The sequence below is a fragment of the Sparus aurata genome, chromosome 3 (genome assembly GCF_900880675.1).
Source record: "Sparus aurata chromosome 3, fSpaAur1.1, whole genome shotgun sequence".
NCBI classification, from domain to species: domain Eukaryota; kingdom Metazoa; phylum Chordata; class Actinopteri; order Spariformes; family Sparidae; genus Sparus; species Sparus aurata.
This window is the reverse complement of record NC_044189.1, coordinates 3,627,251-3,698,462: the sequence shown is the minus strand read 5'-3', so window position 1 is coordinate 3,698,462 and position 71,212 is coordinate 3,627,251. Positions and strand designations below refer to the sequence as shown.

Here is a 71,212-nt window from a genome sequence, read left to right as displayed (position 1 = left end):
CCATTGTCGCGGTTTTGTGTTGACAAACGCAGTCGAGAGCGTGGCTACTTTGGTGGTATCCTTATGGGGAGGGATGACATATTTCGCTTTTACGTAGATCCCAGTGGAGAACGTGCACTGTGACAGGTTTCCTCTTTGACAAACACAGCTTGTGTCCAATAGTATTTTAGAAAAAAAGAAAAGAAAAAAGAGCAGACCTGAAAGTAACGAGTACTTTTCAGCCTTCCTAGAAATGAACTTGAGTAAAAGTAAAAATATTTGTCTTGGAAATGTATTCAGGTAAGAGTAACAAGTACCAACGAAATCTAATACTCAAGTAAAGTACAAATCCTCTGGATATGTACTTAAGTACAGTAAATTTACTCCGTTACTGTTGTATTAACACCAGCCCTTATGTCTCCATCACGAGGCTCTGCTCCCTTTCTGCGTCCTCTGACCTCTGACCTCTCAACCACAAGACAAGACTAATTTAACAAACAAAGCATATCTGTTTGACTGAATATTTGCCTCTTCTCCCCCCTCACAAAGAAGATGAAGTCCTTCTTCCTCAGGCCAAACTATGGCCTCTTCTCCCTATAGATTAGGACGGTGTGTTGCTCTAATGCTATAAACAGATCATCGGAGACCTTCTGTTACTACCTAACAACTAAAAACAATAGAATCCTCTCTCTCTCCACATCAGATGACAAGAAGTGGGGGTAAATGGTGGTTAGGGTAAAGATGACCCAGTCCTCCCCCCTCACAGGCCAAAGCGTTTTACGACCCTGTCTGTGACATTCCAATCTTTGCTGCATCCCAATCCTATACTCATCCACATTTCAATATGTTCTGAATAACTATTAACTACAATTACATTTTCTTAATTTTAGCAGATTCCCTAATAGCCAAGAAAGTCATACAGTAGATAGTTTCCATATTATTGTCAAGCCCAAATGAAGTTTATTACTTAATGAATTTGGGGTTTGAAAGAAACCAGCCCCCACCTTTGCGATGGGCACAGCCTTGCATATCATGATTCTCTTTGTGTGTAATGCTTGTGTTATTCACCAGTTAAATGTCTGATATGTTTTGTTAAGATAGACCTACAAGGAATATGTATAAATCCTTGGTCCTACTGTGTATTGAATGCTTTATTGTTTATGTTGTATACATCATTGTTTTATGTCTTAACCAGGTTATAATTCTCTTGAATGATAAGTGATCATATTCATGTCACATCTTTTAACGAAGACAAAAATTCGACTTTTAAGATGGTAACGTTTTTGGGCAGTTAAAATACGATTTCGAAACATTAAAGCAATAGCAATAACTTTTATCCAAATCTTTAATAGAACAAATTATTTTCTTTTTGATTTTTTTGATTTGATTTTAATATAACGTTAAATTATCACCGCCTGATCCAGAAGAGGTTGAATTAGTGAAAGGATCAGAACTTGAGAACCACTTTGAAACATCAAAGAAAAGTCTTTTTCAAGACTGTGATCATCTGATGAAGAACGTTGCAGTCCATCGTCTGCCTCAGAAGCCGTGCAAGGAGTCTCCACAAAAGGGACTTTGTTCCCAGCCGAGATCGACTCTGCCCCCAGCGCTCCCAAGGCGGAAACCCCGCTGGGCCTTCGGACCAAGAGTCCCTCAACAGAGTACCGGCCTTCCCTCTGGCTACTGGACCGACGCGCCGTGCCGTGGTCCAACCCAGAACTCTCAAAGAGACCAAGCATCAGTGCCTCCTGACGCCCAGACAAAACAGGCTGAACGTCTTCATACAGTTGGATCCACACACGTGAGAATGAGTGGTGTCTAAAGTTCTGACTCCTGTCTAAAGTTCTGACTTCTATCTTATAAACTTAAGAAAGTTGAGGTTAGGGTCTCGTTAGTATTAAAAGATTACTCCCGTAATATTTAATATATAAAACCTGACCCTTTAACTTTGCCATCTGCCGACGGTCACGTAACTTTATTACATTCTTTACCTTTTCTGTTATCTGTTGTTCGTCTAAAATTGTCAGTTCATTTTTGTTACCCCAAATTATTTAGTCAATAAATATATATAATCATTTGTTTTTATCTGGAACTTAATTTTACTGTGGAGAACCGATGGATACGTGCAAAGAATTCACTGCTTCAGAATATTGAGATTGAATAAATTGATTTGAAATGGATACTCTAGCTGTCCAAGTCAAACTTGTGCAGTTAGATGTTTGGAATAGTTCCCTCCAGCCTATTGCAGTAAATCAAACAATGGAGGTGGTGCCCCATCTACGAGTGTAAAATTAATCACCAGTGATTAATGACCTTGATTATCAAGCAGTGATAGTCCCCTACATTTATATCTATGGTGCCGTCCACATGAGGCCCGCATAGCCTACCTACCTGTCCTACAAATTCGTGGTGCCCCGTGTGAGGCCACCTCAAAACCACGGTTCTCTGCATTAAATTAACTATGGACAAACATTGGTTGCAATAATCAAAACCCAAACTGTTTTAATATCGTCTGACTGTCCACCGAGTGATTAGTGTGATACTTAACTTTATATTATATTCTTGTCTGCACACCTTAAAATTGTGCATGAACATAACATTTCGCTGAGCTTTAAGAGTTGCTTAAGATAAAATTAATGAGTACCAATGCCGCATTGTAACAAGATTTATGAGCGATAAGAGAGCTTTCCACCACCGCTTATGTTGAAAGTAATGTACCCAGATTCTGCGTTGTAATCAGATCTGTGAGTTGAAAGGCCGTTTAGAGCCGACGCGCGTTATTCTTCAATTCGGATGCTGCGTGTTCCAGATTCGTGACTTAATTTGCATGCACAAGTGTCACCATACACTTGACTTTGAACCGGTTGGGCGGAGTTGATGGCTGCGCGATGACAGCATCGATAAACCGTTCCTGTAGTTACACTGCCACCTGCTGCGCATTCGACAGGGGTGCGTAGTGGGAACAGACCCTTGCGTGTTCTGATTTAGAGTAGCTAACTAAACAGAAGACAGCTGTGTTAAACAGTGAGAGGTTGTTCGTTAAGGTACTACTCCGTGTAGTGTAGTACCAAGATCGGTTGCCGTGGCAACAATACTGTCAAAAAGGACAGTGAGTTTAGACCGTGAAAAAGGGGCGAAGAAATCCCCCTATCGATTTAAAATGAGAAATCCGAAGTAAATGGATAAAATGCTTACTGCGGATTAAAAGAAAAAGTTTAGACTGTGTAAAAGAGGCAAAGAAATCCCTCGATCAGTTTAAATTGTGAAATCAGAAGTAAAAGAATGAAATACTATGCTGATTAAAAGTTTTCTGAAGCACTGGAAAACTGTCTGTGAAAAAGAGATCACTTCTGGCCGCCGTCGCCCAGAAGTTGCTGTTGAGTGAAAAGTGAACTCAACCGCTGTGAATTCCACAGCTTAGAAGTTACTCCCTCAGTGGTCAAACCACCACTGAGCCAAATCCTGCTAAAACAAGTGGGGGTATATCAGTGGCTGGAGCTAAAAAGCCCTTCCTCTTGACTTCTTGATCTGCTGCTGAAACTGCAGTAAGACATCCCAAATTTGTGAATAGCACCCATCTGTGCTGGGCTCTATTAAATTGAATTTGTTAAATTACTCTTGTGTGGCTGATTGTGTTAACAAACAAATGCCTTTAAAAACCTGCTTTGAGGATTGACTTGGTAAATAGAATTGTGATCTTTTCACCTTTAATAGGTTGAAGTTCCAAACATTGAGTTGATCAATTGTTAATAATAAAACTTGTAATACTACCCAAACTTAACATAGTGAATTGATGTGTCTCATTACGCAGGTAAATCAATAATTAAATTGTAGAATCCTACATCCGATTAATTTAACCCAAATTTAATTTAAAACTTCAGTTTCCTTCAAAAATATTTGGAATTTAATTTTTATATATGCTTCGCATATGCAAGTCAAACAATTAAACTGTTAACTAGTATCCAAAGTAGCTTTACAATAAGATTAAATACTTCAGCTTTTGTGTTAACACACTAGCTCTCAGACCCTTTAAAACTTAGACCACCGCGGTTTAAATCAAACCTCAAGTTAATTAACCAAACAAACTCCACTTTTTAAGTCAAATTAAAAGCTGATATCAGATAAATAAAATGAGAAAGGTACTGATAATAGAATTTAAAAGCCACATGCTAAAGACAGATCTAGCCACCGATTTAACTGTCAAACAGGGAAGACAAGAATCCCTCCAGAGTCCTACAAGAGGCCTCATAAAGCCTACTTCTGACCCGATAACGAAATAGAAATTATTTAGGTATTACGGCGTAAACGTGATAAATGCACAAATGTATTATTCAAAATAATCTGAAGGTCGTGACTCCGATAAATCTTACAGCCAGTCATGACAATTACTAACACTATAAGGCTAGTACTTCCAACTAACCCTCAGAGGAAGTTAGGGTTATCAATGTTGTTTCCTCCTCATTCTCTCTTTGCTATATGATTAGACTTTAGCATATGATAGAGACAGACACCCACTCTGATCATGAAGTGTGCCCCAGGGATACCTCGACAACGGGCAGTGTGACTTCATCGATCCAAGTTCCTGTTGCTGCAGTCATTGGATCGCAGTGGGGGAATATGTAGGAACACCAGCCCTTATGTCTCCATCACGAGCCTCTGCTCCCTTTCTGCGTCCTCTGACCTCTGACCTCTCAACCACAAGATAAGACTAATTTAACAAACAAAGCATATCTGTTTGACTGAATATTTGCCTCTTCTCCCCCCTCACAAAGAAGATGAAGTCCTTCTTCCTCAGGCCAAACTATGGCCTCTTCTCCCTATAGATTAGGACGGTGTGTTGCTCTAATGCTATAAACAGATCATCGGAGACCTTCTGTTACTACCTAACAAATAAAAACAATAGAATCCTCTCTCTCTCCACATCAGATGACAAGAAGTGGGGGTAAATGGTGGTTGGGGTAAAGATGACCCAGTCCTCCCCCCTCACAGGCCAAAGCGTTTTACGACCCTGTCTGGGACATTCCAATCTTTGCTGCATCCCAATCCTATACTCATCCACATTTCAATATGTTCTGAATAACTATTAACTACAATTTCATCTTCTTAATTTTAGCAGATTCCCTAATAGCCAAGAAAGTCATACAGTAGATAGTTTCCATGTTATTGTCAAGCCCAAATGAAGTTTATTACTTAATGAATTTGGGGTTTGAAAGAAACCAGCCCCCACCTTTGCGATGGGCACAGACTTGCATATCATGATTCTCTTTGTGTGTAATGCTTGTGTTATTCACCAGTTAAATGTCTGATATGTTTTGTTAAGATAGACCTACAAGGAATATGTATAAGTCCTTGGTCCTACTGTGTATTGAATGCTTTATTGTTTATGTTATGAAACAATACTAAAATGAAAAGCTGGAAAAGTCACGTGAGATCTCGAGTGGATAGTTGTTGCTGGAAGACAGTAGTTCCACCTTAATTGTCCTCCAGGTTACGTCACTGAATCATCTCAACATCCACTGAATGGACATGAAATGTTGTACAGACATTCATGTTTCCCCTCAGGATGAATTATAATCACTTTGGTTTCCCTGTGAATTTTCCTCTAGTGTCATCTAAAATGTGACTCCGGTTTATGAACAAATAGCTGCAAAACTAAAAACATTCCCATGAGCCTCAGCGGCTTTATGCTAAGTGAAGGTTACACATGTTACACATCAGGACGTCAGCCATGTGACTGTAAGTGTGTTAGCATGCTGAAGTTAGCATGTAGCTCAGTTCACCTGTGTGTATTAATGCAGCTGAAGACTTGTTGTGTCAAATCTGCCCACATGGCACATTTCACCTGTTACTTGAAGAAAAGAATTCAATGTATTTCCGTTAATACAGAACATTCACAACAAGGGTTTTTAAACACTTCTTGGTAAAACTTTGAGCACTTAATAAACGATCCACAGCACAAGTGCATTTAAGTACTGTAATGGTGACCAAAAACACAATCATGCTGTTTCTAAATTTACATTTTCTACTGTTTGTAATCTTGTTGATCTCATGGTGCCTTGATGCAGAACGAGAGCAGCTTTCCATCATTTTTATAAATCTTTCATCTCCAGCTGGTTCTGAGGAACTGGTTCCTGCTCTCATCTTAAACTGGTCCGACTGCTGTAAACGTCTCTACTGGACGACCCACATCAGACAGTATGAAGCTTCTGATCATTGATCAAACTGTTACTGTGCATCTGCATCGTGTGTTTGGAAACTTTATGATTGTATTTTTGTTTTCCCCCCTTGTATCCGTTTACTATCGCACTTTATCTGACTGAAGATCAGTATGAACAGCTGGAAATTTTTCAATCACAATCAAAATGATAATTAATATAATCAACTCAATGTCAGAGATGATTTAATTGTATCCTGTTTTATATAAAATACACTCTGAACGATGTCACCCACATTTAAAGGATTATTTTGGTAAAACAGTGATATTTTGAATGGACTCTGGTGCTAAATGTTCTACACGTTGCATTTCTGTGTGACAAAACAACTCTGCAATCCTGAACACTGTTGCTGTGTCTCAGTTAAGGGTCTGCATGGAGTCCCCCACTTCTTCTAATATGATGTAAAAATATTGATAGTTTTTAGCTTCATGTGTGTTCATACATGCATGGAGTATCTCTTGTGATGCTGTCATAAGAACAGCGTTCCCCCACTTAAATAATCCTCTCTGAATGTCATTTTGTGATTGTAGGTCATCTTGTAACCTGTCAAGGACAAAGTTTAGCAGCAAAACTTGATATCAAAAGTATCCTGAATGCTTCATGTGTTAATACCACATTGTAGTGAGGAGGACAACATTTTGTAAAGAGCTGTAAATGTTAAGACCTTAAAAATAAAATAAAACATTCACATAATTGTATTATTTTCTAATTACAGTCTTTACCTTTTCTGTTGTCTGTTGTTGTTCATCTAAAATTGTCTTTTCTTTTATTTTACCCAAAATTATTTAGTCAATAAACATATATAATCGTTTGTCTTCGTCTGGAACTTAATTTTAATGTGGAGAACCGATGTATACATGTAGAGAAGTCACTGCTTCAGAATATGAGATTGAATAAACTGATTTGAAATTGATACTCTAACTGTCCAAGTCAAACTTGACAGTTAGATGTTTGGAATAGTTCCCTCCGGCCTACTCCAGTAAATCAAACAACGGAGGTGGTGCCCCCAACTACGAGTGTATTATTAATAGTATCAGTGGTGTAGAGCGAATGTGTGTGTCAGTGTTAAATTAAAGGAACAAACTCAAAACAAACTGAAATGAACATGGCTGCCAGAACAAAGAGAGCGAGCCTCTAAGATGGCCGCCCTATTTATATCCTTAGCTCCACCCTCTCAAGGTGCAGCCAACCAGCTGACGGCCTGGAACATGCTTGAAGGCTACAGAGGAGTAAAAACATCAGGGAGCTCAGAGCGAGGCTGTCAAAATGCCGGTTGCTGTTATAAATTGTACTTAAGCTGTAAATACTGAATGGAATAGACAACGTGTAACAATAGCACAATCATTTATTTCATGAATTATATAAAATGAACAATTATGAACAAATGATTTAAGAAGAACTCATACATTAACTAAATAACAACAGAAATAATGTAAGTATTGTCCTCCTTCATCTCCTCCTCCTCTTCCTCCTCGGCGCTGGCTGGCTCTCCTCCTCATCATCGTCTTCATCCTCCTCCTCGTGTGTCCTCAGTGGAAGGTCTCTGTCCTAACACCACTTAGCAAAAAGTAGTTTATTCAAGTGTACTACAAGTATACTTATTTTATACTAAAACTGAGGCAGTATACTTGAAGTGTACTTTTTATATACTACATTTTATGTACTCAAGAAAAGTATAGTGAAGTATACTTGGCTTATACTGAAAAGTATAAAGAATAGTCTAAGACTAAGTACATTAATACTTAGACTTATACTTTAATACTAAAACGTATACTTGTACTTTACTATTCTGTGGACTGTGGCGCAAAGACTCTTGGGTATTCTGTTGTTGTCGGTGTAATTATGGTTCGTGAATGTGTTTGTGAATAAGATGATGTGTAAGACAGTTGCGGGTTAATTCACATCCTTGTTCTGTGGTCAAATTGTGTCGAATTAACAAAGATGATAAAAACGTTGGCACCGTGACTGAAGGGGTGTTTTTTAAGGGAGAGACTTCCCATCTGTTAAGCTGTAGGCATGTACAATAATATATTATGAATCTTTTGCTAGACCTTGCCACATTATAAGTGCAAATACTTACAATATCTTGATGTAAGTACAGAAAAAGATTGAGTCATTGAGTTGTACTACATTTAATTTACTAGCTTAAGCTTTGAGGTATTAGCCCTGTTATAAACTTACAGTTTGTTTTGTTTTTACATAATTGTTCTGCTTTAAGTGATGAGGGCCACACAAGAGGAATTGACATGAACATGTTGGTGCCCTCATGTGGTACAGCAGTAGACTACAAGTTCATCAATCGGAGCTGTTGAGAATCTAGATCAGTGGCTTCAGTCACTTTGGTTTTTTAATTTCTCAAATATGAGCCAGAATCCAGAATCCAGAAGTTAAAATCATGCGTTGAATTATTCAAAGATTATCTGAACAGTGTCTGAGTTATGCTAATTCAAATAAATAAATGGAAAATCCTCAAAATATTAACACAAATTGAAAACATGATCAGTCTGATGAAATCAAATCCAGATTGTTCTGTATGACTTTATTTTTCTCTTTTTAACTTAAAATGTCATCTAAGTATTAAGCATCCTTAATGAATCTGATATATCATGATTTAAAAAAAATAAAAAGTCTTTTAAATCCTCACACATGTTTCGGTGTTGTTCCGTCCACCAGTTGCCTCGACTATCTGAACACTGTCTCGTGTTAATTCAAATGACAATAATAAAATGCCTCAGAATATTAACATTATTTGAAAACATGATTGAATTGATTTCATCAAATCAGTCATGTTTTGTATGATTTATTGTTCTCTTTTTTACTTTACATTTTCTATTTAATCTAAGTATTAAATGTGGACAATTACTCTGATAAATTGTGATTTTAAAACTCACACATATTTCGGTGTTGTTCCATCCACCCATTGCCATTCTGTTTTCCATGACTTCACTGACTGCAGACCGATCCAGGAAGCCTGATGCTCAGTCAGATTTTGACAAAGTCCTGGTGATTTTGCAGAAGATACAGTAATTATTTCCATATGTCATGTTGTGTTCATCTCTGAAGGAAAGAAATCCTCCACGATGAAGAATGAATTAAAACACAATAACACACACACAAAAAAAATGTTTTCTTAGTCAGGAACAATAAATATTAATTGACGTTTTTGTGATTTAGCCACATAGACTTTAGTCCTCAGAGCTCAGTGCATTGCAGCTAATCAAGTAATATATAGAAACAAGTTTGTTGACATTTCACCCATATGACAACACATGCATCACATTAGAACAAAATGATGCTAAGGGAGAAAACACAACCAAATACAGAACCACGCTGCAAGAAGCACAAAGGACGATGAAAACTGTTTCATGGGACGCTAAAAAGTGACGAACACGTATGAACACAGCGGGGAGAAGCTGGTTGTTGCCACATTTTGTGCCTCAGGAAGTTATTATATTTGAGAATCTGTAAAATCTGATTTTTTTTTTTTATGGGACAACAAGAATCTGAATGTAAATATGTAAAATATTTTGACAGCCAGTAATATCAGACATTGTAGTGGAATTAGAAGTGCATCCTCGAGGCCTGGAGTCAGCAGCCTTAACTGTCATAAGAGCAATTCTTGTCCTCCTCACTCACCCAAAAATATGTCTGGAGCCACAAAACACAGCATAAAAGGTGTAAATTGGCCCATTAAGATTAATAATAGCATACTCTGTATTGGACTATTTATTTTCATTACATGCTTGGCTTTTGCAACAGAATACCATGTTTTGGTGAGACAGATTATATGTATGTAATTGTTATTGGGGGATGCTATAACTAACAAAAGACACATCTGAACAGAAAGTCCAAACAAGGTAACAGATACTCACATGTTCCTCTTTGGTTGTTATTGTCACCAGATCTGCTCCGTTGCTCTGACAGTTGGTCCTGCTGTCAGTCCAGTTCTTCTTCTCTGTAAATTTGTAATAACAACTACATCGAAATCTCGTCCATCCTACAAGAAACAACTTAGTGTCATTACAGTGTTTTAGCAACAGATTTGAAATTGTTATGATGGATTAACGTCTTGTAATGTGTTGCTGTTCCCCTGACCGTGGCAGAAACTGTCCTTAAGGTTGTCGTGACTCGTCGACTTCTCCTTCTGACTGAGCTCGGAGTTTTTAGAACTTTCTGAAATATCTGGTGAGAAAAAAAGAGACAGGGCAGCGATGTCCAATCAAACCATTTGATTGAAGGGGCGCCGTTTAGCTCAGTGGGTAACGTGCGCGTCCCATGTGCCAGGGCTCTGCAGCTGACCGGGGTTCGATTCCCCCTCTCTCTCTCCCTGTTTCCTGTCATATCTTCAGCTGCACTGTTAATAAAAAAGCCATAAAAAGGCCAAAAAACATTTGATTGAAGTTTTGAGTGACTCAAGATGAGACATTAAAATAAAGTCAAAGTCCTCACAGAGTTTGGACAGGACGGTGACTCCAGCTAATAGCAGAGACCTCCAGAGGTTCTATAACTCACACTGCTGAAGAATCATAATGGCCTCAGACAAATATTTAAAGCCCCCCTTCAGTCAAAACTGTGTTTTTCTGCTAGTTCTTGAAACTGCTGTTGCAACTGGTGGTACCGTTGTCACATCCTAACAGACATCTGCAGTTCAAGTCACAACACTGGATATTTTTAATATTAAAACCTGGTGTTTCTTAAGGACAGTTATGGACATTTCCAATTGTGTCTGTGGTGACTAAAACCAGTTTTAACCCAAACATGATGTTGTCCTAACCATAACCAGTGTTTTTTGTGCCTACGTTATAAAGAGAGAAAATTTGACCGAAACAAAGCTGAAGTTGTAACATAATGAATGTCCAGTTTTATGTCTGATGTGTGGTTTTGCAGAACCATTAACTGTTAAGTTAGGGCTGATAATAATGTAAAAAGTTTGAAAACCATTAAACATACCAGCAACGTGGACAAAACTCTGATCACAGGAACAAAGTGATACGATGGTAATAAAGATGAACATGCTACTATTGTGTTATCTAAATGAAAGAAGCCTAAAACATGACATTACTAAAAAGATAGGAAAGTTTGAATTAAAAACTGAGTCACTCACAGCATATGTAGATTCCAGCCAACATGAGCAGATACATCACTCCCAGAGTCACTGCAGGAGCTCTGAAACACCTTCTTTTGACAGCTGCACCGTTCTGTTCAGTGTTTGGTCCTGCAGAGGAAAAATACATAGACAACATTTTTATTATGTTGGTATGAAGTTTGAAGTGACCACTTTAAACTGTGGAGTGTTTGTTGCTCATTGTCATTCCCTTTATAAGAATAATGAGTGAGCGGTGACTGATGGTAAACTGATGAATGAATTCATCATTTTAACTCAGTATGTTATTTAAAGATAGCCACACATACATTTGAGCTAACTTCCCTTTGTCAAATAGTCATCTTTTAAGACTTACTGGCTTGTTGTGACCCAAGATCAGCGTGATGCTCTTCATCCTCTAAGATCTCCACCTCCATCTCCTCTCCCTCTCCTCTGTTCTCTCTTCTGGTTAATCTCACATTGAAGCTGGAATCTGGTGCAGCAAGAATTTCTGCAGACATCTTTACAAACTGGAAACTTAACTGAAGCTATTCTTGAACAGGTTTGACTGTGTAGTTTAGCATTCTGTCTTTGAGTTGGACAGCCTCTAACACAGGAAGTGACATCAGGACAGACCACAGCTAAACACATGAAAAAACACATGTCACTTAAAATTGTTGCAAAATTAGACTTTTAATGGTTTGCTCATTGGAATAAAGACACTCATCAAATAAACAATATTAATACATTTGAAGCTACAAACTAAAGCTGTTTATTGTCTTTAAATCTTGACAGTGACTTTGAGGAAATACAAGGTTTTCACTGTAAAGCAGACGTGTGTGTTCACATACACACATTTGTGCTGAGCTGTATTCACTGTTGCCCACACAGTTTACCCACACATACATATATGACACAGGAAATGTGATGCTGCTGGACTGTTTTTTAAAATTCACTCTGCTACTTGCACAACTTGTGACCCACAGAGAGACAAGAGATGCAAACAGTGTTCAGGAGTGCAGAACAAAGATCCAAAATGAAGGAACAATGTTAAATTACATCTGGGTTTGATCCAGATATCAGACTGTTGAAATGAAGTTTAAATGGGGCGTTGGTTAAGACTATAAAATGTCCTTATCATGTGATTATCATGGGAATTGGACAGCAGCACATTACACAGGCTAAAGAGGCAAAACATAAACCATCAAGCATGTTTCTCTCTCCTGTAGAAGCTTCACACTGAACATTAGCAGCTGCTGTATCAAAGAGGACTCAGACACAACTTGGTATTATTTTCACATAATGAACGCAGACAGATGGAACTGAATGCAAACTTATGAATCAACTAAAGCAAAGTAAAGACAAGCTTTTACTGTGATGATCCTGCAGGGCTGCAGAGTCAGTAATACACATGTAGCTGTGTTGGATCACTTCCAATCATATTATACAGCATGTGAGGCAGAGGAACAATATGTGTGTGATCAGGTTATTGAGCATGTCACACACAATACATGTAAATGTGTCTGAGTTTACAGAGCTGATCTCAACACTCCACACTTCTGACATCATAAAATGAAAGAAATCTATTTCTCACAGATCCAGTACTTGTTTTGATGATATATACTTGGTATCCATTGTCCTTGTAGATTGCAGCATGTTGCGTACCAGTCCCATGTAGCAGGTGGTAGTCCTGATGCACTGAAGCTTTAGCAGAAAGAAAATGTTCAGCTTATTGTGGCAGTAACTTGTAATTATTTTCTATTTGAAATAAGTTGTTGAATTTTACTCACAATATTCATGTTCTCTTTAATTATTGATAGTTTTTCAATAAATCATTTAATATGTGTTGTAATCTTGTTTCATGTAATTTATGTGATCAGCATTTGGTGGAATAAAATCAGAAAAAGAAAGTGATTATGGGTCCACTGATTTGAAAAACGAAGATGGTTTCCCAATAATTTTGTCTCTTTAAGTTGATGATATTAATAATATTCACATCTATTGACACAGTTGAGACGTTTTCTCTTTCAAACTAATGATCCTGGAGCATATACTGTAATATTTACTATAACTGTAGTGCTGGTTGATGAAGCAGCTCCACACCTCCTCACAAATAGACATTTGTAAACTCTAAAATGTCTCACATTTCTGCCAGCGGTGATCCGTCCACCCACTTCCATTCAAAACGATTTTCTCCTGTTGACCTTTCTGTCTGTAGACCAATCCAGGACTCTTCATTCATGTTGTTCAGGTCACTGACAAATTGCTGGTATTTAACAAGAGATAAAAATAATTTCTGTTCATCATTTAGTTTTTCTGTTGTAGTAAAGAAATATTGTTAGATATAGATAATTATTAAAATGTTTCATTTAAACCAAATTACAAAACCAAGCTTTAAAATACACACAGTCTGAAATATGAAAATAATATTGAGAGGAGAACAGGTCCAGATGACAGAGTCACAGCAGGTTGAGTTAGAGGCTCTTTACTAACACACACTCACATTTTCATCTTTGTTGTTTATGACCACCAGATCTGCTCCTTTGTTCTTACAGTCTGCTCTGCTGTCAGACCACGTTCTCATCTCATTGGATCTAAAGTAACAGCTGTATCCAAATCTCTTCCATCCATCAGGACACCCCATCCCTTAATGATAAACACTTGTTTTAAAGATTCATTCTGTGTCAGATTGACTTCTCATTTCCTCTATTTAGTTTAATATGTTTCTTGATCACTACTTTCCCGATTCAGACTGTTTACTCTGTAATTTCACTCTGGATTTAATATCTCATTTGTGATGGTCTGAAATACAACATGGCAAAAAAGTTAACAACATGAAACAGTTATAATTAAAAGTTGAAGAACAGTCAGATTTGATCATGTAAATCGGCATTCCAGTTGAACATTTTCTGTTCTTCTCACCTTTTATTTTGTCCTTCAGCTGCTTTACCTCATTCTGTAATTGGCTGTTGTTGACTGTCATGTCTTGAGAAAGACAACAATAGATAAACTAAATAGTTTTAAGCTCAACCAGTATTTTTGGTATTTTCTTTTTTTGTTTTGAGACTTTTTTTTTTTTTTACCTGAAACTGTTTCCTGGAGTAGGGTGTAGTTGTTGCTCACTTTGTCATATCTGGTCTTCAGCTGGTTTTTTTCCAAAGTGACCAAAATATCTGGTGACAACCAGAAGAAAGGTGAAAAAGACAAACAAATCATCTAGCTTTGTACTAAAGAACAACTACCTTACTTCCTGTGCATAATCAAATATCACTCTCTCTATTCCAACGAAGAATTTGGTTATTTGGTGTACTTATCCTTTAACTTGTCTTATTCAAAGAACTGCCTCTGATCCTTCCAGAGAGCCACAGTCTTCTTCAGCCAAAGAAGAGGCTTCAGTTGTTACTCAGTCAAATGGGTTTGCCTTTTTAGTACAATGAACCTTCTTTTTGTTTCCACGGAAAATGTTTCCTTCCTAGTACATTTGCAACAGCTGGGTACACTTTCAAAATAAAGGCACCATAACTACTTGGGTGGGTTTAGGTAGAGGTCATGGTTCGACTTGCAAAGTTCTACTTCCTTTAAAGAGTCCTTGGCTTTTAGCCTTACACTAGATTCAAACATTGATCATCTGGGTGAATTTAAAACCCATCCTATCCTCAGCCTCCTCCCAACAGCGACTTTCTGGCACTATATATAAATTAATCTGTCACTATCGCGGGCGGTGGTAGCTCAGTGGGTAGAGCTGGTTGACTGGTGATCAGAAGATCACTGGTTCGAATCCCGGCTCCCCAGGGTGGGACTGAGCTACATGTCAAAGTATCCTTGAGCAAGACACTGAACCCCAAAGTTGCTCCTGATGTGCAGTTGGCACCTTGTGAAGGCAGCCACTGCCATCAGTAAGGGTCCTGCGATGAGCTGGCGAGTCATCCAGGGTGGACCCTGGCCTACGCCCATAGAGTGAAACTGGAAACCCCAGTAAGCCAAGCAACCCCTCAGGGGGATAAAAAGTGGCAACATCCCGCGACCCTCACAGATAAGCAGAAAAGAAAACGGAACTGTCACTATCGCCTCCTGCTGGTTCTGCACCTTCATACATGCTGGTACTGTTCTCACACCTATTCGAGGCAATCCACGGTACTCACTGCTGTCTTCTAGTGGACCTTTGGGTTTATCACGTGCTTTGGTGTGGGACTGCCCTGGCTGGGACACAGAACAGCATTGAACCAACATGCTACCAGGACCAAGATACACTTGATTTTTGACTCAGACTTCTGAAGAATCATAAAGGCTTTAGATACATTTTAAAGCCCCTTTCAGTCAAAACTGTGTGTTTCTTCTAGTTCTTGAAACAGCTGGTGGTGGCATTGTTACAGCCAAAGAGATCATTGCAGTTGACACTGCTAACACTGGATATTTTAAAGGACACCCTAAGACATTTTTGTTTTTGTAAAGACAAAACCATGTATTTCTTAAGGAGAGCTGCAGACATTTCCAGTGGTTTTTGTGTTAAGCAAAAACAGTTTTAAGATGAACCATGATGCGCTCCTTATCATAACCAAGTGGTTTTTGCGCCTAAATCATGAATTATTAAGAGACAAATAGAAAATTCAATCATTCAACCTGACGTTGAAACACAAAGCAACGTCAGGTTTTAACTGATCTGTGGTTTTGTGGAAACATTAACTGTTGCTTCAGGGCTGATAATGATGTTGATACAAGTGTCTAAACATGAGACATACCAGCAATGTGTATAAAAGATGTGATGTAAAAATAGAACTAGTAATAAGGTTACAGACTACAATTGAAAGTACAATATTTACCTCTGTGATGTAGTAGAAGTAATCCAAGTAGAAACTACATTCAGGGCCGGTACAAAATGAGTTTGGACCAGTAGATTCTCAACAGACTGACCAGACTGGGCCAGTGGCAAGAAACATTATTGTTGGTCCCTGTTCAAGATTTCTATACATCCTCAGAGAAATGCTCTCCTAACTGTGTATGGATTGTGTAGGATTACGTCTTTGTCTTCATAAATAATGCTAACTTCCTCTTCTACACAGAGTGAGACAAGAAACAACCTGTGCTGACTGGCTTTAGTGTTCATCCTAAAATGTCTCTTGGACAAAACTCTGATCACAGGAAGAAATTGATACGATGACAATAAAGATGAACCTGCACCTACTGTGTTAGCTTTCTGACAGAATCCTAAAACATGACACTACTAAATCATCAAGATATGTAAAATTGGATTAAAAACTGAGTCACTCACAGCATATGTAGATTCCAGCCAACATGAGCAGATACATCACTCCCAGAGTCACTGCAGGAGCTCTGAAACACCTTCTTTTGACAGCTGCACCGTTCTGTTCAGTGTTTGGTCCTACAGACGAAAAATACATAGACAACATTTTTATTATGTTGGTATGAAGGTTGAAGTGACACTTTAAACTGTGGAGTGTTTGTTGCTCATTGTCATTCCCTCTATAAGAATAATGAGTGACGTTACACCAGATTAGAGCACCAAGACAGCTGATAATGACCCGTAGTCAGCGGTGACTGATGGTGAACTGATGAATTCATCATTTTAACTCAGTATATAATTTAAATATAGCCACATAAACATTTGAACTAACTTCCCTTTTTCAATAGTCATCATTTAAGACTTACTGGCTTGTTGTGAGCCGAGATCAGCGTGATGCTCTTCATCCTCTAAGATCTCCACCTCCATCTCCTCTCCCTCTCCTCTGTTCTCTGTTCTGGTGAATCTCACATTGAAGCTGGAATCTGGTGCAGCAAGAATTTCTGCAGACATCTTTACAAACTGGAAACTTAACTGAAGCTGTTCTTGAACAGGTTTGACTGTGTAGTTTTGCGTTCTGTCTTTGAGTTGGACAGCCTCTAACACAGGAAGTGACATCAGGACAGACCACAGCTAAACACATGAAAAAACACATGTCACTTAAAATTGTTGCAAAATTAGACTTTTAATGGTTTGCTCGTTGGGATAAAGACACTCATCAAATAAACAATATTAATACATTTGAAGCTACAAACTAAAGCTGTTTATTGTCTTTAATTCTTGACAGTGACTTTGAGGAAATACAAGGTTTTCACTGTAAAGCAGAAGTGTGTGTTCACATACACACATTTGTGCTGAGCTGCATTCACTGTTGCCCACACAGTTTACCCACACATACATATATGACAGAGGAAATGTGATGCTGCTGGACTGTTGTTTTTTTTTTTAAACCAGCTCTGTTACATGCACAACTTGTGACCCACAGAGAGCCAAGAGATGCAAACAGTGTTTAGGAGTGCAGAACAAAAATCCAAAATGAAGGAACAATGTTAAATTACATCTGGGTTTGATCCAGATATCAGACTGTTGAAATTAAGTTTAAATGGGGCCTTGATTAAGATTATTAAATGTCCTTATCATGGAATTATCATGGGAATTGGACAGCAGCACATTACACAGTCTAAAGAGGCAAAAAATAAACCTTCAAGCATGTTTCTCTCTCCTGTAGAAGCTTCACACTGAACATTAGCAGCTGCTGTATCAAAGAGGACTCAGACACAACTTGGTATAATTTTCACATATTTAACGCAGACAGATGGAACTGAATACAAACTTATGAATCAACTAAAGCAAAGTAAAGACAAGCTTTTACTGTGATGATCCTGCAGGACTGCAGAGTCAGTAATACACATGTAGTTGTGTTGGATCACTTCCAATCAGATTATACAGCATGTAAGGCAGAGGAACAATATGTGTGTGATCAGGTTATTGAGCATGTCACACACAATAAATGTAAATGTGTCTGAGTTTACAGAGCTGATCTCAACACTCCACACTTCTGTCATCATAGAATGCAAGAAACTCATTTCTCACAGATATAGTACTTAGTATTTCCATAATCGCTTTGTCTCCATTGTCCTTGTTGATTAGAGTACGCTGTGTACCAGCCCTGTGTAGCTGCTGGTTGTCGTGCTGCCCAGAAGCTGTAGCACAAAGAAAATGTTTATCTTTTAAACAGAGTACAAGCTTCTGATTAATTTTCAAATTGAAATAAGTTGTTTAATTTTACCTCAATTTTTAATGTTTTCTATTATTAATGATAATTTTAAATAACTCATCTAATATATGTAGTAATCTTGTCTCTCTGTTTTCAGTGATTCATGTGATTAACATTTGGAGGACTGAATCAGAAAAAGAAAGAGATCATGGATCCACTGATTTGAAACACAAAGATGGTTTCCCAATCACTGTGTCTCATTTAAGATGATAATATTAATAATATTCACATTTAATATCTGTGACAGCCAGTTACTTTGATGGAAATGTGATGAAAATGAAAACTTTAAAATGTCTCACGTTTCTGTCAGCGGTGATCCGTCCACCCACTTCCATTCATAACGGCTTCCTGTTGACCATTCTGTCTTTAGACCAATCCAGAACTCTCCATTCATGTTGTTCAGCTCAATGACAAATTTCTGGTATTTAACAAGAGACAACAGTCATTTCTCTGTTCATCATTCAGTTTTTCTGTTGTAGTAAAGAAATATTGTTATATATAGATAATTATTAAAATGTTTCATTTAAACCAAATTACAAAACCAATCTTTAAAATACACACAGTCTGAAATATGAAAATAATATTGACAGGAGAACAGGTCTAGATGACAGAGTCACATCAGGTTGAGTTAGAGGCTCTTTACTAACACACACTCACATTTTCATCTTTGTTGTTTATGACCACCAGATCTGCTCCTTTGCTCCAACAGTCAGTTCTGCTCTCATCCCACGTTCTCTTCTCATTGGGTCTAAAGTAACAGCTGCATCCAAATCTCGTCCATCCATCAGGACACCTCATTCCTTAATGTCAAACACGTGTTTTAAAGATAGATTTCATGTCATTCTGTGTCAAATTAACTTCTTGTTTCCTCTATTTAGTTTAAGGTGTTTCTTGATCACAACTTTCCCTATTCAGGCTGTTAACTCTGTATTTTTGCTCAGGATTTAATATCTCATTTGTGACGGTCTGAAATATAATCTCAAAAAATGTCAACATCTTGAATCAGTTTTATACCATGGTCTGGGTGAATACTCGATTCTGATTGGCTGGAGGGTGTAGGTTAAAAAGTGATATACGGACACCTACTAAGTAGTTCCAGTCAAATTGACTGTTCACCGCTGTAAATCAATGCGCTAGCTGGCGTATCAAATCTGAATATTTTATTTCCAGCACTGAGTGCAGTCCGTCAGTCCTTCAGTGTCTTATCCTCTGAACACCACAGGGTGGCGACTGTAACACACAAGCTGCAGAAAGTTCACTTCCCCTCTAAATTTACTGATATGCAAATAATCTCACATCCCGTTCACTGTTCAGCTCTCTGCTTCAGGCTGCGGCCACAGTAACGTTACACACGGCCGGTCATTTGTTCGTGGAAATCTTGCTATTGATTTGGGAACAATGACATGACTGGTTAGCTAGCTAATCATGTTAGCTAGCATACTGTCAAATTATATTTACTGTTTGTCAACCGTATGCAATGTTATTGACTTTGAATCTTGCTAGCATAGCGTTAGCTTTCTGGCTCATGGCTGAGCGGACTAGAATATCTCCCATTGCCAAGGCGTATCTAAGGTCTGCCCTATTTACTGGAGGAGTGAACAACGTCTCCGTTGCATAAGAATCTTACGGGAGAGTAATGATTGTTCCAGGTATTAGTCAAACCCTCAGGCGTTACCAGGGAAACTAAGTTATGGCTTGTGAAAAACTTTATATTTTGATTGTAAAACGCATGAAAATGTAAATTAATGGTCCGAATTTCTTTTCTTTGGCATGTGACCATGGTATAAGCGGGATAATGCCCTTTGAGGTGTCCATAAACAGAAGTTAATGGACTTCGCGGAGGCAACCGTCCGACGCGAAGCGACTCCGCGTCGTCCGATTCATTTCTGTTAATGAACACCTCGTCGGGCATTATCCCTTACATGATAAAAAGATGAAGCACAGTCAAGTTGTATCATGTAAATTCACATTACAGTTGCACATTTTAGATTTTTCTCACCTTCAATTTTGTCCTTCAGCTTCTGTAACTCATCCTGTAACTGACTGTTGTTGACTGTAATGTTTTGAGAAACACAAGAATAGATGAACAGTCAGATGATGTGAAATTATTTAAGATCATATCTCATTTGTGACTGTCTGAAAAAAATGTCAACAACATGAAACAGCTATAATTAAAAGTTGAACCACAGTCAAGTAATATCATGTAAATTCACATTACAGTTGCACATTTAAATTTTTCTCATCTTTAATTTCATCCTTTAGCTTCTTGACCTCATCCTGTAAGTTACTGTGATTTTTACTCAGGGTTTCATAACTATTCTGCAGCTGATTGTTGTTGACTGTAATGTGTGAAATAGATTATCAGTGAGATAATACAAACATTTTGCAGAGAATTTGATCCTGTATATTTGGTATTTCCTTTTTTGTTTGAGACTTTTTTTTTCACCTGAAGCTGTTTCCTGTAGTTGGGTGTAGTTGTTGCTCAGTTTGTCGTATCTGTTCTGCAGCTGGTCTTTTTCCAAAGTGACTGAAATATCTGGTGAGAACCAGAACAAAGTAAAAAACACAAACATATCATTGTTTCTTTATACTAAAGACCAACTACCTATTTTCCTGTGCATAATGAAATATCATTTTCTATATCCCAAATTAGAGTTTTTTTTTGTGTGTGTTCTTGTGCTTTTACATATTCTATGCACAGACTTCCTAGAACTTTACATGATTATATTCCATCACTGTCGCCCTCTGCTGGTACTGCTCGTTCACACATGTTGTTGTCCTGCCTGGGACACAGACCAGCATTAGACCAACATGCTATCAGCATCAAGGTACACACTTGAATGTTATAATGTTATATATTCCTTTTGTTCTTTCAGTTGAATATTTGTTCAGGTTGAATTTTCTATGTCTGTATTATCACAAGCTGTGCTAATGCTCTACTTAACCACAAAAAAGTTTGGTTAAGTTGAAGAAAATGTTTCATTTTTAACACCTGTTGTTGTCAACACACTCACTGATAGAGATGGTCGAATAAAAATAGCTTGTTTTTGATCACCACAAAAACCACGATGTACACAGCATGTGAGCGCAGCTGAGCGGCGAGAATTTTCGCTCCCCGCGTACGTGGGTGTTCACTCCTTTGCTCCACCGCTCAAAATTATACCAGACAGCTCTGCTCAAAGACCGCTCTCCGCTCACCTAAAATTTAATTCGCTGTACGCTAGCTCAAATTTAAAAGAGGGAGCAATTCCTGACGCTGCACCGATATGACCTGTCTACTTGCTTTTCGAAGTATTTTACAAACTCCATCTCTCAACGAATGACCTCAGATGTAGGCTAACCCTTGAAGGCACACGTGAGTCTGTGTGGACTTGTGCATGTCCTAGACTCGTGGAGAGCGGTATCAGAACGGAGGTTATTCTGGAGAATATTCTTTACAGTATTTCTCAGTGTTTTGGACTTTTGCAATACTAATGACATACATTTGCATAAAGCAAGCATAGTTGTTCACTCCCATGTTGAAAAGAGTGAAAGTATCCCTTTAAGGTGCATTTAGAACAGATTGAAAATACGTGATTGATTTGAGATTAATTGCACATTTGTTACCATTGACAATAATGCGATTAATCGCAATTAAATATTTTAGTCGTTGAGAGCCCTAATTTATATATAACGGGGTTTTATTTATTTATTTATTTATATATATATGTGTGTGTGTGTGTGTATATATATGTATATGTATTTTTTATATATTACAATATGTGGAAAGGAGGATGATTGCAGTCAGCATCAGAAAGCACAGCACTCCAAGACAGAATACAGCAGAACTGAACCGCCTTCTTTGGACGGCTGGAGGTTGTTTCTCATTCTGCGGTCCTAAAGTGACAAACACACAGAGAGCATCATTCCCCTCTGGTACAAAGACGTTTTACTCTGTGGTTTCATTGTTTTGATCTGTGGTGACATCTGTGCACAACTGTGAACAAGTTGTTTTAAAGTCCTAACATTAGAAATATATTAAAAAATATCACTCAAACACTGTTGTATAAACCAACGTATGAGCTCATCTTAAATGTTGAGTCATAAATAATCATTGAATTGCACAGCTGAGCTTCAACAGAAAGTGTGTTACAGCTGTGCATCACCTCTTCAGCCTCTCTCACCCTCGACTCTGTACTAATAATGATCTTCAACAGATCTTATCATGCAGCACTTCTCTTCTTCCTGTCGTGTCATTTCCCTTACTACCCTGTTGTAAAGCTGTCTGAGCTGGAGATGATACTTCCTCAGATCTGAGAAAGCTGTCTGATTGTTAAATGTTAGTGAAACTAATAGACATGATGCCAAAAAGCCTTGACTATTAGATACATGTTGTGTCTGAAAAGAAACAAACCTTCTGGAAAGTTGAGCTTAATTGGAACCAAAGAACTTGAACAGAACACATGAACAAAGGCCTCTACTCAGAGAGCTGTGGTGCATGTTAATCACAAGGCACAACATAATCCTAATAAAGAACTACTGGAAGGAAATATCCATAAAACACAAGGTCTCATGCAGAAAATGTAGGTTTATAGAAAGAAACATGTATGCTGATGGGTTTGTGTAAAGATCTAAACTGAGAGTTTACATGATTTAAAGGGCACACCCACCATCAGACAAAACAAGCATTATTATTATTTGAAAGACCTTTATTACCTTAATGAAGCAGTAGTTAGATAGGAAAAACAGGTTACAGACGGGGGGATGTGACATGCAGCAAAGGACCTCTGCCCGGAATCAAACCAGGGTCGGCTGCATATATGGAATGCACTCTAACCACTCGACCACCTGCGTGCCAAGTATTATCATGATGATTTGTCATAGTTTCTTACTTACCGCCGTCATGTGACTGAAAATAATGTATTCCAATATCGTCTGCACTCTCGTAAATATCCACCTCATTTTCCTGCCACTCCTCCTTTCTGGTGTATCTGACCTTCTTGGATAAATCCGGTTTGGCATAAATATCTGTCGACATCTTTAGAGGATTGAAACTGTTAAAGAGAAGCTGCACTTCACTTACTTTTACTGCACTGTGCTGATCTGTTACTGTGCTGCTGTACGTGTATAATATGCAGCACTAACTATGGTAGATAAACACAATAACGTAGTACACTGTACTGATGCTGCTGGCAGTGTTTCTTGGTCTAACATTGGTCTGGTGTCAGTCAAAAACATTGAGGAAGTAACAACATGCAGAGAATCACACATACCCTCCCTTTCATTCACTTGACTCTTTATGAAAACATTGTGGACTTTATAACATCTAGACAACAGAACTGTCTTATCTTTAGATTTATGATAACATTTAGATAAACTATGAATACACACTGAATAATTCTATTGTTTCTTTGTTTAAACAATAGAGTTTGGAGGTACAAAGTTTCAGGGTTTTCAGTAGATCTGCTCACACTAATTCACACATTGGTTGACTGCTTCACACACACACACACACACACACACACACACACACACACACACACACACACACACACACACACACACACACACACACACACACACACTCTCTCTCTTTCTCTCTCTCTCTCTTCTGTCCGAAACAGGAAATGTTGGTTTCTTAGTTGTTTTTATTTATAGGTGTTGGCTTATAGAGAAACTAAAACAGTTCTCCAACAATTTTAACAAAGTGAAGATTTTACAATAAATAGTTGTTTTTAATAACACATGCCTATAACTGCGGTCGTGAGTGGTCATGTGATTATCGCGGGAACTCCTCTGCCTCGTGAGCCAGCTGTCTACCGTACTGCGCCGCAGCGGACTCAAACCGCAACCGGTGGGGATTGCCGGACGGCGGACGGCGGAGCAAAACCGGATCGGTGCTACAACGCAGTGGACACATATCCAGTGGAAATTTGGGGGTTACTGTTGCATGAGGGTTGATAATGATGTTAATAGTAGTTTGAAAACCATGAGACATACCAGCAACATTAATGAAAAGATGTAATGTACAAAAATAATCAGTAACTACATCTTTCAGACTAGAGTCGAAAGTACAGTATTTACCTCTGTGATGTAGTAGAAGTACTCCCAGTAGAAACTACATTCAGGGCCGGTAAAAAATGAGTTTGGACCAGTAGATTCTGAACAGACTCACCAGACTGGACCAGTGGCAAGAAACATTGTTGTTTGTGGTTAAGATTTCTATACATCCTCAGAGAAATGCCCTCCTAACAGTGTATGGATTGTGTAGGATTACGTCTTTGTCTTCATGAATAATGTTAACTTCCTCTTTTACACAGTGAGAAACAACCCGTGCTGACTGGCTTTAGTGTTTGTCCTAAAATGTCTCTTGGACAAAACTCTGATCACAGGAACAAAGTGATACGATGACAATAAAGATGAACCTGCACCTACTGTGTTATCTTTCTGACAGAATCCTAAAACATGACATCACTAATTCATCAATATATGACAGTTTGGATTAAAAACTGAGTCACTCACAGCGTATGTAGATTCCAGCCAACATGAGCAGATACATCACTCCCAGAGTCACTGCAGGAGCTCTGAAACACCTTCTTTTGACAGCTGCACCGTTCTGTTCAGTGTTTGGTCCTACAGAGGAAAAATACATAGACAACATTTTTATTATGTTGGTATGAAGGTTGAAGTGACACTTTAAACTGTGGAGTGTTTGTTGCTCATTGTCATTCCCTCTATAAGAATAATGAGTGACGTTACACCAGATTAAAGCACCAGGACAGCTGATAATGACCCGTAGTCAGCGGTGACTGATGGTGAACTGATGAATTGATCATTTTCACTCAGTATATAATTTAAATATAGCCACATAAACATTTGACCTTACTTCCCTTTGTCCAATAGTCATCATTTAAGACTTACTGGCTTGTTGTGACCCGAGATCAGCGTGATGCTCTTCATCCTCTAAGATCTCCACCTCCATCTCCTCTCCCTCTCCTCTGTTCTCTGTTCTGATGAATCTCACATTGAAGCTGGAATCTGGTGCAGCAAGAATTTCTGCAGACATCTTTACAAATTGGAAACTTAACTGAAGCTATTCTTGAACAGGTTTGACTGTGTAGTTAAGCGTTCTGTCTTTGGGTTGGACAGCCTCTAACACAGGAAGTGACATCAGGACAGACCACAGCTAAACACATGAAAAAACACGTCACTCAAATTATTTCAAAATAGACTTTTAATGGTTTGCTCATTGGAATAAAGACTCTCTTCAAATAAACAATATTTATACATTTGAAGCTACAAACTAAAGCTGTTTATTGTCTTTAAGTCTTGACAGTGACTTTGAGGAAATACAAGGTTTTCACTGTAAAGCAGAAGTGTGTGTTCACATACACACATTTGTGCTGAGCTGCATTCACTGTTGCCCACACAGTTTACTCACATATACGTATATGACACAGGAAATGTGATGCTGCTGGACTGTTGTTTTTTAAAATTAGCTCTGCTACATGCACAACGTGTGACCCACAGAGAGACAAGAGATGCAAACAGTGTGTAGGAGTGCAGAACAAAGATCCAAAATGAAGGAACAATGTTAAATTACATCAAGTTGATCAGATATCAGACAGTTTAAATAGTTTAAATGGTGCCTTGGTTAAGATTATTAGATGTCCTTATCATGTGAATTATCATGGGAATTGGACAGCAGCACATTACACAGGCTAAAGAGGCAAAACATAAACCTTCAAGCATGTTTCTCTCTCCTGTAGAAGCTTCACACTGAACATTAGCAGCTGCTGTATCAAAGAGGACTCAGACACAACTTGGTATTATTTTCACATATTGAATGCAGACAGATGGAACTGAATACAAACTTATGAATCAACTAAAGCAAAGTAAAGACAAGCTTTTACTGTGATGATCCTGCAGGGCTGCAGAGTCAGTAATACACATGTAGCTTTGTTGGATCACTTCCAATCAGATTATACAGCATGTAAGGCAGAGGAACAATATGTGTGTGATCAGGTTATTGAGCATGTCACACACAATACATGTAAATGTGTCTGAGTTTACAGAGCTGATCTCAACACTCCACACTTCTGTCATCATAGAATGCAAGAAACTAGTTTCTCACAGATATAGTACTTTTTTGATCTATAATCGCTTTGTCTCCATTGTCCTTGTTGATTGCAGCATGTTGCGTACCAGCCCCATGTAGCAGTTTGTAGTCCTGATGCACTGAAGCTGTAGCACAAAGAAAATGTTCATCTTTTAAACAGAGTACAAGCTTCTGATTAATTTCCAATTTGAAATAAGTTGTTTAATTTTACCTCAATTTTTTATGTTTTCTATTATTAATGATAATTTTAAATAACTCATTTAATATATGTAGTAATCTTGTCTCTCTGTTTTCACTGATTCATGTGATTAACATTTTGAGGACTGAATCAGAAAAAGAAAGAGATCATGGATCCACTGATTTGAAACACAAAGATGGTTTCCCAATCACTGTGTCTCGTTTAAGATGATAATATTAATAATATTCACATTTAATTTCTGTGACAGCCAGTTAATTTTATGGAAATGTGATGAAAATAAAAACTTTAAAATGTCTCACATTTCTGTCAGCGGTGATCCGTCCACCCACTTCCATTCATAGCGGTTTCTTCCCTGTTGACCCTGTCTTTAGACCAATCCAGAACTCTTCATTCATGTTGTTCAGCTCACTGACAAATTTCTGGTATTTAACAAGAGACAACAATCATTTCTCTGTTCATCATTCAGTTTTTCTATTGTAGTAACGAAATGTTGTTAGATATGAATAATTAAAATGTTTCATTGCAAACAAAACTACAAATCCAATCTTTAAAATACACACAGTCTGAAATATGAAAATAGTATTGAGAGGAGAACAGGTCCAGATGACAGAGGCACAGCAGGTTGAGTTAGAGGCTCTTTACTAACACACACTCACATTTTCATCTTTGTTGTTTATGACCACCAGATCTGCTCCTTTGTTCCAACAGTCAGTTCTGCTGTCAGTCCACGTTCTCTTCTCATTGGGTCTAAAGTAACAGCTGCATCCAAATCTCTTCCATCCATCAGGACACCTCTTCCCTTAATGTCAAACACGTGTTTTGAAGATAGATTTCATGTCATTCTGTGTCAAATTAACTTCTTGTTTCCTCTATTTAGTTTAAGGTGTTTCTTGATCACCACTTTCCCTATTCAGGCTGTTAACTCTGTATTTTTGCTCAGGATATAATATCTCATTTGTGACGGTCTGAAATATAATCTCAAAAAACGTCAACATCTTGAATCAGTTTTATACCATGGTCTGGGTGAATACTCGATTCTGATTGGCTGGAGGGTGTAGGTTAAAAAGTGATATATGGACACCTACTAAGTAGTTCCAGTCAAATTGACTGTTCACCGCTGTAAATTAATGCGTTAGCTGGCGTATCAAATCTGAATATGTTATTTCCAGCACTGAGTTCAGTCCGTCAGTCCTTCAGTGTCTTATCCTCTGAACACCACAGGGTGGCGACTGTAACACACAAGCTGCAGAAAGTTCACTTCCCCTCTAAATTTACTGATTCGCAAATAATCTCACATCCCGTTCGCTGTTCAGCTCTCTGCTTCAGGCTGCGGCCACAGTAACTTTACACACGGCCGGTCATTTGTTCGTGGAAATCTTGCTATTGATTTGGGGACAATGACATGACTGGTTAGCTAGCTAATCATGTTAGCTAGCATACTGTCAAATTATATTTACTGTTTGTCCACCGTATGCAATGTTATTGACTTTGAATCTTGCTAGCATAGCGTTAGCTTTCTGGCTCATGGCTGAGCGGACTAGAATATCTCCCGTTTCCAAGTCGTATCTATGATCCGTCCTATTTACTGGAGGAGTGAACAACGTCTCCGTTGCATAAGAACCTTACGGGAGAATAATGATTGTTCCAGGTATTAGTCAAACCCTCAGGCGTTACCAGGGAAACTAAGTTATGGCTTGTGAAAAACTTTATATTTTGATTGTAAAACGCATGAAAATGTAAATTAATGGTCCGAATTTCTTTTCTTTGGCATGTGACCATGGTATAAGCGGGATAATGGCCTTTGAGGTGTCCATAAACAGGAGTTAATGGACTTCGCGGAAGCAACCGTCCGACGCGAAGCGCCTCCGCGTCGTCCGATTCATTTCTGTTAATAAACACCTCGTCGGGCATTATCCCTTACATGATAAAAAGATGAAGCACAGTCAAGTTGTATCATGTAAATTCACATTACAGTTGCACATTTTAGATTTTTCTCACCTTCAATTTTGTCCTTCAGCTTCTGTAACTCATCCTGTAACTTACTGTGATTTTTACTCAGGGTTTCATAACTGCTCTGCAGCTGATTGTTGTTGACTGTAATGTGTGAAATAGATTATCAGTGAGATAATACAAACATTTTGCAGAGAATTTGATCCTGTATATTTGGTATTTCCTTTTTTGTTTTGAGATTTTTTTCACCTGAAGCTGTTTCCTGTAGTTGGGTGTAGTTGTTGCTCAGTTTGTCGTATCTGTTCTGCAGCTGGTCTTTTTCCAAAGTGACTGAAATATCTGGTGAGAACCAGAACAAAGTAAAAAACACAAACATATCATTGTTTCTTTATACTAAAGACCAACTACCTATTTTCCTGTGCATAATGAAATATCATTTTCCATATTCCAAATTAGAGTTTTTTTTGTGTGTGTTCTTGTGCTTTTACATATTCTATGCACAGACTTCCTAGAACTTTATATGATTATATTCCATCACTGTCGCCCTCTGCTGGTACTGCTCGTTCACACATGTTGTTGTCCTGCCTGGGACACAGACCAGCATTAGACCAACATGTTATCAGCATGAAGGTACACGCTTGAATGTTATAACTCAGACTGCTGAGGAATCATAATAGCTGCAGCCGTATATTTAAAGCCCCCCTTCATTCAAAATGGTGTTTTCCTTTTGTTCCTTCAGTTGAATATTTGTTCAGGTTGAATTTTCTATGTCTGTATTATCACAAGCTGTGCTGATGCTCTACTTAACCACAAAAAAGTTTGGTTAAGTTGAAGAAAATGTTTCATTTTTAACACCTGTTGTTGTCAACACACTCACTGATAGAGATGGTCGAATAAAAATAGCTTGTTTTTGATCACCACAAAAACCACGATGTACACAGCATGTGAGCGCAGCTGAGCGGCGAGAATTTTCGCTCCCCGCGTACGTGGGTGTTCACTCCTTTGCTCCACCGCTCAAAATTATACCAGACAGCTCTGCTCAAAGACCGCTCTCCGCTCACCTAAAATTTAATTCGCTGTACGCTAGCTCAAATTTAAAAGAGGGAGCAATTCCTGACGCTGCACCGATATGACCTGTCTACTTGCTTTTCGAAGTATTTTACAAACTCCATCTCTCAACGAATGACCTCAGATGTAGGCTAACCCTTGAAGGCACACGTGAGTCTGTGTGGACTTGTGCATGTCCTAGACTCGTGGAGAGCGGTATCAGAACGGAGGTTATTCTGGAGAATATTCTTTACAGTATTTCTCAGTGTTTTGGATTGTTGCAATACTAATGACATAAATTTGCATAAAGCAAGCATAGTTGTTCACTCCCATGTTGAAAAGAGTGAAAATATCCCTTTAAGGTGCATTTAGAACAGATTGAAAATACGTGATTGATTTGAGATTAATTGCACATTTGTTACCATTGACAATAATGCGATTAATCGCGATTAAATATTTTAGTCGTTGAGAGCCCTAATTTATATATAATGGTTTTTTTTTTTATTAATTTATTTATATATATGTGTGTGTGTATATATGTATATGTATCTTTTATATATTACAATATGTGGATAGGAGGATGATTGCAGTCAGCATCAGGAAACACAGCACTCCAAGACAGAATACAGCAGAACTGAACCGCTTTCTTTGGACGGCTGGAGGTTGTTTCTCATTCTGCGGTCCTAAAGTGACAAACACACAGAGAGCATCATTCCCCTCTGCTACAAAGATGTTTTACTCTGTGGTTTCATTGTTTTGATCTGTGGTGACATCTGTGCACAACTTTGAACAAGTTGTTTTAAAGTCCTAACATTAGAAATATATTAAAAAATATAATTAAATCACTTTTGTATAAGCCAAAACATGAGCTCATCTTAAATGTTGAGTCATAAATAATCATTGAATTGCACAGCTGAGCTTCAGCAGAAAGTGTGTTACAGCTGTGCATCACCTCTTCAGCCTCTCTCACCCTCGACTCTGTACTGATAATGATCTTCAACTGATCTTGACATGCAGCACTTCACTTCTTCCTGTCGTGTCATTTCCCTTACTACCCTGTTGTAAAGCTGTCTTAACTGGAGATGATACTTCCTCAGATCTGAGAAAGCTGTCTGATTGTTAAATGTTAGTAAAACCAATAGACATGATGCCAAAAAGCCTTGACTTTTAGATACATGTTGTGTCTGAAAAGAAACAAACCTTCTGGAAAGTTGAGCTTAATTGGAACCAAAGAACGTGAACAGAACACATGAACAAAGGCCTCTACTCAGAGAGCTGTGGTGCATGTTAATCACAAGGCACAACATAATCCTAATAAAGAACTACTGGAAGGAAATATCCATAAAACACAAGGTCTCATGCAGAAAATGTAGGTTTATAGAAAGAAACATGTATGCTGATGGGTTTGTGTAAAGATCTAAACTGAGAGTTTACATGATTTAAAGGGCACACCCACCATCAGACAAGACAAGCATTATTATTATTTGAAAGACCTTTATTACCTTAATTAAGCAGTAGTTAGATAGAAAAAACAGGTTACAGACGGGGGGATGTGACATGCAGCAAAGGACCTCTGCCCGGAATCAAACCAGGGTCGGCTGCATATATGGAATGCACTCTAACCACTCGACCACCTGCGTGCCAAGTATTATCATGATGATTTGTCATAGTTTCTTACTTACCTCCGTCATGTGACTGAAAATAATGTATTCCAATATCGTCTGCACTCTCATAAATATCCACCTCATTTTCCTGCCACTCCTCCTTTCTGGTGTATCTGACCTTCTTGGATAAATCCGGTTTGGCATAAATATCTGTCGACATCTTTAGACGACTGAAACCATTAAAGAGTAGCTGCACTTCACTTGCTTTTACTGCACTTTGCTGATCTGTTACTTTGCTGCTGTACGTGTATAATAAACATCACTAACTATTGTAGATAAACACAATAACGTAGATCACTGTACTGATGCTGCTGGAAGTGTTTCTTGGTCCAACGCCCGTCTGATGTCAGTTGAAAACATTGAGGAAGTAACAACATGCAGAGAATCACACATACCCTCCCTTTCATTCACTTGACTCTTTATGAAAACATTGTGGACTTTATAACATCTAGACAACAGAACTGTCTTATCTTTAGATTTATGATAACATTTAGATAAACTATGAATACACACTGAATAATTCTATTGTTTCTTTGTTTAAACAATAGAGTTTGGAGGTACAAGGTTTCAGGGTTTTCGATAGATCTGCTCACACTAATTCACACATTGGTTGACTGCTTCACACCCACACCCACACACACACACACACACACACACACACTCTCTCTCTCTCTCTCTCTCTCTCTTCTGTCCGAAACAGGAAATGTTGGTTTCTTAGTTGTTTTTATTTATAGGTGTTGGCTTATAGAGAAACTAAAACAGTTCTCCAACAAGTTTAACAAAGTGAAGATTTTACAATAAATAGTCGTTTTTAATAACACATGCCTATAACTGCGGTCGTGAGTGATCATGTGATTATCGCGGGAACTCCTCTGCCTTGTGAGCCAGCTGTCTACCGTACTGCGCCGCAGCGGACTCAAACCGCAACCGGTGGGGATTGCCGGACGGCGGACGGCGGAGCAAAACCGGATCGGTGCTACAACGCAGCGGACACGTATCCAGCGGAAATTGGGGGTTACTGTTGCATGAGGGTTGATAATGATGTTAATAGTAGTTTGAAAACCACGAGACATACCAGCAACATTAATGAAAAGATGTAATGTACAAAAATAACCAGTAACTACATCTTTCAGACTAGAGTCGAAAGTACAGTATTTACCTCTGTGATGTAGTAGAAGTACTCCAAGTAGAAACTACATTCAGGGCCGGTAAAAAATGAGTTTGGACCAGTAGATTCTGAACAGACTGACCAGACTGGACCAGTGGCAAGAAACATTATTGTTTGTGGTTAAGATTTCTATACATCCTCAGAGAAATGCTCTCCTAACAGTGTATGGATTGTGTAGGGTTACGTCTTTGTCTTCATGAATAATGTTAACTTCCTCTTTTACACAGTGAGAAACAACCCGTGCTGACTAGCTTTATTGTTCATCCTAAAATGTCTCTTGGACAAAACTCTGATCGCAGGAAGAAAGTGATACGAAGATAGTAAAGATCAACATGCACCTACTGTGTTATCTTTCTGACAGAATCCTAAAACATGACATCACTAAATCATCAATATATGACAGTTTGGATTAAAAACTGAGTCACTCACAGCGTATGTAGATTCCAGCCAACATGAGCAGATACATCACTCCCAGAGTCACTGCAGGAGCTCTGAAACACCTTCTTTTGACAGCTGCACCGTTCTGTTCAGTGTTTGGTCCTACAGACGAAAAATACATAGACAACATTTTTATCATGTTGGTATGAAGGTTGAAGTGACACTTTAAACTGTGGAGTGTTTGTTGCTCATTGTCATTCCCTCTATAAGAATAATGAGTGACGTTACACCAGATTAGAGCACCAAGACAGCTGATAATGACCCGTAGTCAGCGGTGACTGATGGTGAACTGATGAATTGATCATTTTCACTCAGTATGTAATTTAAATATAGCCACATAAACATCTGAACTAACTTCCCTTTGTCCAGTAGTCATCATTTAAGACTTACTGGCTTGTTGTGACCCAAGATCAGCGTGATGCTCTTCATCCTCTAAGATCTCCACCTCCATCTCCTCTCCCTCTCCTCTGTTCTCTCTTCTGATGAATCTCACATTGAAGCTGGAATCTGGTGCAGCAAGAATTTCTGCAGACATCTTTACAAACTAGAAACTTAACTGAAGCTATTCTTGAACAGGTTTGACTGTGTAGTTAAGCGTTCTGTCTTTGAGTTGGACAGCCTCTAACACAGGAAGTGACATCAGGACAGACCACAGCTAAACACATGAAAAGACACACTTCACTTAAAATTGTTTCAAAATTAGACTTTTAATGGTTTGCTCATTGGAATCAAGACACTCATCAAATAAACAATATTTATACATTTGAAGCTACAAACTAAAGCTGTCTATTGTCTTTAAGTCTTGACAGTGACTTTGAGGAAATACAAGGTTTTCACTGTAAAGCAGAAGTGTGTGTTCACATACACACATTTGTCCTGAACTGCATTCACTGTTGCCCACACAGTTTACTCACACATACATATATGACACAGGAAATGTGATGCTGCTGGACTGTTGTTTTTTAAAATTAGCTCTGCTACATGCACAACTTGTGACCCACAGAGAGATAAGAGATGCAAACAGTGTTTAGGAGTACAGAACAAAGATCCAAAATGAAGGAACAATGTTAAATTGCATCAAGGGCTGTATAAATGTTTAAATGGGGCCTTGGTTAAGATTAATAGATCCTTATCATGGAATTATCATGGGAATTGGACAGCAGCACATTACACAGTCTAAAGAGGCAAAACATAAATCTTCAAGCATGTTTCTCTCTCCTGTAGAAGCTTCACACTGAACATTAGCAGCTGCTGTATCAAAGAGGACTCAGACACAACTTGGCATTATTTTCACATAATGAACGCAGACAGATGGAACTGAATACAAACTTATGAATCAACTAAAGCAAAGTAAAGACAAGCTTTTACTGTGATGATCCTGCAGGGCTGCAGAGTCAGTAATACACATGTAGCTGTGTTGGATCACTTCCGATCAGATTATACAGCATGTAAGGCAGAGGAACAATATGTGTGTGATCAGGTTATTGAGCATGTCACACACAATACATGTAAATGTGTCTGAGTTTACAGAGCTGATCTCAACACTCCACACTTCTGTCATCATAGAATGCAAGAAACTCATTTCTCACAGATATAGTGCTTCTTATCATAATATCCACTTTGTCTCCAGATGCTTTCCCAATCATTGTGTCTCATTTAAGTTGATAACATTAATAATATTCACATTTAGTTTCTCTGACAACCAGTTACGTTGATGGAAATGTGATGAGAATTAAAACTTTAAAATGTCTCACATTTCTGTCAGCGGTGATCTGTCCACCCACTTCATAACGGTTTCTTCCTGTTGGCTCTGTCTGTAGACCAATCCAGAACTCTCCATTCATGTTGTTCAGCTCACTGACAAAATTCTGATATTTGACAAGAGACAACAATCATTTCCCTGTTCATCATTCAGTTTTTCTATTGTAGTAAAGAACCGTTTCATTGCAAACAAAACTACAAAACCAATCTTTAAAATACACACAGTCTGAAATATGAAAATAATATTGAGAGGAGAACAGGTCCAGATGACAGAGTCACAGCAGGTTGAGTTAGAGGCTCTTTACTAACACACACTCACATTTTCATCTTTGTTGTTTATGACCACCAGATCTGCTCTTTTGTTCCAACAGTCAGTTCTGCTGTCAGTCCACGTTCTCTTCTCATTGGATCTAAAGTAACAGCTGCATCCAGATCTCTTCCATCCATCAGGACACCCCATCCCTTAATGTCAAACACGTGTTTTAAAGATAGATTTTATGTCATTCTGTGTCAAATTAACTTCTTGTTCTATTTAGTTTAAGATGTTTCTTGATCACCACTTTCCCTATTCAGACTGTTTACTCTGTATTTTCACTCAGGATTTAATATCTCATTTGTGACGGTCTAAAATATCCACATAGCAAAACATGTCAACAATTTGAATCAGTTATAATAAAAAGATGAAGCACAGTCAAGTTGTATCATGTAAACTCACATTACAGTTGCACTTTTTTAGATTTTTCTCACCTTCAATTTTGTCCTTCAGCTTCTGTAACTCATCCTGTAACTGACTGTTGTTGACTGTAGTGTTTTGAGAAACACAAGAATAGATGAACAGTTGAACTACAGTCAAGTAATATCATGTAAATTGACATTACAGTTGCACATTTAAATTTTTCTCACCTTGAATTTCATCCTTTAGCTTCTTGACCGCTTCCTGTAAGTTACTGTGATTTTTACTCAGGGTTTCATAACTGCTCTTCAGCTGATTGTTGTTGACTGTAATGTGTGAAATAGATTATCAGTGAGATAATACGAACATTTTGCAGAGAATTTGATCCTGTATATTTGGTATTTCCTTTTTTGTTTTGAGACTTTTTTTTTTTTTTTTTTACCTGAAACTGTTTCCTGGTGTTGGGTGTAGTTGTTGCTCAGTTTGCCGTATCTGGTCTGCAGCTGGTCTTTTTCCAAAGTGACTGAGATATTAGGTTAGAACAGAACAGAGTAAGAAACACAAACATCTCATTGTTCTTTAAACTAAAGACCAACTCCCTATTTTCCTGTGCATAATGAAATATCATTTTCCATATTCCAAAGAAGAATTTAGTTTTTTGGTCTTCTTGTGCTTTTACATATTTTATGCACAGACTTTCTAGTACTTTATACGAGTAAATTCCATCACTGTCGCCCCCTGCTGGTACTGCTCGTTCACACATGTTGTTCTATTTCATCCTTACTGACCGCCAGAGGCGGTGCTTCAGCACTGAATGTCTCCATCTCGCGCATGCGCAGGTCGAGTGTTTATACCAACAAAGTCACCTGTGACCCTTGATGATACCGGCAAGCCTATATCTTCCAGTGACATCAGAGGATCTGTTCCTTTTCATCTTCTCGCTTCGCAGATAGACATACGTCAGTGAGCTCTAGCTGAACTAAACACGTACTGCTGCTTCGTCGCTGGTAGCCTTGCGACAACCTGTCGGAGCTGCGAGCTGCGAGCCCTCCAAGGGCTGCGACGAGCTGAGACGGGAGTTTTGTTGCGGTTTGCCGCGGACACCCCCCCGGATCACCATCGGTTCGTCTCTACAACTGGCTGAGTATACCAGGCGTAGTGTTACGTTTCCTTTGAGTATCTCTTTCTTTTGTTAAATAAGGTTGGTGAAGGCGTTGTACTCGCTCCCTCTCCCGACATTTGTGCTATTGGTTGCGGGCGCTAGCGGTTAGCATTGCCTGCTTGACCTAGCGTCTGTGTAATCGGTACACCGCTGGTTGTACCTGCTTTCCGTTGTAGTTTTTTATGTTGGTGAAGCCAGTGTACTCGCTCCCTCTCCCGACATCTGTGCTGTCATTTGCGGGCATTAGCAGTGTTGTCCGCTTGACCTATTGTCTGTGTAATCGGTACACCGTTGGTTGTATCCGTTTTCAGTTGTAGCTTTATATGTTGGTGAAGCCAGTGTACTTGCTCCCTCTCCCGACATCCGTACTACTGTTACATCTGTGAGTAATTTGTACAACTTGTACCGGCCTTTCGTTATAGTTTTCCCGTGTTGGTGAAGGCAGTGTGTGCGCTCCCTCTCCCATCATAGGTGTGTATTACTATTCTCTGTAACAGCTGCATCCTGAGCTGTGTTTGCTTTCCTTTTGGCAGTTTTACCGGCGTTTTCGCCTGGCCTACTTAAGTTTGCATTTTGTGGCACATGCGGTTGTGCCCATTGATTGTTTTTGCGCAGCAAGCTGACCCTTGCTGGTGAAGGCAGTGCTCTCGCTCCCGCTCCCAGCATAGGCGGGTGCTGTTGCCCTTGTAAGTAGCAGAAGTGTTAGCCACAAAGGCTAACTGCGTTGTTGTGCGACACCTGCTGGTGAAGGCAGTGCGTTCGCTCCCTCTCACAGCATCTGTTGTTTTTCTCAGTTGCTTGTATTTGAACCAGTTGTCACCATGCTTGGTGACCACTCCTGCTCGGCCTGTCTGGCCGCTCTGCAGTCTGAAGACGGTCACGATATGTGTCCTCCGTGCCATGGCCTCGATCACCTGAGGGAGGGGCTTTCAGAGGACCCGTGCATGAACTGTAGCTTCATGCCCCGCGCAGTGCGGGTTGCTAGACTGGCCGAGGCTGAACACCTGCTGGGCCATGCTCCGGAGCCGGACCAGTTGACCCCAGCGATTGCCTCCAGCACAGCCTAGCCGATCTAAACGTCGGGCTGCAGAGGCTGCGGGCGCCTCCTCTGGGAAGAGGGTCAAGGAGTCTAAACTGGCCTCCAGGGTGGACCAATTGACTGAGGAGCTAAATCAAATGAAGTCCCTCTTCCTAGCCATCCAATCTGGGACTGGTGCAGTGGATGAGGGTGCTCCTGCTCCCCCTGCCGCCATGTTTGAACCAGAGGAGGACGTGCTCTCCGTGGCTGCTTCGGCCACTGAGTTCGCTGACTACAGGGCGAATGTGGTCCCCCAGGACGCTGCCTCCCACACCTCCGGGGCGAGCTCCCACTCCTCAGCCCGCAGTTTCGGTGCTGGGTCCGAGAATAACTCCATGGGTGCCGTCATTCGTATGGCCCTGGCCCGCCTGCAGTTGGATGTTCCGCAGGCTCAGCCGGCTCCCGCCAGTGCTTTCTTCAGGCGTGGTCCAGCCCCTGCCACCTTTACTGTGCCTCCGTCAGAAGAATATCTGAGGGAGTTGCACGCATGCTGGAGAGATACTAGAGCCCTCTCTCACGCAACATCAGATGGCCGGACCCTGGCAGCCATGCAGGATGCAGCCAAGTTCGGCTTGGCCCATATGCCAGCGGTTGAGCCGGCTATAGCGGCTCTGATTGTTTCGCCCGATGAGGCTCTGAGAACGGATGCCAGGTGTCCGCGCCCCCAGTGTCGGGCCACGGATGACCTGCTCTCTAAGGCCTATGACGCAGCAGCACGCATGGGACGCATTGGCAATTCCCTCTCGCATCTGATGCTCGCTCTCTCAGCGTCCCTGCAGGAGGCTACGCTGGACGCTTCCGTCCACAGCTTCAGTGACGCATCCCTGCAGGCATTTGCTCTGATGTCCAGAGAACTGGGGCGCCTGATGTCCACACTTGTCCAGGCTCGCCGCCAGGTGTGGCTGGCACAGTCGCCTCTCACCGAGGCGTGCCGGAGAACCCTCCGCAGCATCCCAGTGGAACCCGGCGAGATTTTTGGGTCGGCTGCTGTAGAGGCGCTTGAGCGCACAGTCCAGGCCAGGCAGACGCGGCAGCAGCTCTCTGGGCTTCACAGGAGCATGCCTCCTCCAAGCAGACCTGGGGGTTCTTCAGCTCCCCCCAGGCGCCGCTCTCAGCCACAGACTCCCCCCAGTGGCTACCCTAGGTCTCAGCGACCGTTTCAACAGCCGGCTCAACGATGTCCTCAGGGCTTTCGAGCCCCCGAACGACCGCCCTCTAGACAACCTCAGAACTTCGACGCTGCCCGTCGTCCCCCCAGGGCCTCTAGAGGCCGGGGACCAGGCGCAGAGAGTCCGGGGCCGGTCATCGGCTGTTTTTCCCAGCAGCAGCTCAGCTACTGGGCTGCTTCCACCAAGGATCCTTGGGTGATTTCCACCTTAACCCACGGGTACAAACTTCAGTTCCGACGCCGGCCCCCTGCCTTCAGCCGGGTCAAGATGACCATCATACGCAACCCGGCAAAAGCCCATGCCCTCAACCAGGAGTTGTCCGCCCTCCTGGACAAGGGTGCCATCGAGCCAGTAGACCCCCTGTCACCCGGGGGGTTCTATTCGACTTACTTTCTTGTCGAAAAGAAAGACGGCGGACTCCGCCCTATCCTCGACTTGAGGGGACTCAACCGGTTCCTGAAAGTCCTGAAGTTCCACATGCTCAGTACTGCAGAGGTTCTGCGTACTGTTGCCAGAGGGGAATGGTTTACCTCAGTAGACCTGAAGGACGCGTACTTTCATGTCCCCATTGCACCACACCACAGAAACTTTCTGCGGTTTGCCTTTCAGGGCCACCATTTTCAGTTCAGGGTTCTCCCGTTTGGCCTCTCCCTTTCTCCACGGGTGTTCACCAGGTGTGTGGCGGCAGCCCTCTCACCCCTGCAGTCGCGGGGCATGAAGATCCTGCCGTATCTGGACAACTGGCTGGTCTGTGCGCCATCCCGGTCTCAGGTGACCCGGGACACAGCGATTCTCCTCTCACATGTGGCCCAGCTCGGTCTCAGAGTGAATTTCCAAAAGAGCTGCTTGGTTCCCTCACAGAGTGCACTCTTTCTGGGGGTGACTCTGGATGCTGTTGCCATGAAGGCCTGACCATCACCTCGGCGCGTGGACGACATCCTCCGCCTCCTTCTCCTCTTTCAGGAGGGCCGCTGCTTGCGCTATGTCCAGTATATGCGCCTCTTAGGCAAGCTGACGGCTGCTGCCACTGTGGTTCCCTTAGGGTTGCTGTCACTACGTCCCCTTCAGAGGTGGCTGAACAGCTTCCACTTGGATGCCAGGCGGCACCGGCACAGGAAACTCAAGGTGTCACGGCGTTGCCTCCTTGCTCTGACCCCTTGGAGGGAGAGATCATTTCTCCTTCAGGGCATGCCCATGGGTTCCATTGCATCCCGTCGGGAGACCATCACAACAGATGCATCCCTCTCAGGGTGGGGTGCTGTGTGGCAGAACCGGACAGCCCAAGGCCTGTGGCCTGCACAGGACCGCTCGGACCACATCAATGTGCTGGAGCTACGGGCAGTGCACATGGCACTGCAGCTTTTTCTCCCGTCCCTGAGAGGGAGGCATGTGCTAGTACGGTCGGACAACATCTCAACCGTCTCTCACATAAACCACCAAGGGGGAACCAGGTCTGCACGGCTGTTGCAGGTGTCCCGGGACCTCCTGTTGTGGGCGGCCCCCCGCCTAGCCAGCATAAGGGCGATGTATTTGCCTGGGGAACGGAACCGGGCCGCAGACTTCCTATCACGGTGCAAGCCTCCACCGGGGGAATGGCGGCTTCACCCAGAGGTGGTGCTCAATATCTGGGACGTCTTCGGCAGGGCAGAGGTGGATCTCTTTGCCACAGAAGAGTCGACCCATTGTCCCCTCTGGTTCTCCTTGACAGAGGAGGCCAGCCCTCTGGGCCAGGATGCTCTCGCCCACGATTGGCCAGAGGGTCTTCTCTATGCCTTCCCCCCGATGCCTCTGATTCCTCAAATACTGCAGAGGGTCCTCCAGCAGGGCCACAGGCTGCTATTGGTAGCCCACTTCTGGCCAGGGAGGACATGGTTTCCTCTGCTGCACAGGCTGTGCCGCGGCTCACCGTGGCCTCTCCCCCACAGGATGGATCTCCTGTCCCAGTTAGGGGGCCGGGTCTGGCATCCCGACCCTCATCGCCTGCAGCTCTGGGTTTGGCCACTGCAGGGCCCAACCCGCTGCTGTCAGAGTGCTCAGACACCGTCCAATATACCATACTGAATGCTAGGGCGCCTTCTACCCGGATGCAGTATGAGAACAGGTGGAAACTGTTTTCTGTCTTGTGTTCAGACAGGGGTGAGGACCCCGTGCACTGTACAATCCCAAAAATTCTGGAGTTCCTACAGTCACTCCTGAATGGCGTACGGTCCCCTGCTACTCTGAGGGTGTATGTGGCAGCCATTTCCTCTCGACACGCTCAAGTTGACGACAACACCGTGGGGTGCCACAGACAGTGTTGGGAAGATTACTTTGGAAATGTAGTTGGTTACAATTACAAGTTACCCTGTTGAAAATGTAATAGTAGTGTAACTATTTCAATTACTTTCTCAAAGTAATGTAACTAATTACATTTGATTACATTATGATTACTTTTCTTAATTTTGAATGAAATCTCTCAATTGTTAACCATTTTCACATTTTAAGACCTATAGTGTGATAAACCTTTCAGTTCAAAGGTTTAACCATATATTATGAATCTAACCTTAGGCCTGTGCTGCAAAGGAGGCTCACTTCCTCACTAAATGGAGCGACAACGGGCTGATTTCAGCCAAGAGGAGCAGGTTGTTTTAATGGAGAGAGTATGAGCGATACAAAAAAGCCTGATCACAGCCTGAAGCAACAGTGTTGCTGCAAATATGACAAGAGGAGGCTGATTTTAATTTCTGACATCTCTACATTGAGCTGCTTTTAAATATGAAGCTTTAGAGCAACAACAACTGTTGTTTTAAACTGTGTTTTATATTGTTTTCATATATTTCACTGATCGCAATTATAAAATGCCAGTGTGTGTTTTATTGAAAGCGAGGCTGGTGTGCGTATGAAAATAGGTTACAGTGGGTTTTTTAGGTGCTGTAGGTACAAGCAAATCTAATGTTGTCTCTGTACAAAGACCTTTTTAAATGTCAGAAAACAGAGTAGACCTACTTAAAATGTGCGTTTGGACAACACATAACAGGCGAAACAATTAATTTATTCATGGACACATTAAGTTAAATTATCTGTCCTGCTGCGAGCGCACAACTTCTTTCAGTGGTGAGTGACTGTATATAAAAGTAAATAGGCTATAGCCTAATAAATGACCTCCTGACGCAAGTCGGATCAACAGCTGAGCAGCGTATCCCCTCAGCTGAACATCTGTAGGCGGAGACGCTCAGAGAGAAAGCAAACAGCAGCGGATCAGCGCGATCTCTCCCTCCGTACAAATGCTCTGTTCTGATCCAGCTCCACTGGACTTTCAAAGTAAAGGTCACGCCAGCTGTAAATGAGTTAAATAGTGAAACAGTTGATTTTATGATTAAACAATGAACAGAACCTGGTCGGGACCAGGTTATGAGCTAAGCATAAGTTACCATGGTGATCTAGTCGGGTTAAAAGAGAGCCACCTTTGTAATACAGGGAAGCCTGGCTTCTGTCTGTATTAAGTGTTTTTTGTATTTCCAGCACAGGAACATCTTGTGCGCCGCCGACACTGTTGCTGCTGAGTCTGACTGCCGCCGTACGGTTTGTCGGTTGAGTCGAATGGCACATGACCAGAGAGCCAATCACAAGCGTCAGTTTTTTGAAGGAGGATGTTGATATGAAAAAAACTAAAAACAAACATGAATCCAGGGGGGGCGAAAAACTATTTGATAAATCCGAGCTTTTGCGGCGATTTTTCAAATGTAACTTAAGTTGTAATCATTGAAATTTCCAAAAGCAACTGTAATTTAATTACATATTTTCTCCCAGTAATTTAACGGATTACAATTACGTAAATTTTGTAATTAAATTACGTAACGTCGTTACATGTAATTCGTTACTCCCCAACACTGGCCACAGACTTGTGTCCCTTTTCCTAAAGGGAGCCTTGAGGTTACAACCCCCAAAGGCACAGAGAATTCCAGCATGGGATCTGCCCCTGGTGCTGGATGCTCTGTGTCTGCCTCCTTTTGAGCCCCTGGCGCAGGCAGAGTTGAAGTGGGTGTCTGCTAAGACTGCCTTTCTGCTTGCCATCACTTCAGCAAAGCGTGTTGGGGAGCTACACGCTCTCTCGGTCAGTGACTCATGTCTGAGGTGGAACTCAGATGGCTCAGGGGTCACTCTGTGGCCGAATACAGCCTTTCTTCCTAAGGTTCTCTCACCGTCAAACCTTAACGGACCTATCCACCTGGCACAGTTTATTCCCCCCGCAGGGGAGGAAAGGTTAGGACTGCTGTGCCCTGTGCGGGCCTTAAGAGTCTATATAAATTTGACCGCAAGCACGAGACGGTCAGAACAGCTGTTCGTCTGTTATGGTGGTCCTAAGAAAGGCTGTGCTCTCTCCAAGCAGCGTCTGTCGCATTGGTTTGTGGATGTCATCACCCAGGCGTATGAACACAGTGGTCGCCCCCTGCCATCCGGGGTGAGGTGCCACTCTACTAGGGCTGTCTCTACATCATGGGCGGCTCTGCGTGGTGTGCCCCTGGGGGACATCTGTGATGCGGCATCGTGGGCATCACCAACTACCTTTTCCAGATTCTATCGGGTGAATGTGGCCACTCCCCACCCACTGGGTGTGGCCCTGCTGCCCACCTCTACTGCTTCATCTCACTGAGGTATGTATTGGCATTCCTCGTGACCTTGTTGTTATGGGTCATCCAGTGCTGAAGCACCGCCTCTGGCGGTCAGTAAGGATGAAATAGAACGAAAGTTACTTATGTAACTTATTAAGATTCTGCAGGAACAGATCCTCTGATGTCACCGGAAGATATAGGCTTGCCGGTATCATCAAGGGTCACAGGTGACTTTGTTGGTATAAACACTCGACCTGCGCATGCGCGAGATGGAGACATTCAGTGCTGAAGCACCGCCTCCTCCAGGATTCATAGAACCGTAGTTACATACGTAACTTTCGATCTGCATCGTGTGTTTGGAAACTTTATGATTGTATTTTTGTTTTCCCCCCTTGTATCCGTTTACTATCGCACTTTATCTGACTGAAGATCAGTATGAACAGCTTTAAATTTTTCAATCACAATCAAAATGATAATTAATATAATTAACTCAATGTCATGGATGATTTAATTGTATACTGTTTTATATAAAATACACTCTGAACGATGTCACCCACATTTAAAGGATTATTTTGGTAAAACAGTGATATTTTGAATGGACTCTGGTGCTAAATGTTCCACACGTTGCATTTCTGTGTGACAAAACAACTGCAATCCTGAACACTGTTGCTGTGTCTCAGTTCAGGGTCTGCATGGAGTCCCCCACTTCTTCTAATATGATGTAAAAATATTGATAGTTTTTAGCCTCATGTGTGTTCATACATGCATGGAGTATCTCTTGTGATGTTGTCATAAGAACAGCGTTCCCCCACTTAAATAATCCTCTCTGAATGTCACCTTGTGATTGTAGGTCATCTTGTAACTTGTCAAGGACACAGCTTAGCAGCAAAACTTGATATCAAAATTATCCTGAATGCTACATGTGTTCCTACCACATTGTAGTGAGGAGGACAACATTTTGTAAAGAGTTGTAAATGTTAAGACCTTAAAAATAAAAGAAAACATTCACATAATTGTATTACTTTCTAATTACAGTCTTTACCTTTTCTGTTGTCTGTTGTTGTTCATCTAAAATTGTCATTTCTTTTATTTTACCCCAAATTATTTAGTCAATAAACATATATAATCGTTTGTCTTCGTCTGGAACTTAATTTTAATGTGGAGAACCGATGGATATGTGTAGAGAAGTCACTGCTTCAGAATATGAGATTGAATAAACTGATTTGAAATTGATACTCTAACTGTCCAAGTCAAACTTGGACAGTTAGATGTTTGGAATAGTTCCCTCCGGCCTACTCCAGTAAATCAAACAATGGAGGTGGTGCCCCATCTAAGAGTGTATTATTAATAGTATCAGTGGTGTAGAGCGAATGTGTGTGTCAGTGTTAAATTAAAGGAACAAACTCAAAACAAACTGAAATGAACATGGCTGCCAGAACAAAGAGAGCGAGCCTCTAAGATGGCCGTCCTATTTATATCCTTAAGGCAGGAACACACCGGCCCAACCGTTGGACGTCTGAAGTGTTTGGAGAGACTCGGACGAGGTCGGGAACAAATATGTTTGGTGTGTTCTGCTGTGTTGGAAGCTTTCGGAGCCACGCGGACGTTGTCGGATCCGACTGAGCATGCGAAGTCTGAGGAGGAGGGCCGTCGGACGTCTGAGCCATTGGATTCTCTGATTGGTTGTGTGCCAGCTGAATGGCCGTTCTGATTGGCGGTGTGCTAGCGAATCAGAGCGGTGTGTGGGAGGGACGGAATACTGTGTGCGCTTTGTTTTTCTATGCACTCTGTTCCGTCATTCCCCGTGATCATGTTTTGCAGTACTGGCATGAGACTAGTTGTTATGTCCGTTCAGGACGAATTAATTCTTGTTCGTCTGGTAATGCCTCGCTGCATGTTTAGTATGCAGCTGTTTTTATCGGAAATAGTTAAGTTTCGTTTTGATCGAAAGTAAAGAGAGTTGCGTGCACAAGCCTCTCGTTTACAACTCACAACACAAGCGCCACCCGCTTATTGAATCTCGCGCAAGCGCAGAACGTACACACTACTGTGGAGTAGGCAGCACGTCAAAGTGGTGTGTTCAATGCAACTTTTCTGCCGAACGGGTCAGACAAGAGGCAACGGAGTGGTCGGAGAGTGGTCGGATAAGGCAGTTGGACGTCTGGGTGGTGTGTGGGGGCCTTTAGCTCCACACTCTCAAGGTGCAGCCAACCAGCTGACGGCCTGGAACATGCTTGAAGGCTACAGAGAAGTAAAAACACAAGGGAGGTCAGAGCGAGGCCGTCAAAATGCCGTTTGCTGTTATAAATTGTACTTAAGCTGTAAAAACTGAATGGAATAGACAACGTGTAACAATAGAACAATCATTTATTTCATGAATCATATAAAATGAACAATTATGAACAAATGATTTAAAAAGAACTCATACATTAACTAAATAACAACAGAAATAATGTCTTCATCTCCTCCTCGGCCCTGGCTGGCTCTCCTCCTCATCATCGTCTTCATCCTCCTCCTCCTGGTCACTTGGCCCTGGTTTGTCCTCAGTGGAAGGCCTCTGTCCTAACACCTCATCCATGAGGACAAACCAGGACCAGTAGCAGTACTGGGCCTCAGCAAAGTATTTATAGCATGTGTAAAACAAATATAATTTAGTTTCCACGTCATCATTCAAACCTGCAGCTACTTTGTACTTGTTCTTTAAATGGTCCCACTTGTTTCTGGCCTGCTGGGCCCGAGCTTCCCCTGCAGGCCCGTTGTTTCCAGAATTGTTCTGAACACACAGAGAGAAGTAAGAGAAAAGGTCAACACAAGATCACAATAACACAGGAATGCAGTGACACACACACACATAATAACAACAAAGAAGAGAACGACAAACAATGTTTGTAGCTGATATGTGTGTCTGTCCCTCTCTTTCCCTCTATCCCTCACACACACATACACACACGCCGGTATCCATGGAGACGTCTCGACCTCACACACACACTGCAGTCACGAGTTGATCTGGCCTCCTTTAAAAAATTTTAAAAATGCCATTTTAAATTGCAAACTGTGTGTAAAGCAGAAAATTTGTTTAAAGTTTTGGAGACTTGAGTAGAGGTTTTACTCTCCGTGTGTCAGTTTAAATATTTGTGCTATGCATGTCATTTTAGTGTGTTAGCAGTTGTCCCTGGTGTGTCCTCAAGAATGGAGGCAGTTAGGACAGCGAGGCAGTGGAAGGCCTCTGTCCTAACACTTCATCCATGGAGAGGTATGGAGAGGGAATGTGTGTTCAGCACCCATGCGTCAGGGGAAGCAGATCTAGATAGGACCGTCTCTGCTCACCTTTCTCAACCCCGTTTCCTCAGCGCTGCTCCCACTGCGCGCTGTGTGTAGGCATCAAGTGTTGAGGAACATTTCCAACCTCCCTGCTGAAAAAAGCAACATAGACCAGCATCAAAACACAACATAAGCTGGTCTTGTTGGTGAAAAGCCACTAGACCAGCATGTGTTGTGTTTTGTTGCTGGTCTCTGCTGGTTTTTTGCGCAGGGTTGGCAACTCTCTCGCTGGATTTAACAACTTTTCACACCCTCTTAGCCACTTTATTTCTAAAAAGCATCACAGATTAAATGTTGCGACTTATTCAGATCATCAGGGGATATATTAATAATGTTTGCATCTGGCGCAAGAGTCATTTATCCCGCCGGTATAATAGCAACAGCGCCTGAGATCCGCCCACAAAGCTACTTGCATTTTGCGTTTGATACTTGCGTTTCAGATCGTTAAGATAGAGCCCAAAAGCTTTTTGGAAGTCAAATACATACATTTTGTTTTCATTTTGGTTTATATGTTTATCAATTAGGGTATGTAGGGTGTAAATATGATCGGTTGTGCATTGTTTTGGTATGAATCCAATTTGGCTTTTGCTCAAGACATTGTGTTTGGTAAGGAAGTTCATAAGTCTGGTGTTCATAATATTACAGAAAACCTTCCCCAGATTACTGTTCACACAGATGCTGATGTAGCTGATATGTGTGTCTTTCCCTCTCTTTTCCCTCTATCTCTCTCTCACACACACACACAAGCTCTGAGGTTTGAGAACAGAATCAGTTCCAAAACATTCTACAACATCAAAGCCTTTTAGCTACATTTAAATAACAACATTGGAAAGGAAAACATTTTTACACACACACACATAATAACAAAGAAGAAGAATACAATGAACATTTTATAATAATAATAACAATAATACATTTAATTTTTATAGCGCCTTTCAGGGTACCCAAGGACACTTAACAAAATGGAACAAACAAAACAAAGAATAAATGGATAAACAAAAAATACATATAAAATAAAAAAATAAAAAAGTTGATTGATTTGGCTGGATCTAGAGCTGATAGGCCTTATTAAAAAGATGGGTTTTTAAGTCTCTTTTGAAAGTCTCCAGAGAAGTCTGTTTGTGGATTTCAGCTGGGAGAGTTCCAGAGAGTGGAGGCTGTCACACAGAAGGCTCTGTCAACAAAGGTTTGTAGTTTGGTGTGCGGGATGGAGAGCTGGTGTGTGCCTGATGAGCGCAGCATCTGATTTATAGGTCAGGAAGAGAATTTTGTAGGTGATGTGTGATTTAACTGGGAACCAGTGAAGGCGGATGAGAGTGGGGGTGATGTGTTGCCTGAACTTGGTGCAGGTGAGGACCCTGGCAGAAGAGTTCTGCCCATACTGGAGCCTGTCCAGGGTTTTGGAATGGAATGTATGTAGCTGATATGTGTGTCTGTCCCTCTCTTTCCCTCTATCGCTCTCTCTCTCTCACACACACACACACACACACACACACACACACCAGTTTCAATGGAGACATTACGTCATCACACACTGTCTGGCCTCTTCCTGTGAGGACAGAGGCTTTATGTCTCCTGATGTTGCTTATGTTTTTTGGCCCAGTGGCCCGATGACGCTTAAGTTACGTTGACTGCTGAGTTTTTCCCTCAGTGAATGAGTTCAAGTCCCGTAATTCTTTTTTCTTTTTTTTGTTTTTCTATGTGATGCATGTTTACTCAAGCAGGGAGAAGAGATGAGTAAGTGTTTTTAATAAAGGTTTATTAGAGATGCACATTCACAGGAAGAGCAACTCTCCCTTCTCCTGTTTACAGCATCTTCTGTAACAACCAGCAACTTTGATACAGTGACTGAGGGTTAGACACATTTAATCCAACAGGAGGTGACATGGATAGGTTTTTTTTTTTTTTATCTCGCACAAGCGACTTACCATCTGCTGAGATAGTAAGTAAGATGCAATAGTATATCTGTTTTATACAATAACAGCAGACAACAAATGTGTTGAGTGTTCCTGTGAAAGCCGAGAGAATGTGGTCTGTGTGAGAATGTTGTGGAAAATTATAAATGTAGGTTTTCTGTCACAACGTTCACATAAATATGATACTATATGCACCTGCATCCATTGTAAATCGCTTGTCCTGATTGCCAGTTGTCACTGCTGCAACATCATTTCATAAATTAATTATAACCAAACAGCTATTACCTTGACAACTCCTCCATCATCATGGATAGCATCATAGCCATTAAAACAGCTATTAAAATAGCTATTAAAACACCTGGACACTCATTCTGGATCATCAAAATACCTGTTACATGTCCCTCTTACCATTACACAATAACAATAAGACACTTTATTAACTTTATTAATTAAATTAATCAATTAAAATTCTGAGATGGTCTCGATCCATGATAATAAGCCTGCATTTAACGGACTGCACTGTTAAATTATGTCAAAATGCGAATGAATTAGTATCTCGCACGTGCGAGATACAGTAAGACACTTGCGCGAGATAAAAAAAAACAAAACATCCATGTCACCTCCAGGGCTCCGTAACTATCAGGCATGTTTTGCACAGAGAACACCTGAACAAAGAGGCAGATCAGAGGACAGCTATGTCTTCTCTTACCATTTTAAACATCTGTTGTAGCTACGGCGACCACAGACGTGTTCAGCCGACAGTCGGCAGTTAACATAATCCCTTGTTAATCCGAAACAGAGGCAAACAGGTTTCTAATATGCACACATCTTTTCTCAGGTCACTGCAGTTGATAGCTCACGTAAGATAGCTAATGTTTTGAAAGTCAGACACAAACCGCTATGAACTACGTAAAACTAGCAAACGTGAGCGGTTAGCTAGCTATCATGAATATGCCCCAAAGTGAACAACACATTCAGGATGCAAGATAACTCATTTTAAGTTGCAAAATGTACGTCTGTTGTACTTAACTTCCCTCAAATTAATTTAGAGGCGTGTTAGTGTGTTACAAGGTTAATTAGATACCAACTAGATAGCTGCTAGCTGCACTAGCCTGATTATTGGCTAACTAGCTAGCGTTAACTATAAATAGGGTTGCCACCCGTCCAGTAAAATACAGAATCGTCCTTTATTTGGCAATTAAATGTTGTGTCCGGTATTGAACCAATACCAATGTCATGGCGGGATCTACGCGGGACCCTCCCGCCCCGTCTCCGATCCTGTGATTGTCTGTGCATACATGTGGTGCTGTCATGGTTGCCTAGCGACAGACACCACACACCGGCACTGCTCACAAAATCAGCGCCTTTTAAAAATGTCCACTACACCCATAGGCGGTCTTACTATTAAGACAAATGTAGGCAATTGCCTTTGGCCCCCCAACCTGCAGAGTAAAGGACAACGGCGAAAAAAACATAGACATAACATTCCAGGGAGAGACACATAAAAGGAAAGAAGAGGTGAAGATAAATGAGAACAGCGAAAAAAACATAAACATAACATTCCAGGGAGAGAGACATAAAAGGGAAGAAGAGGTGAAGATAAAGGAAAACGGCGAAAAATAAACATAAACATAACATTCCAGGTAGAGAGACATAAAAGGAAAGAAGAGGTGAAGATAAAGCAGAATGGCGAATCATAAACATAAACATAACATTCCAGGGAGAGAGACATAAAAGGAAAGAAGAGGTGAAGATAAAGGACAATGGAAAAATGAACATAAACATAACATTCCAGGGAGAGAGACATAAAAGGAAAGAAGAGGTGAAGATAAAGGACAACGGAAAAATGAACATAAACATAACATTCCAGGGAGAGAGACATAAAAGGAAAGAAGAGGTGAAGATAAAGGAGAACGGCGAAAAAACCATAAACATAACATTCCAGGGAGAGAGACATAAAAGGAAAGAAGAGGTGAAGATAAATGAGAACAGCGAAAAAAACATAAACATAACATTCCAGGGAGAGAGACATAAAAGGAAAGAAGAGGTGAAGATAAAGGACAACGGAAAAATTTACAAAAACACAACATTCCAGGGAGAGAGACATAAAAGGAAAGAAGAGGTGAAGATAAAAGAGAACGGCGAAAAATGAACATAAACATGACATTCCAGGGAGAGAGACATAAAAGGAAGAAGAGGTGAAGATAAAGGACAACGCAAAAATGAACATAAACATAACATTCCAGGGAGAGAGACATAAAAGGAAAGAAGAGGTGAAGATAAAGGAGAATGGCGAAAAAACCATAAACATAACATTCCAGGGTGAGAGACATAAAAGGAAAGAAGAGGTGAAGATAAATGAGAACAGCGAAAAAAACATAAACATAACATTCCAGGGAGAGAGACATAAAAGGAAAGAAGAGGTGAAGATAAAGGACAACGGAAAAATTTACAAAAACACAACATTCCAGGGAGAGAGACATAAAAGGAAAGAAGAGGTGAAGATAAAAGAGAACGGCGAAAAATGAACATAAACATGACATTCCAGGGAGAGAGACATAAAAGGAAGAAGAGGTGAAGATAAAGGACAACGCAAAAATGAACATAAACATAACATTCCAGGGAGAGAGACATAAAAGGAAAGAAGAGGTGAAGATAAAGGAGAACGGGGAAAAAACCATAAACATAACATTCCAGGGAGAGAGACATAAAAGGAAAGAAGAGGTGAAGATAAATGAGAACAGCGAAAAAAACATAAACATAACATTCCAGGGAGAGAGACATAAAAGGAAAGAAGAGGTGAAGATAAAGGACAACGGAAAAATTTACAAAAACACAACATTCCAGGGAGAGAGACATAAAAGGAAAGAAGAGGTGAAGATAAATGAGAACAGCGAAAAAAACATAAACATAACATTCCAGGGAGAGAGACATAAAAGGAAAGAAGAGGTGAAGATAAAGGACAACGGAAAAATTTACAAATACACAACATTCCAGGGAGAGAGACATAAAAGGAAAGAAGAGGTGAAGATAAAAGAGAACGGCGAAAAATGAACATAAACATGACATTCCAGGGAGAGAGACATAAAAGGAAAGAAGAGGTGAAGATAAAGGACAACGGAAAAATGAACATAAACATAACATTCCAGGGAGAGAGACATAAAAGGAAAGAAGAGGTGAAGATAAAGGAGAACGGCGAAAAAACCATAAACATAACAATCCAGGGAGAGAGACATAAAAGGAAAGAAGAGGTGAAGATAAAGGACAACGGAAAAATAAACATAAACATAACATTCCAGGGAGAGAGACATAAAAGGAAAGAAGAGGTGAAGATAAAGGACAACGGAAAAGTGAACATAAACATAACATTCCAGGGAGAGAGACATAAAAGGAAAGAAGAGGTGAAGATAAAGGACAGCGGAAAAATGAACATAAACATAACATTCCAGGGAGAGAGACATACAAGGAAAGAAGAGGTGAAGATAAAGGACAACAGAAAAATAAACATAAACACAACATTCCAGGGAGAGAGACATAAAAGGAAAGAAGAGGTGAAGATAAAGGACAACGGAAAAATAAACATAAACATAACGTTCCAGGGAGAGAGACATAAAAGGAAAGAAGAGGTGAAGATAAAGGAGAACGGCGAAAAAAAACATGAACATAACATTCCAGGGAGAGAGACATAAAAGGAAAGAAGAGGTGAGGATAAAGGAGAACGGCAAAAAAAAACATGGACATAACATTCCAGGGAGAGAGATATAAAAGGGAAGAAGAGGTGAAGATAAAGGACAACGGAAAAATAAACATAAACATAACATTCCAGGGAGAGAGACATAAAAAGGAAGAAGATGCAGAGAAATAGAGGGACACAGGAGGAGAGCACAAAGACGGGGACAAGAAGAGTAGGTAATAATTTTACAGTACCTTTCAAAAAATGTCTGTAACTACTTGAGTAACCTGCTGTTATGTTGTGACAGAAGACAGAAGTCCAGGAGACAGAAGACATCTACCAGAGAAGTCCTGCTGGATAACCAAGGTAACTGATGCCCATTAATTGATATTTTAGTGGACAAAAGGTATTCTTATTTTCATAAACATGATGATAAACAGTATGAACTTTTGTACATACTGTATATTATATTGTATATGAACAAATGTTAAGTGAGTGCATTTGTTAAACTCTTAATATGTTTTGTATTTATTTTGTTTGTTGTTTTTTTTAAAGGTGCAGTTCCAGACATCTACACATCACTCATGTATGAAGACCAGTGAGAAGTTACAGCAACATGTAGGACTTTCTTTCTTAAACATATGTGCATTGAAAAACACAGACAACAATGCACATGGATGGACTCAGACAAGAGAATGAGTATCCAGAATATGTATTGTGGATATGTGCCAAACTTACCTTTGGGGCTGCCCTTCCTAACTTTTTTGTGTTAAAAGAACGGATGAATGTGGAGTTCGCCTTGGGCAGCCAAACTTCTAAATCCGCCACTGACTACACCCGACCTTTTGAACTTGCAAAACTACAGACGTGAGTGGGAAGAGGCACATCCTTGGCAGGACAGCGTCACTGGAGATGTTTACAAGGCAAACTGTAAAATGTGTCGGCGAGGGTTTTCAGTGGCGCACGGTGGGCTGTCTGACATCAGACAGCATGCAGCAACAAGAGAGCAACACTGCAGACAAAACAGAACACAGAAGTGTGGAGGGCAAGCTGTCTAGAAAACCACACAAGCCAGTGGAAGAGATTCACTCCAAACATAAGTTGCAGTTGATCCTGATGCCTGTGGACCCAGGCAGACTGAGTCAATAGGTCGAGCAATGTACTTTGTGACTTTTATTGATGATTATTCTAGATGCTGCAAGGTGTACTTCCTGAAACAGAAAAGTGACGTTCTTCGCAAATTCAAGGAACTTGAAAAAACATTCTCCAATGAGTGTGGGCAGAAAGTCACAAGGCTGAGAACAGATAATGGTGGGAATACACATCCAGTGAATTTCAAGAATACTTGAAAGCTCAAGGTATCCACCATGTGATGACTGCACCTCACACACCTCAGCAAAAAGGTGTTACAGAAAGAAAAAATAGGACACTCACTGAAGCAGCTAGAAGTATGCTGTCTCATGCTAAGTTGCCAAACATGTACTGGGCAGAGGCTGTAGCAACTGCAGCTTGTATACAGAACAGGTTGCCCATCTGTTCTGAAGAATGAGACACCCTACCAGAGATGGAGTGGCAAAAAGCCGGACATGGGTCACATGAGCGTGGCTCATGGAAGTTTTAGTTCATTTTAGTTGCTCATTTAAAAACATGAGAAATGCCACCATCTGGTGTTAACCAGTGGTATTAATGAAAGGCCCTTACAGTCACTAGTAATAAAGGACATTAGATGCATGCAGGTGTGCAACAAACAGTGAATGCTGAGAGAGCACACAGTCTTTTTACTGCTCTAGGCACCTGGAGGAAGAAATCTACATGGAGCAACCAGAGGGATACATCAAACCAGGGCAGGAACATCTAGTGTGCAAACTGAAGAAGTCAATATATCGCTTCTGCTGGAGCAATGCTTTCACATAGTTTATTAAAGACATTGGCTTTAAACAGAGCACATCAGACCCATGTGTGATTGTAAAATCTCCACAGGAGCTGGAGATACTAGCTGTGTATGTTGATGATCTGATTTTGATCACAGAATCAACAGAAAGCATGGATGAGTTGAAACAAGCTCTCAAGAGGCGCTACAAGATGGCCATGGGAAAGCTGTCCTATATCCTGGGCATCTCTGTTGTCCAAGACAAAGCAAAGAACTGTGTCTTTCTTCATCAGAGGCATTTCATTGAAACCATTCTTCAGAAGTATGGAAAGAATGTGAAGTTAAGAAAATGTGAAGTTAAGAAAAGATGATGGTGTCAGTAAACCCCTGAAGCCCAAGCACTTATCAGTCCATGGTAGGTAGTTCACTGCAATGGCCACACGACCAGACATAGCACAAGCAGTGAGTGTTGTGTCAAAGTTCAATGCAAATCATTATTTGTGAGGTCAAGCACTGATCTTAGTTATGGAAATTGCTTAAATGCCAGTGTAAAATTAAGTGGGAGTGTTGTCAAACAGATATTTGACACAGTGTTGAGAAGTGTTATACCGCCACCTAGTGACTGCTAGTGAAGTGTTTTTCTGTTCTGAATATAGAACTGTGAAATAAGAACAGTTTATTGTTGCACACTCCACACAAACAGATTTCATTCTAGATTTAATTAACTGCACTTTATAAGAGAATGTGTTCATTGGTAATAAAGCATTTCAAGCTTTAAGTATGACTAATTGCTTTCTTGATCACCCCTTTACTAAAAAGTAGGGCTTGTGATGGTCATGGCACCGAGGGGCCGAGGTGGGCGTCCCTTATTTTCATTTCTGAAAGGTGGAAACTCTGATTATAAATGACCAGGGGAGCAGCACTTTGCTATGTTAGCTATACCATGAGTAAACTGTAATCAATCACTGTGACTACAAAACTGCCTGAAACAAAGGAAACTGGCATTTTATTTGTTGAAGATGTAACTTTACCTCTCAAAGATATAAGTTACAGCAAAGACAGGATGGTTTAACATATCTGGCGTTTTTTATGTGCTTCATACATCAGACATGCATTTTAGATAAAGCAGACAACATGTATATACTTTAAAATGACAGCAGGAAAAGGTGCAATTAAATCATATGCAGGGCTCTCAAGTTCAGAGTTCAGAGTGAGATCCTGGCGGCGGGGGTTTGGTTGGGGACGGGGGTCTGATCTTATAAATGACACATACATTTGCACAAATAAAAATATTTATTTAGCATTTCTTAGTGCAGGTGTGTGTGTGAGTGAGTGTGTGTGTGAGAGAGAGATAATGGTTAGTGTTTATTGTAGGTGTTGGTGGCAGGTTTTGAGGCTTAGCTGCACCTGAGGTGTGATGTCTCCATCCTCAAGGAGCCTGTTGAGGGCAGCTCTGGTGGTGAAGCCGAGATTTAGCTTTTCTCCTACCAGACAGAGAACAGAAAGAGATTAAGTACAGGTAGTTTGAACAATATCTATCCCAAAAAGTATATTTGAGGTCAATGAGCATACAGGTTTATCTCCTTATGTGAGACTTAAAAATATTACCTAAGTGCCAGAATAGCTGCTGATATTAGCAGGGATTCAACTGTCTAGCTAGGCTAGTTCACACACTCTGGTCAAACTGTTAGCCAACATTACTGATCACCAGCTGCCTGGACACAATAATCCCCAGCAACAGAAATCAAATGATGAGATGACTTACTGTACTCAGAGGATATGGTCTTCTCCCACGTCGATCAGTCTGTAGCTACTTCGGTGAGACGTGGATTGATGTGACAGCTGTCTTCTTCTGTTGCTACTTCAGTAGTGAGCGTCTGAAAATCTTACCCGGATACAGCAATGCTATTTTTTTGATTGGCTGTTCGGTAGCTATATTCTTTTTATTTGATTGGCTGGTGCATTGCAGGCGCCCTCTGAACTCTACCATGAGTTTTCAGTCTGCATTATGAACTAATTCTCCTGACCTTTTAAACTTTTTATGACTCACTTTATCCTTCATCCTTAAACATTTGAATCAGTCTTTTTTAGGACTTCTACATCAATTAAGGAACTTTAAAGGCCGATCTGTTCACCTCACCTCATCCTTCCACAATGGCCGCTAACGAAGCTCTTTTTGATGCCATGCAGCTTATGAAATCTGAACATGTGCTCTCATATTGATCTGAAAATGGATCGGCTACAAACAGGTGTTAATTCATTACAACCATCGCTGACTACCTTTCACGATCATATGACTCTGATTGAACAAAGAGTCAGTGGAAACGAGGACACGATAAGCGATTCGGAAAAGCAAGTCAAACCTGGAGAAACAAAATAATTACTTGACAGACAAAGTCGAGGATCTCGAGAACTGCAGTCACTCCTCAAATCTGCAGTTCCTGAATGTCCCTAAGCGTGCCGAGGGCCTTCATATGTTTGGCTTCATCCAGCAACTTATCCCACAACTCCTTGGCAAGATGAACTTACCATCGCCACCTGTCATTGAACGGGCTAGCACAAGGAGGGTATCCGGGGTCCACGGCCAATACTGGCAAAATGTCTTAACTTCCAGGATAAACTGAAGATACTCCGACTTGCTCGAGAGAAAGGGGATCTCTTATTCCAAGGCTCGAGGGTGACAGACTTGGACTTTACTAAGGAAAGCCTCAAGCTCCGTAGGAGTACAATACAGGGTGGATGTTTCCTCGTGGATAACTCTCAGCAAGGCGAGATACTGTAGTGAGTATTTTATATCCAGCTAGCCCCTAACCCTACTCACTACTATATCCCGCCTTGCTGAGTGGGTAATGTTGGTGTTCTTTTCTTTTCTCTACCCTCACCAGTTTCTCTTTTCCATGCGCAGAGTTAAATATCATTTTGAGCCGTTTGGACTAATGTTATGCGGATATATTAAATTTCTCATGACACTGTTGAACAGTAAGGCAGCAGCTCTGTTTGCCGTTAACCACTGTGGAACTTTCGCAAAGCAGAATCCACAATCTGTCGTAAAGACTCTACTCTCATTGAGGGACACTTTCTGTTCGAGTGCTGACTTTTTGGTTCCCCTTTCCTGAAGTCTTGACTTAATCGGGCCTTATAAATGACTGTCTTATTTCTATTCTTTTTCTTTTTTTTTTCTTTTGATATATATTTTCTCACAACCTTGTTTGTGCAGAATGTGACATGCTTATTTAAGATGATGTCTCACCAGGGAGATTCCTTGTTAATCTTTACATTTGCTTCTCTTCTTCCCTCTCGCTCGCTCTTCATCCCCACTTTATTTTTCGCTCTTCCTGTCCATATCTTCTATATCTGTCTTTGTTATGTTGCTCAGTGAAGACGTTCCTTCACAATGAAATGTAACTGAAATGTAAAGCTGCTGTAAACTTCTGATCAAAGCCACAAACAGCTCTGATGTTCCAGAATGTTGCTGCACCTTTGATGTCACGATGATGTCATCATGGCACGGATCAGTCAGCAACATTCTACAACATCAAAGCCTTTTAGCTACATTAGAAAAACAACATTTATACAACATATATATTATAGTTTGTGCTATAGTTTGTAGTAAAACTAATGAAATACCAGACTGTTAAAATACGTAATTATAACAGCCAACGACACATTAGTGAAGTCCTCACGTTAACCAATCATCTCTTTAGTTTTCTGTGTCGAGATGGCGGCCATGTTGGTGACGTATATAGAGTGAGACGAGCGGTTCAAAGCTATATGTTGTGATGGTGTTTCACTTTATTCAGGACAAACTGTGACTTGCATAACTTGGAAAATGACCTTTTAAGTTGAAATTGAATTTTGTAATTCATAGCACAATTCAAGAAGGACATAAAAAATGTATTTATGTAGTTTTTTCGAAATAAACCGACGTGAGGGAAACCGGACGTGGCGTTGTGTCGGCCCACAACCGTGATGATGGGCGAGTTCAAGATCACGCAGCGCTGCCTAAATCGTGATGCATGCTGGTTAAAATGCGTCCACAGGATCCACTCAGAACCTCTATAGTCCACGGTATAAAGACCTCAGTCCGTCCACACAGGGCAGCCGAAACACAAGACACAAATCTTACAAATTGTCCAGACTTTTATGATGTTTTGTTGAGTCACTTTTACTTAACAAACAGTAACCGACTGCTTCAATGTTTCTACTCACTGTAAAAAATGTGAAAAAAACAAAAATTATTTTCTGACACTTTGAACATAGGAGAGCTAAACTGTGTGTTGCAGGCAAAAGCAATAATCATGTTGCATATTTTCTTTATGTATTTTCAGTATTTTTACAAAGCTATAATTTGTGCAAGGCAACAAATACACCCAAAAGTGACAATGTCCAAAAACACGACTGAAACATTTTTGTGTTTAATAGAATTTTTCCACCTTTCACAAAGTTTCGGTGTGTTTTTTCCTTTCTACATTTCACCCCCTTCCTCCAAAAACTCCACTGGCTTCCTGTCCCACAACAGATCCAATTCAAAATACTCCTCCTCACTCATCAAGCCCCCCCACACCTCACCAATCTGCTCCACCACCACAACCGAACCCGTACCCTCCGCTCCTCCAACACAAACTTCCTCCCTCCTTTCACAGGACCGAGCACCGGACCCGGGGTGACAGAGCCTTCTCAGCAGCTGCTCCTCCCTCTGAAACTCCCTCCCCAAACACATCAGAGACTGTACAGAGCTCACAACCTTCCAAACACTCACCAAAACTCACCTTTTTAAAACTGCTTTTAATGCACAACTAGTCTCTTTTTGTGTTTTTAGAGTGTTGTTTTTATTGTTCTGCTTTTAAACCTGTAAAGGGTCTGTGTGTGCCCTGAAAAGAGCTTTATAAATACATGTATTATTGTCATTATTATTATTATTATTATTATTATTATTATTATTATCGTGATTATCATTATCATTATCATTACTTTGAGATTGTTCATTGACCTGAAGTCAGGTGATTCAATATTTGAGCTTCTAGAATTTAGTTGTATTATTAGTATGAGTGTTCATGAGTTGATGTGTCATATAGAAGTTAAGGTGACTTACCTTTTCTTCAGATCTTACAGTACACCATGAAAGCTGAACAGAGAAGTGAAGTTCCTTCAGAGTTGTGCGGCTTTTTCAAACATCCTGCAAACGTTGACTTGAAAATGAGGAAGTCACAGAAGTGAACATGGGCGTGACGGTGACAACAATGTAAGGTTTTTTTTTTAGTTCAACATGTGTCTTGATCCTAGTTTTCACTTTTCTGTTCACAAAAAGCCTTTTCATCAAAATATTCACCTAAAAGTGTTTGTAGCACCGACCTGATGAGAGGAATTCCTGCAATTAGCCTTTATTGTCAAAGTGATTTACACTGTTGATATAAAAACAATAACATTGTAATATTATTACTGAAAGACAACCTATTTACCTGCAGTGTTGCAATGTGGTTCTACTGGCTGCTTACTGAAGTGTCCTTGAGCAAAACACTTAACCCCAAAATGCTCTTAATGTCTGTTCCATCGGCGTTTTGAGAGTAAATGTGTGAATGTGTGGGTGAATGTGGCAAGTGTTGCATTCACCATGAGGACATTATATATGCAAAGTGAATGACTAAAACATAACTGTTAAAGTGTAACTCCAACAACGTTATACATCAAAGTGTGTCACAGGTCTTGGGGAACACTACTGTACTGTACTGTACTGTACTGCTGTATGTGAAAAAAGTAGAATAAAGTCTTTTGTGGCTCCAGAGGAAGCTGCATGTAATCTGCTAAACTGCTTTGAGTGATGTCACTCCTTGGCTAAATTGCACTGTGGGTAATTTAAGCAGCAAGATTTGAAGAGGAAGGAGAATGTGTGAATATAGAGGGAGATATAGTAAAGTCTGCTTTTCACAATATTTCATTTCCAATTAAGAAGATCAAGAGAAAGACGTCTGTCTCCTCATTCAAAAGGTATTTTACTTCTCCAGACCAGCAGAGCTTCAAGACCAACAAAAGTGAAAACCTCACTACTTTAAACATTAACATGTAGTGTAATCAAGAACACTACAACAAAGTTTAACGTGACAAAACTTTACATGACAGTTTTCATAGAGATTTATTTGATTTAATTACAATTCGTTTGAATTACATTTTATTCTTGTAATGTATTGTTCCCAAAATTCCCCAGAAAAAGAAACAAATGTTCATCAACAGTCATAATTAAGTGTGAATTTGAAGCATTTCAAGAGAGAGGAGAGTAATAAAGTGTGAAAAAAGCAATGAAATATTTCATTATGTTATCTGATAAGTATCAGGTTCATCGTCGGAGGAAGCTCACGTGGTCATTTTGGAGTTTGGCCGATGACATCATACTCTGGAGACAGGTCCCTACCTTCCAGTGACATGTAGGTTCTGTCCTCTTCTTTTGGCTTCACACGCTTTCTCGCTTTGCTTTAAGGTAACAAGAGAAACAAACATGTGTATACTCATTAATTTCTGTCATCTACTGACCATCCTTCTCCTAATCAGCAGAGCTTTAACAAAATCTACATCATACCAAAGGAACACCACCCAGATTGTCAACAAGACGTTCACACAGAGAGATACACCAGCAACAGCCAAGACAAGAAGTCCACTGTACGGTCCAAGATACTGTTCAGGACCTGTCAGAAGAGATAACATAACACTCATCACATCACTGTTGAGGGTTACTTTTATTCAACAGCGGCTCAGTCAACCTGTTTGCATAGCCTGTGATGATATATGCCAGTGTGAAAAAACACTTTTACTCACTTTTCATTTGAAGTAGTGTTGATTAGTCCAGTTCATGTGACTGACATTATCTACCAGTAACTTGCGAATCCGGTGTACAAATACCTGCATATTGAGGTGTGTACTGTGTGGTCATAATACGTACTCATGCCTGTTTATTATGTACGGAAGAGGATAAGGGCCACATGTGATTTTTTTTTTGAGTTCTGACTTTAATCTCAGGAGTCAGAATTCTGTGATAAAAGTCAGACTTCTGAGATTAAAGTCAGAATTCTGAGATTAAAGTCAGAACTCTGAGAATAAAGTCAGAATCCTGAGAAAAAAAGTCAGAATTCTGAGGTTAGTGTCAAAGTTCAGATTTTTTTCTCAGAATTCCGAGATTAAAGTCAGAATTCTGAGAAAAAAGTCAGAACTCAAAAATGTTTCACACGTGCAGACTTCTGACTTTATTCTCAGAATTCTGACTTTAATCTCAGAATTCTGGGAAAAAAGTCAGAATTCTGACTTTTATCTCAGAATTCTGGCTATTTTCTCAGAATTCTGACTTTTATCTCAGTATTCTGACTTTTTTTTCAGAATTCTGACTTTATTCTCAGAATTCTGAGAAAAAAGTCAGAATTCTAACTTAAATCTCAGATTTCTGACTTTTTCCTCAGAATTCTGACTTTAAAGTCAGAACTAAAAAAAAAATTCACATATGGCCCTAATCCTCTTCCGTAATTATGTGTATAGCAGCTGAGATTAATTAAAGGCCACAAATGAAATAAAAGTTTGGAATGCAAAAAACTCCTTCTTGATAACAACACAGGGGCGCTACAAACCTTAACATAGTGACCTCGAATATCTAAATACAACAATTGATGACAATTTTAAACTTAAATCAGATTATTGTGAAATTGCTTGATTGATCAGGAAGTACAGAACATATAAGTTTAAAAATTGATACTTACACTCAACTTCTATTCTACTGAAGTTGGATCGTCTAGCTCCGAGAACATTTTCAGCCTCACAAAAAAAAGGACCACTGAGTTCAGAAGCTGTAATGTTTAAAACATGTCCAGTCCCCATGACAGTCTCCTGGCCTCCGTCAGCTCTGTACCAGGTGTAGCTCCTTACTGCAGGGTTGGCAGTACTGCTGCATGTCAGAGTAACTCTGCTGTCCTCTGGTACTGGACCAGAGGGACGGACTGACACTGTGGTGTTTTTTGGTGGATCTGAAAAATGTCAAATTATTGTTATTATTTATAGGTGTAATGTCATCACATATTTATGATAAAGAAAATAAAGATTATGCCCCATTTTCTTTTGCTGAAGTCTGATTGCTGACCCCATGTCGTAAAAATGCTTCCCAGGCTAAAAATCGTCTAATTTTTTCTCTTGTGATATGAATCCTTTAAATTTACTTAATTTGTGCAGCTAAAATCTGAATTTCAATAGTTATAATCTACAACAGCAACAAGCTTTCTTGCTGTTTCTGAACTTCCACCCACCTTTTGGACTGAAACCTATACAAATGTACCTGCTCACTGAAATACATTAACATGATTGCTTATATATAATGTTGGGGAAAATAGTTTAAAGACTAATCTTGCATCTAAAAGATGTGGTGAGTAAATCATTTTAAATCAATTTAAATGTTCTCTTCTACATTTTCCTGTAATGTAAGTGATGGAGTACTTTCAAATATTACAAATTTACAATGTTAAAAAGTGAAAAAAGCAGCAAATCCTCATCTTTTGAAAACAGGGAACAGTGATTTTTTACAATTTGTCTTCAAAACTAAACAGTGCTTAATGACTTATCATAATTGTTCCCAATTATTTCACTCTTGATCAACTTGAGCATTATTGAAATAATTGTTTCATCCCTGAATTAGAAATAGTCATGAAAACTAAGAGACAAGAGATCACTTTAGAGTTATAAGGAATTTCAGCCGAGGACAAATTAACTCACATGAAATATCAGCTGTCAAACTTATCCTAACAGATGACTGAGAGCTGCCATCTTGTTTGTTGTAGAGTGCAGTACAGGAGATTTCCAGTCTGTGATAAAAGCGAGAAGCAGTGAAGGTCAGAACAGAGGTCTGGACTTTAGTTCTGTCCAGATTCTCCTGCAGTGACTCCTGAATGTGACCCAGGCTGGAGCTCCATGTCAGAGCTGGAGGATGAGACGGACAGGGAGCTGGAGCAGAGCACTTCAAACTCACTGAGGTTCCCTCCTCCACCTTCAGTGTGGACGGAGTCAGAGTCGGTGTGGGTGGAACATCTGGTGGGAAAGTACATTTGGACCAATCAAAAAATAAACAGTTATCATTATTCTCCATCTTTATTTTATTTGTTAAATGCAGTAAATGCAACACAAGGTCACAGCAGTTCTAGAAAGGATCTCATGACTGAAGTGTTGGTAAATGGACTGTAAAACCTACCTGTGACTGAAATCTGCAACATATGGTCAATAAAATTATGTCCGAAGTTATTACATTGCACTCTTAAGATATATTCTCTGCTGTGCTCAGGTCTCATGTTGTTCAGGGTTGTGCTGCAGTCTCTTCTTGTTAAGTCTCCTTTCAGTTCTCCTTGTATTGCACTTGATTGTGGATCACTGCTGTCAAACACAACAGTCTGTAGATCAGATTTCCACAGTGCTCTACATGTTTCATCAATGCGTGAGTAATATATGTCCGCTACATCAAAGGAGCAGGGGATGGTCACACAGGATCCACTCAGAACCTCTTTAGTCTTCGGTATAATGATGTTGAACCGTCCACACAGGGCAGCTGAAACACAAGACACAAATCTTTGAATATGTCCAAGCGAATCCAGCTTGACAGTAAGAGAAAGACATTTTACCATTTGGTTGCTTTGATAAATCTCAGCACTGTACCTTTGAACATGAAATAATCCAAAATCAATATTCTTTGTTTTCACATTGTTTTTCTAAAAGTTTGGATAAAACAATCCAAATTATCAGAGAAATGCAGCAGAAGACTTTTTTAGTTCACTCCATTCTTTATTAGCTGCACCATGTATTACAGATCATTAACTCTGCGCTGAATGTCTGATTAACGTGACATATTTATAGTTTTTATAATAAAATGTGAATGAACTTCAACTCACTTTGCAGCAGACAGCCAATGAGAAGGACAGTCAGAGCTGCAGCCATCTCTGTGTGTGTCAGGAGAGGCAGAAACTCTGGAGAACACACATGGAACAATTCACATCTTTAGTACATTTCATCTTTCATCAACTTAGATTTTAAGAGTTGGATTTGTCGGCAACTGTCGAACACAATATGTGCAGATGTTGCAGAACGAGAAATGTTTTGTGAGCCTATATTCCTTTTTTGTCAATGTATAAATATATATATATATAAAAAGGCTCCAAGAAGACTGTAGAGCCTTTTAGAGGGATATTCAACTACAATTCAAATAGGTCCAGTTTCATTTCCTAACGCAAAGGTCCGGAACATCATAATGTCTAACTTGTGTTATGATTTAAATTTGACAATATGCAGTTCTGACAATATGCATTGACAATATGCATTGAATCAAAAATACTTTATTGATCCGGACGAGAAACTGCAGCGTTACAGATGCTCCCATTCAAAGTCAAGAATATGCAATTTTTACTATAATTACATTTTTTATCATATGTTATGATGTTCTTTCATGGAGTATATCTCTATTCTGCTGAAAAAAAGAAACAAGGCTCACTGCTGCTGCAGTGTCTTATCTTGATTTGCAGACTTTGTTAATTTTTTGTTGCCATGATTGTTATTATTAGTACTTAGATCATCAAAAATCAAAAATAATGTGACTATGGATAGACACTTCAACAAATATTAAAAATTCCGAAGTTTTGACGATTTTTTTGATATACAAAATAACTTTAATTATCACACATATACGCACAAAAGTACCGAAAACAGGTACCGATATATACCGGTACCGATTTGCAGGTACCGAGTATTGGTACTGTATTGGTTCAAATGTTAAAGGTACCCATCCCTATCTGAGACACTGAAAGTCAACTGAATCCTAAGATAATTAGATTATTCCCAGGTACACTTATTGACCATTCTGAGGGGAAAATGGGGACTTATTGCCGCTTTTAAATCATGTCCTTTTAAAACTTTGACTGGACTATCAAATTTATTGTTACTAATTAAAAAACTTGACAGACTTTTATGAAGTTTTGCGATGGAAACACTTAACAAAAGGTTACTGACTGTTTCAGAGTTTCTACTCACTGTGAGGAATTTGTAATACCAAATTATTTTCTGACACTTTGAACACAAGAAGCAGAACTGTACAGTATGATGGAGGCGAAAATGATGAACATATTTCATTGTATTCATGTATTTTCTATGTTTTTACAGAGCTAAAAGTTGTGTCAAGCAAAAACATTTTTTTCACCTTTCACAAAGTTTCTTTTTCCTTTCTACTTTTGAAATTTTTCACTAATCTGAAGTCACGTGATTCAATATTTAAGCTTCTAAATTTTAGTTTTATTATCAGCATGAATGTTAATGAGTTGATGTGTCGTATAGAAGTTATGGTGACTTACCTTTTCTTCAGATCTTACAGTACACCATGAAAGATGAACAGAGAAGTGAAGTTCCTTCAGAGTTGTGCTGCTTTTTCAAACATCCTGCAAACGTTGACTTGCAAATGAGGAAGTCACAAAAGTGAACATGGGTGTGACGGCAACAAAAATGTAATGTTTTTTTAGTTCCACTTGTGTCTTGATCTTAGTTTTCATTTTACTTATCACAAAAAGCCTTTTGATCCAAATATTCACCTAAAAGTCTATGTAGCACCGACCTGATGAGGCGGAATTTCTGCAAATGAATTAAACATGACAAAACTCTGTAATTAGCCTTTATTGGCAACGTGATTTACACAGTTACTATAAAAACAATAACATTGTTATATTTAACACTGATTAACCAAATTAACCTGCAGTGTTGCAGCGTGGTTCCACTGGCTGCATATTGAAGTGCCCTTGAGCAAAACACTTCACCCTAAAATGCTCTTGGTGGCTGTTCCATCAGCGAGAGAGCAAATGTGTGAATTGCTGCTTCCGCCTCCGCCATCAGTGTGCAAATGTGTGAAGGCGTGGGTGAAAGTGGCAGGTGTTGCATTTACCAACAGGACATTATTTGTGCAAAGTGAATGACCAAAACATAACTGTTAAAGGGTAACTCCAACAATTTTGGGTGTCCATAAATTTGCGCCAATTCCAGCAATAGAAGGAGATATGGGCTGGATTCCAGGATGTGTACAACGAAAATGTGAAATGATTCGACTGTGGAATCGACTAAACAACATGGCAGAGGGTAGAATAAATAAAAAAGTATTTATATGGAGTAAATTACATAGTTCCCCCTGGTAAAAAGAAATTTATGGTGTATATTTATAGGAATAACTTGTGCTATAACGTTAACTTCATTAAAAATATGCTTCTATTGAAATTTGAAGAGAAATGGTTTGAAAATGTCCTATTAAAACCAAAATTAAGGACATATATGAAGATTAAATCTAATTTTGGACCTGAATTATATGTTACATCACGTTTACAGAGAAGTCAAAGATGTCTAGTTGCACAGTTGAGATCTGGTATTCTTCCTCTGGCCATTGAGGTCGGTCGATTTAAAAATATTCCCGAGGAGAATAGAATATGTGAAATGTGTGAGCTAGATGAAGTAGAGAGTGAGTCTCATTTCCTTTTATACTGTACAAAGTATGACAATTTGAGAGAGGTATTATTTCATGAAATCTATGGACAAAACCCTGAAATATTTTGGTGCTCTGATGAGCAGAAGCTGGAGTGGTTGTTCATTCATTCATTCATTAATACATCAAAGTGTGTTTAGGTCTTGGGGAACACTGTACTGTACTGTACTGTACTGCTGTATGTGAAAAAAAGTACTTTGGTGTCAGAGGAATCTGCATTAATCTGATAAATTGCCTTCAGTGATGTCACTCAGTGGTGAAATGACAATGTGGTAATGTAGGCAGCACAATTTGAAGAGGAAGGGGAATTTATGGAATATAAAAGGAGATATTGTCGGTTCTGCTGTATCGGTTTTGATCATTTGATTTCATTTGTCCATAATGAGTTAAACAGTGTAATAGGAGTGTAATTCTACAGCAGTGGACGGATTATCCAAACCTGGTGCCTACATTACCCACAGTGTAACTGAGCCCCTGGGTGACATGAAAATGGCTTGGTTGGGTTCAAGAAAAGATCGTGTTTTGGGTTGAAATGATGATGTGAAGATTCAAGGACCTTTATTTTAATGATAACACAACAAACACTCGGTTAAGCATGTTAACGATTGTGGTCATGGTGATAAAAATGACTCACAAATTAGTGAGTAGATAACTAGAAATGACCAGTTAGTGATGTTGAAGTGAAATGTTTTGTTGACCCTTAGAGCCACAATAAACCCCCCCTCGTCCAATCACTTTTAATGATGAGGAGTCGATGATGAGAAAGAGAGTGAGAGAAAAGACAACAACAACACACCAGCACACGAAAAACAAAAATGGAGAAGGAAAGTAAAAAACACAAAGGCGGTGCTGGAAAATTCCACACTCCAATTTGGTCTTGAAGGACGCTGAGCTAACAACTTAACAAATATGTATGATTTACATATTTTTTTCAGTCAGTGTTTATGGTTTATTGTCCTTTCAACAGTTTAATATTATACAGTTAAAATTAATAAAACGCTGATTAACTATTGTTACAATAAAACATCTGCATACATATTACTCATGATGCAGTACACAAATTACAAGTATTTCCTCTTATGTCATGCTTCATTGTCTATACATTATGTTGAGCTGTACTGTCTCTCTGAAATAAAATTAGTGTTTGTCCATTTTTCAGATCATTATACTATTGTTTTCCATACTTTAGCCAACTAGCCAAAGTTCTGGTTGCATGCAGACTCATTATGTGCATGAAATCTTGTTCAAACTTAACCTATTCCACACTGTACCTCTACTTAATTAAGTCCAGGTTTGTGATAGGCAACAGGCCCAGTACATCATCTCCTGTGGAGATGATCTCACCAGAGACCCCAAGCAGCCCAGTGAGCCCACCCATAGATTATTTCACCCGTCCCAACCCAGACACCCTTGAGCAAGTGAGCAACACACTGTGTAGTTATCATTTATTTTATTCAGGCTTCAGAATATAAAAAAAGTGAATACTGAATATACATAGCACGGGCAAGCTCTATGGAGGCCGCCATGTCTTTCCAGTTTTAAAAAAACTATGGACTGCCAAGAGGGACACAAAGCACTACGTGATACTACGTAGTAAGGCTAACCGCGTTTTCGCTCAGAGCTAGCTAGACTGTGGAACTGAGAGGGAGCTCAGCGAAAGCGCTCGTCACTAACAATAACAATAACTAACTACATCTTTACCCCATTGCTTGAATAAGTAGAAATACTTGACGCTGTTGGGAAAGAGTTCATATTTTGAAAATGAGCTTCTTGTCCGTCAGGGCCACCGTAGCTTCCGGAACGTCTCCAACGTCTTCAGAACGGGAGGGTTGAGCAAAGGAGTGTTGCAATGTACCTCACAGCTAGATGGTGCTAAATACTTGATATATTACGCACTGTCCCTTTAAGATGATCCCAGAAATGCCTGTAAAAATTGCTAGTTAGACCATCTGATCCCAGAGATTTATCCAATGCTAGGCATGTCATAGCCTTTTCCTTTTCTGCCATACTGATATCTGCCTCACATACGTTTTTGAAACACTCATCAACTCTGGGGATCCATTCCTTAACATGCTCAAAGAAAGCATCAGCATCTGGGGATGAATAAGAGGACGAATATAGTTTACTGTAGAATTTAAATATTTCCCTAGAAATTAAATCTGGGTCAGTGCATTCTTGATCGTCTAGCAGTAATGTTCTTATAGCATTCTGTTCTTGTCTCTTCTTTTCCAGTCTACAAAAATATGCTGAGCTCCTCTCTCCTTCTTCTATCCATTTCGCTCTTGATCTAATATATGCTCCTTTGGCTTTAGAAATTTAAATGTTATCTAATGAAGATTGCAAAAGTAAAAGTTGTTGTTTGTTATCCTCATTTATAGAGAGTTTATTACAGATACTGTTGATTTCATTCATGATTTCTAGCTCTTTTTTCTTACTTTCCCTACTTATGATTTTACTTTTTGAAATAGAAATCTGGCGTTCTTTAAATTTCAAATACTCCTATTCTCCGTTAGTGACGTCATCTTGTTAACCAATCATCTGTTCAGTTTCTGTGTCGAGTTGGCGGCCATGTTGGTGACGTATATAGAGTGAGACGATCAGTTTAACACAAAGTTATGTTGTGTTGGTGTTTTACTTTATTCAGGACAAACTGTGACTTGCATAACTTGGAAAATTACCTTTTAAGTTGACATTGAATTTTGTAATTCATGGCACAATTCAAGAAGGATATAAAAAATGTATTTATGTAGTTTTTTTCTAAATAAACTGACGTGAGGGAAACCGGAAGTCGCGTTGCGTCGGCCCACGACCGTGATGATGACACCTGTCTGTTGAGCTGCATGAAGCTGAAGTAGTTCATTCATCCAGTGAGCCTCTAAACACATTTTCAGACTGGTGTCACTGAGTTCAGTGCAGAGTCTCAGATCAGTTTCTGGGAGAAAAGCCAAAATAAAACCAGAGAGCTCCGACATTAACGTGGCAGCCGCCGGAGAGGACAGTGAGAGAGAGAGACAGTCTCAGAGTAAACAGGAGATCCCCAAATGTCTGACACTTCAAATTACTGCCGATAATCTTATGAGAGAAATGTGCAATGGAGGTTTCTAATATGTACACGTGTTTTCACGGGTCACTGCAGTTAATAGCTCACGTAAGCTAGCTAATGTTTTGAAAGTCAGACGCAAACCGCGATGAACTATGTAAAGCTAGCAAACGTTAGCGGTTAGCTAGCTACCGTGAATCCGCCCCATAAAGTGAATAACAAATTCAGGACGCAAGCAAACTCATTTTAACTTGCAGAGTGAACGTCTGTTGTACTTAACTAGTACGCAAAGTAATTTAGAGGCGTGTTTATGTGTTACAATGTTAATTAGATACCAACTAGATGGCTGCTAGCTGCACTAGCCTGTTTATTAGCTAGCTAGCGTTCATTATAAATCAACTGGGAGCGGCACTTAGCTATGCTAGCTATCCCTCGATTAAGCTAGCTACCATGATTAAACTGTAATCAATCACTTTGTCTATAAAAATGCCTGAAACAAAGGAAACTGGCATTTTATTCGTTGAAAACTAAAATACAAATGTTTTTAAATCGCTTTTGATTATCTGTGTGACGTCGCAGCAACAACAACAGTTACTTCCGGGTGAAAAACTGGCAGTTGATTTCATAAAAACTATTTTTTTTTCTTTTTTTTAGCATGAACATGTACAATTTAATCATGTGTAAGCAGGAGCGCGATGCAGCTGGTTTCTACTGTAAACAGACGTTATACGGTCTCAATCTAGGACGTTTGGTGCACATCTACTCTGATCACTACGGTAGCAGCCAGACTCCCTGGTGCTCCTCTACTATCGTCAGTACGGTATATGCCGCCGCAGTCATTCACTTGTGTTTATCTCTGCTGGTCTCTGCTGCACCGCTGCTCGACACTCTGCTCGGACTCGTTTAGCCTCATTATCTGGTGCCAAACTTAGTGTTCCCTCCTCTAAATACCAGGTACGGTGCTTGTATTTCTGTAAAGCTGCAGATTATATCTCCGTGTCGCTTTATTCTGAGGTTTTAGAATAAAATCTGTATGACTGCGCGTCACCGCTGAGCCCTAAAAAATCGCTGCTGCGTAAAAGTAAAGTCGACAATCTGGTTTTGCTGCAGGGCTGAGTGAGTTAAGAGACACCTGGTTGCGTTTGATATTATTTTCTTTATTCCTCAGCATGAGCTCGCTGTGATATTCAGCTTGGAGTTTGTTATTCAGCTGCGCTCTGAGGCCCTTAAAGCATCCTTCAAACCGCAGTGTGTGACTCCAGCACGCAGCTCCTCTGCAGGAAGGTGAGCATCGGGTGAGATCAGGAGGAGGGCTCATAGAAAAGGCAGCTAGGCCTGATAAGCTCGGGGGAAAAGAGACCATCTGATTTTAGAATTACCTGCAGAATTGAACACTTAGAAGTCTGGGTTCATGCCGGATTTCGAGCACTTCAGATTTTCCTACTCGAGTATGAATCCGGTCCTGGGGGAGAGCGGCTTCCTGGCCCCGCAGCAGCATCATCACCAGATGACGGGCCAGA

At 40.2% G+C, this 71,212-nt stretch overlaps 4 protein-coding genes and 2 long non-coding RNA genes across 7 annotated transcripts in view; 1 reads left to right on the top strand and 5 right to left on the bottom strand.

The window, feature by feature from the left end:
- Positions 1-12,860: 12,860 nt before the first annotated feature.
- On the bottom strand, positions 12,861-17,111 carry LOC115579316 (CD209 antigen-like protein E). Its single transcript, XM_030412820.1, has 7 exons — positions 16,945-17,111; positions 16,547-16,657; positions 14,361-14,450; positions 14,200-14,262; positions 13,781-13,923; positions 13,422-13,543; positions 12,861-12,981 (listed from the first exon to the last, which is right to left on the bottom strand). The coding sequence occupies exons 1-7, from the start codon at positions 17,087-17,089 to the stop codon at positions 12,861-12,863; spliced, it is 795 nt and encodes a 264-aa protein (XP_030268680.1). The 5' UTR covers positions 17,090-17,111.
- Positions 17,112-17,343: 232 nt separating this feature from the next.
- Positions 17,344-33,452, bottom strand: LOC115578526 (CD209 antigen-like protein E). Its single transcript, XM_030411532.1, has 7 exons — positions 33,308-33,452; positions 32,909-33,019; positions 28,850-28,939; positions 28,649-28,744; positions 19,011-19,153; positions 18,653-18,771; positions 17,344-18,279 (listed from the first exon to the last, which is right to left on the bottom strand). Exons 1-7 carry the CDS (start codon positions 33,450-33,452, stop codon positions 18,159-18,161), a joined length of 825 nt encoding a protein of 274 aa, XP_030267392.1. The 3' UTR covers positions 17,344-18,158.
- A 153-nt stretch (positions 33,453-33,605) lies between these two features.
- On the bottom strand, positions 33,606-36,076 carry LOC115578529 (uncharacterized). The gene is made up of 5 exons (XR_003983474.1): positions 35,794-36,076; positions 35,582-35,677; positions 35,426-35,479; positions 34,998-35,140; positions 33,606-34,785 (listed from the first exon to the last, which is right to left on the bottom strand). It is a non-coding gene; the product is annotated as an uncharacterized LOC115578529 (long non-coding RNA).
- Positions 36,077-45,445: 9,369 nt separating this feature from the next.
- On the bottom strand, positions 45,446-47,421 carry LOC115578521 (uncharacterized). The gene is made up of 3 exons (XR_003983472.1): positions 46,680-47,421; positions 46,029-46,125; positions 45,446-45,593 (listed from the first exon to the last, which is right to left on the bottom strand). It is a non-coding gene; the product is annotated as an uncharacterized LOC115578521 (long non-coding RNA).
- Positions 47,422-60,310: 12,889 nt separating this feature from the next.
- Positions 60,311-71,212, bottom strand: part of LOC115578552 (B-cell receptor CD22-like) — a 79,183-nt gene continuing 68,281 nt past the window's right edge. The window contains exons 7-9 of the mRNA XM_030411567.1: positions 61,869-62,132; positions 60,704-60,809; positions 60,311-60,597 (exon numbers count right to left, since the gene is read on the bottom strand). Of these exons, the coding sequence (XP_030267427.1) occupies positions 60,489-60,597; positions 60,704-60,809; positions 61,869-62,132 (479 nt within the window). The 3' untranslated portion in view covers positions 60,311-60,488. The remainder of the gene's footprint in view (positions 60,598-60,703; positions 60,810-61,868; positions 62,133-71,212) is intronic.
- The window catches only part of LOC115578549 (intermediate filament family orphan 1-like), an 18,594-nt gene continuing 17,810 nt past the window's right edge, over positions 70,429-71,212 (top strand). Inside the window, exons 1-2 of one of the 2 annotated variants that reach the window (XM_030411564.1) lie at positions 70,429-70,646; positions 70,861-71,212. The exon at positions 70,861-71,212 is cut by the window's right edge and continues 868 nt beyond it. In XM_030411564.1, the coding sequence (XP_030267424.1) occupies positions 71,104-71,212 (109 nt within the window). In that variant the 5' untranslated portion in view covers positions 70,429-70,646; positions 70,861-71,103. The other variant, XM_030411563.1, reaches the window with a different exon arrangement.

Excerpts from the sequence above, each read along its gene's own strand:
- LOC115579316 (XM_030412820.1), bottom strand. The coding sequence starts at position 17,089 with ATGTCTGCAGAAATTCTTGCTGCACCAGATTCCAGCTTCAATGTGAGA. Across the intron at positions 16,658-16,944 it reads TCTCGGCTCACAACAAGCCA|GACCAAACACTGAACAGAAC; the intron begins GTAAGTCTTAAA and ends TTTCGTCTGTAG. Across the intron at positions 14,263-14,360 it reads ACTCCAGGAAACAGTTTCAG|ACATGACAGTCAACAACAGC; the intron begins GTAAAAAAAAAA and ends GTCTTTCTCAAG.
- LOC115578526 (XM_030411532.1), bottom strand. The coding sequence starts at position 33,452 with ATGTCTGCAGAAATTCTTGCTGCACCAGATTCCAGCTTCAATGTGAGA. Across the intron at positions 33,020-33,307 it reads TCTTGGGTCACAACAAGCCA|GACCAAACACTGAACAGAAC; the intron begins GTAAGTCTTAAA and ends TTTCGTCTGTAG. Across the intron at positions 19,154-28,648 it reads GCTGAAGGACAAAATTGAAG|GAATGAGGTGTCCTGATGGA; the intron begins GTGAGAAAAATC and ends TTTGACATTAAG.